At 34.1% G+C, this 72,089-nt stretch overlaps 3 protein-coding genes and 1 non-coding gene across 5 annotated transcripts; 1 reads left to right on the forward strand and 3 right to left on the reverse strand.

Annotated features, from left to right (window-relative positions):
* Nucleotides 1-20,529: 20,529 nt before the first annotated feature.
* LOC141617130 (protein RALF-like 22) lies at nucleotides 20,530-30,406 on the reverse strand. The gene is made up of 3 exons (XM_074434305.1): nucleotides 30,381-30,406; nucleotides 30,050-30,147; nucleotides 20,530-21,088 (listed from the first exon to the last, which is right to left on the reverse strand). The coding sequence occupies exons 1-3, from the start codon at nucleotides 30,404-30,406 to the stop codon at nucleotides 20,757-20,759; spliced, it is 456 nt and encodes a 151-aa protein (XP_074290406.1). The 3' UTR covers nucleotides 20,530-20,756.
* TRNAR-UCU (transfer RNA arginine (anticodon UCU)) lies at nucleotides 21,704-21,776 on the reverse strand. Its single transcript has one exon. It is a non-coding gene; the product is annotated as a tRNA-Arg (tRNA).
* Nucleotides 30,407-30,451: 45 nt separating the features above from the next.
* Nucleotides 30,452-35,657, forward strand: LOC141623185 (triacylglycerol lipase OBL1-like). The gene is made up of 5 exons (XM_074439269.1): nucleotides 30,452-30,788; nucleotides 31,131-31,327; nucleotides 33,974-34,007; nucleotides 34,232-34,878; nucleotides 35,075-35,657. Exons 1-5 carry the CDS (start codon nucleotides 30,500-30,502, stop codon nucleotides 35,399-35,401), a joined length of 1,494 nt encoding a protein of 497 aa, XP_074295370.1. The 5' UTR covers nucleotides 30,452-30,499; the 3' UTR covers nucleotides 35,402-35,657.
* Nucleotides 35,658-36,474: 817 nt separating this feature from the next.
* On the reverse strand, nucleotides 36,475-43,536 carry LOC141623187 (uncharacterized). Of its 2 annotated transcripts, none has more exons than XM_074439270.1 (14): nucleotides 43,369-43,536; nucleotides 42,952-43,114; nucleotides 42,774-42,863; nucleotides 40,698-40,763; nucleotides 40,524-40,589; nucleotides 40,296-40,384; nucleotides 40,124-40,169; nucleotides 39,978-40,032; nucleotides 39,085-39,161; nucleotides 38,782-38,932; nucleotides 38,552-38,679; nucleotides 38,310-38,414; nucleotides 37,085-37,228; nucleotides 36,475-36,728 (listed from the first exon to the last, which is right to left on the reverse strand). In XM_074439270.1, the coding sequence occupies exons 2-14, from the start codon at nucleotides 42,967-42,969 to the stop codon at nucleotides 36,666-36,668; spliced, it is 1,098 nt and encodes a 365-aa protein (XP_074295371.1). In that variant the 5' UTR covers nucleotides 42,970-43,114; nucleotides 43,369-43,536; the 3' UTR covers nucleotides 36,475-36,665. The 2 variants fall into 2 exon arrangements, with proteins under 2 accessions (XP_074295371.1, XP_074295372.1); XM_074439271.1 differs by having other exon boundaries at nucleotides 43,407-43,524.
* Between the last annotated feature and the right edge of the window lie 28,553 nt (nucleotides 43,537-72,089).

The raw sequence follows: 72,089 nt of genomic DNA on the forward strand, positions 1-72,089 counted from the left end.
CAAAATAAGCTCTAAGATTCATCGAACAAGGTCCGAGATTCACAAAACAAAGTCCGAGATTCACCTAATAAAGAAAAGAGCAAAATAGGTTATTTTAACCACTTATGATGATCAAGTTTCACAAAATAAGCCTTAAGATTCACTGAATAAGGTATGAGATTCACAAAATAAGGTATGAGATTCACCAAATAAGGAAAAGAACAAAATAGGTGATTTTAACCACTTATGATGACCAAGTTTCACAAAACAACCTCTAAGATTCACTGAACAAGGTCTGAGATTCACAAAACAAAGTCTGAGATTCACCTAATAAAGAAAAGAGCAAAATAGGTGATTTTAACCACTTATGATGATCAAGTTTCACAAAACAAGCCTTAAGATTCACTGAATAAGGTATGAGATTCACAAAATAAGGAAAAGAGGAAAAAACGTGATTTTAACCACTTATGATGACCAAGTTTCACAAAACAAGTTCTAAGATTCACTGAACAAGGTCTGAGATTCACAAAACAAAGTCTGAGATTCACCTAATAAAGAAAAGAGCGAAATAGGTGATTTTAACAAATTATGATGATCAAGTTTCACAAAACAAGCCTTAAAGATTCACTGAATAAGGTATGAGATTCACAAAATAGGTATGAGATTCACAAAAAAAAAAAAAAAAAAAAAAAAAAAAAAAAAAAAAATTTTTCGGAAAAAAAAATTTCGAAAAAAAAAATTTGAAAAAAAAAAATTCGAAAAAAAAAATTGAAAAAAAAAATTCGAAAAAAAAAATTTGAAAAAAAAAAAATTTCGAAAAAAAAAAATTCGTGATATGGTATTGTATAGTGCGTGATATTGTTTTATGGACTCATGGACTCAAATATATAGGTGGACTCACCGGATCTTGCCTCACCATAATGAGGAATTTGGTGAGACCGGCCGCCTCGCCATAATGAGGTGCCTCACCGGATCCGGCCTCTATATATATATATATATATATATATACTAGTTTAGAACCCGTGCAAAGTCGCACGGACATGTATAAAAGATATATTTATAAAGCTTTTAATTTTAGTTACGATAATGTATTGTTCGAATGTACAACATTGTACTTGAAAAGCAAAACAAATGATTGTACATCTCATATAAATGGACATTAATGCACTTGAAAATCAACCTAAAATATAATATTTTTTACCTTGCTTATATACGTGTATTACATCTTTGATCGCAGTATCTATAAAAGTATAAAACCACCATGCTTATATACTCGTATGTCATAAGAGGTTCTCGAAAATCTAATCAATCAAGAGAATGCTTATGATTAACTAATATATCTATCTTCTTAGCAGTATACAGAGCATTTGGCTAAATAAAAGTATAAAACCACTATGCTTGTTGTCCTTAGCCCGTCCACTATTGCCAGATGGTTGCCTTGCTATTCCGAGCACATGTAGGTACTTGGGCTCTGCCTCTTCCTCTGCTTTCTTTTTCCCGATTCTTAATTGGGAAGCATTCCTAAGATCAGTGGGTGATTAAAGTTGTTCGACGGTAACAACAGAAGATATTGGCAGTTTGGCATTTGGAGGATTAAGCATCCAGGAACATCTGCATGACACCAAGGTCTAGTATAAACCAATTTAAGACCAAGTAACATAAGAAAAAATGGTTCAAGTTAATAGATTCTTAATTTAGCTTAAAATGAATTGAGAGACTCCTTACATATCCCGTAGAAACAAAAACTCGTAATAAAAGAGCGAGTATAATTGTGAAATACCGTTCTTATGCATTATATACCAAATAAGAAAATATACCAAATAAGAAATTATTGCAATCAAAAATACATACTCCATAACAAACATCTAATATCATTTTACGTAACTAATTGAAACATACCAGGGAATAGTGCAACAAATCCATTGAGGATTTTAAACCAACCTAATTGATAGTGATAAACATCCATCAATAATTTACCTAACAAATCCTCTTTGAATGTCCATCACTTGACCTAACTAATTGAGAATTTTAAGCAAATTACCGATACTAACATTCGCAATTCCATTAGAAGACAAATCCTAATATTTCAATAGAGAACTAATTCGATTGGGTGATAAGAGTTATGCAGGTGATCAACGTTGAGAAAGATAAGTCGCGCCGCTCCGCTGAAGAAAGATCGTATATCAAACTAACAAAAATAGTTAGGCTATCAGTCGTGGAGTAGTAACGGACAGTGAAGTCGATATTACAAAACTGTTGACGCTTATTGGAGTCCCAATTCCTTATGAAGACGGACGTTAATTACTCCGTACGAAAACAAATAATTAAAATGAAACGATGAGCCTAAATGTTAAGAAATATTACAGTTGAATGTTGAAACGAACAATGAAACATATCACTAAATCATAGTGAAATGAACTCAAAATCCCTCGCACAATTCCCAATATTAGACTTGTTCCAAATTTCCATTGTGTATTCTATAGCATATATCATAAATTGACGAGTTTCTCCGTCAAAAGCCACATTTCGAAAAAAAGATGAAATGTTAAGGTAAATAAAATGTACTGAGTACAATTTACCTTGAAACTCCATCATCATTAGATCCGTCATATATTTTGATATCTCCTTGGATCATTGTTATTAACATACATCTTGGATGTGCTACAATTTTTAAGATATACTTTCGGGATTATTGAAAAATCAAGAGAAAAATGTTAAGAGTGCAGTTTAGTGGAGAACTAAATGAAGGAGGGCGTTAGGGTTACTCACCTGAGAAGATACTGTAAAGGCGAAGATAAATTAAAATTGGAAGAAAATAATACAGAAAAATCATCTGTGGAGATGAGAAGAGCATGGATGGAGGCTAACTAAAGAGATTTCGGTTTTGACTTATTATATTAGGGTTAGACTTGATAGACTTGATTATATTCTAGAGTCAATAGAAGTATAGAAAGTAGGCGGGAAAACATTGCATATAAAAGCGCCATGTGTCAAGTTTAGTGTATAGTGGTTCTTGTATTATACTTTTATATATATATATATATATATATATATATATATATATATATATATATATATATATAGGATCATGTAAGTCCTACATTTTATGTTGAGTCCTTAAGTCCTCATCCAAGCCCTTGGATATTAAAAAATGGGTGGCTGAGATTAAAAGTGAAAAAACACACATTCACACTCCCTAGACAATAATTAATTAATCTCTCTCATAGCCCCAATTCCCTATATCCTAATTAATTCATTCACCCCTCTCATCAAATCAAATTACATTCAAAATCAACCATAATCTCACCTTTTCCAAATCAGATAAAAATATAAACCAACCTCTCTCGTCAAAAATTGAACGATGAAGACATGAAGATGGAATAACCCCGACCAATTTAAAAACAAACTAACAAGAAAAAAAAACTTCTCAATTTCTATCGTCTTGTCATCTTCAACAAGAGATTGAATGAAGGCCATGAATGATATATAAGGTATGATTTTGATTATTTCTCTTTTCATTCTTGTAAATCACTGATTTAGGATTTTTAAAATTGGGAAAAACTAATCATATTTTAATCTATATATTTTACAATTTACAAAGGCATAGATGATATTAGTTTAATCATCTCTTTATTGTATTTTTATCTTTGCTAAAATGACTAGTTATCTCAGGTTGTTGATACAAAAAAATTTGGATACTAATATACGAAATTATTATCGATCAGTATTGAAAATTTAGAAAACTTAATGGTATGCAAAAATAATACCATTGCGACGGGCTCAAAAAAATAATAAATCTAGGCTTTTGTTTCGCCTTAATCGGAATTCGTATGAAGATTTACGAAACATTTTAAGAAACCGTTTTTATTTTACGCAGAAATGAAAAATTCAGATTATAAAACAATTATTTTCTTATCTTTTCAACTCTAGTTGAATTTTAGAGTACTATTACATTATTATTTGTTAGATTTTCATAGTACTATTATACTTATGTTTTCATATTTATTGTTGCAGATTAACATTCGCACAACCCTTATTGAAGACTTATGATGTGAGATGCGGTTATTTACAAGCATCTTGGCGAGTGTTCTGGCATTTTAACGAAGTTGAAGGAGAAGCTGCATATTGATTTTTTTTTAATTGTAGGTGTAATTTCAATTTTCAAAGGGTGTAACTTTAATCGTACAATGTGTAACTTCAATTTTTAGAGTGTGTAACTTCAAGCGTATAGTGTGTAACTTCAATTTTTAAAGCGTGTAATTTTAAGTTTATAGTGTGTAACTTTAAGTCTACAGCGTGTAACTTTAGTCTTTTACAAGTATAACTTTTGTCTTTTACGAGTAAACTTTAGTCCTTGATAGTGTGATTTTGAATATGTTAATATAGATTTATTTAATTTTAAGACAAATGTATGTAACTTTAGTTTTTTACGAGTGTAACCTTAGTCTTTGGTGGTGTAACTTTTGTTCTTTATAAACGTAACTTTAGTCTTTTATGAGTGTAACTTTAGTGAAATTTAATTAATGACTAAATTAATTATTTAGTTCAAAAAAAGGGTGTAACTTCAAGTGGATATGGTGTAACTTTTTTTAACACTATTGTTTACGAGTGTAACTCTAGTATTTTACGAGTGTAACTTTAATCGTAATAGTGTAATTTTAGTCTTTTACGGGTATAACTTTAGTCCTTGATGGTGTAACTTTTGTTCTTTATAACCGTAACTTTAGTCTTTTATGAGTGTAACTTTAGTGAAATTTAGTTAATGACTAAATTAATTATTTACTTCAAGTAAAAAGGGTCTAACTTCAAGTGGATATGGTGTAACTTCAATTATAGTGTATTACGAGTGTAGCTCTAGTATTTTACGAGTGTAACTTTAATCGTTAATAGTGTAATTTTAGTCTTTTACGGGTGTAACTTTAGTCTTTTACGGGTGAAACATTAGTCTTAAGAGTGTAATTTTTAATATATTAATTTTATTTTATATAATTTTAATTAGTTTTAAGTAGAAATGTTGCAGATTCAAGCGGGTATGTTGTAACTTCAAGCAAATAGAGTATAATTTCAAGCAAATATGATGTTAACTTCCGAATAATTAGCAGTACTCAAAATTTTGAAAACTCAATAATATTCGAAAATATTCCTATTGCGACGGGCTCGAAAAAATAATAAATTTAGGATTTTGTTTCGCATTAATCGGTGTCCAAATGAAGATTTACGAAGCTTTTTAAGAAATCGATTTAATTTTACGCGGGAATTAAAAATTCAGATTATAAAACAACTACTTGGAGTTTTGAAATGGAAATGATAAATTGATGAGTACAAGATTGTAATTAATAGGTTAATTGAGAATTAAAATTATGAGAGAGAAAATTTAATGAAGCATTAATTGTATGTTTGGTGAGTGTTTTCTTGTTTTAATCTCAACCATTGATCTTGTAAGATCTAGTGGTTTAGATAAGGACTTATGGACTCAACCAAATATAAGGACTCACCTGAACCTATCTCTCTCTCTCTCTCTCTCTCTCTCTCTCTCTCTCTCTCTCTCTCTCTATATATATATATATATATATATATATATACAGCAAGGATCCGGTGAGTCCGGGGTCTTAAATGAGTCCGTCCTATTATTATACACCGTCAGATCTAATACTATTCGACGCATCAGATTAGGCCACGTCAGGCAATCCAGATTAGGCCACGTACCTCTTGACTTTCCTTGCCCACTGTAATGCTGTCATTCTAAAAAAATACTCTCCCTCTCTTCTTTCACTCTCTCTGGTATATTCTTTTCCCAATATTTTCGTTGTTCTTATCTATGCAGCAAAAAAGAAGGAACATAACCATCAAATTTCTACAGCCTCATCAACAATATTAAAAGACGAGATTTCAGATCTACAAATCGAGTGACAAGAACAGTTTCAATTGCAGGTTTGATTTATTATACTATTAAAGCATCGATTTATTTTGTTCAATAGTATTCGTGGTAATCCTATTTCTCAAATTGTTATTGAAAAGCTGGGAAATCTAGAAACATGTAAAAAAGTGAGTTGTTGATCGTAAAGCCTATTAGTTTAAAACCTAGAATAATATCTATGATTGTTTAATAACTAATAACTATTATTATCCGGATTTCTTTTGTTTTTCAGAAGGTTATCGATTCAATTATTGAATAATGTATAATATTATACGGAGTACAAGGATATGCGTTCGAGACTCACATATCTTAATTTGTTATTAGTACGAATAATAATTCGTTGTTACTACATAGAATAACTAGTGTTACTATGTCGAGTAACTAGTGTTACTTTATGATTAACCAGTTTATTGATTAACTTATGTTACTTCATAGAGTTTGTAATATTCAATAGTGTTACTTTATAATGTTGCTAATGTTAATGTATAGACTAACTAATGTTACTCTTTAGTTAGAATATGAACATTGAAAATTATTGTTACTCTGTATTGTAGTACTACATAGAGTAACTAGTGTTAGTGTGTTACCCTATGGAGTTATACGCATGATTTTTTTTCTCGATTTGAGTTTTCGCTAATTGTTTTTTCTTTATCGTTGCTTTATTAGTTAAAACTGATAATTATTCTAACATCTTTGATGAAACGAAAAAAAGAGTTGTAGAGATTTTCTTCGAGTGATGGGTCATCGTTGGTCGAATGCTTTGGCATCTTGAGCAGAATAACTCGTATCTAACTCGTGTCTGCCAAAATGTAACTACTATTGGTTATTCATGAGGATACTTAACAATTTTAGTCAAAAAAGTGTTATTTTAAGGACTAATTTGTGTTACAATAAGATCTCGCTAGTGTTACTCCAAGGACTAACCAGTGTTACTCTAACGACTAACCAGTGTTACGCTATTGGCTTAATAGTATTGAAATCTTGATCGACAAAAAATTATCATTTGTTGTACGATGTTTTGAGGTGAATATTGAGGAGTCCTTGTTGTTTTCTACTTGAACATTATAGTTTTCTCTTGTGCCTTACTCTTGTCGAAAGCCGATTAGCTCAAATGGTAGAGCATTGTGCGATGCACAAGATGTGGGTTCAACTCCCATGTTGGCTACACAAATTAATACCAGTCGTGTTACCCTAATTATATAAGCATGTTATTCTAATATTAAAGACATGTTATTTTAATATTAAATGTCGTCAAGATTAGTGATGTATGTGGAGCAACATTATTTTGGGCATTGGATTACTTGAACACATACTTAGAAGTCATAATTTGATTGCACTTTACCTTCGTCCTATTCTTTTAACAGTTGTTTCCGAGGAATTTAACAAACTAAGGTACTTGTCCAATGAAAAATTCAAAATTTTAAGTTATAATTTTCGAATTTTTCTACTTTGTCTTATTGCATTCCACGGTTAAGCTTACGTGGTCGATCATTCATATGAATTAAATCAAATTGGTATCACGTAATTCTTGTAAACGCTTATAACTCCTGATAAATGAGATCGATTGGTCATTCATATGGGTTAATATTCAAGATTAGTATTACTTTGTAGCGTGATTAGTGTTAGTCGATCGACTAACTAGTTTTTGCCTTATAGAGTAACCAGTGGTGTACTCTATAAAAGTAGTATCCAAACTTAGTGGTATACTATTGAATTAATAGTGTTAATGGAATAAACAGTGCTGCAAACAATATCAATAATACGTAATTATGCTATGTGGGACTCGAACCCACATCTATGTGAAAAATTTCACATTGCTCTACCTTTGAGCTAATAGCATTATAAGAAATTGAAATACTATCTACTCTAAATAACCTCGAACTTGCTTTGTTTTTTTATATAAGTGTGATCAAATGTATTCATTAATAAAAAAATCAATCAATTTAGCTCTCTGAGATAAACTAACATACATATGGCAAAGAAAGCCAGAGAAAAAAATAGTCCGGACACAATACGAGTAAAGAGCATTGAGGCTAGCAGTAACCATGGCTCGCCTGACTTGTCGACTTTGAGTCTCCTATTTCCTTTCCTAACATCATCTATACTTCTAGGATGTATACGCACTCCCAGCCAATTCATAGCTGCTTCCCATAGTTTCTTGCTGACATTTCTTTCAAAGAATGTATGATCCAATCTTTCATCACCCTTTGATATAGCAAGCACAGTATCATTGATGATACTCCATTCCTTAATTCTATCCTTGGTATTCATTTTTCTTTTGTACTAAAACTTGGGAGAGACGGTCTCTCACTAAGTTATTGAGAGACCAATCTTTCATACTATTTTATTTGTATTTCGTACCCCTTTTATGGTTGATCGTGATATAGTATTTTCGTACCTATTTACATAATAAATGTACCCATTTTATCATTAATCATGATTTGTACCTATTTTATTATCTTTAGCACCACTTTTTCTTAAAACTGTACAATGGTCTCTCAATAAAGCTTATTAAGAGACCGTCTCTCAGGAGACCTACTCTTTCTTTTGTGCATCACCATCCAATTAATAAACTAATAATGTTTGGGTAAGTTAATTTTGCACCAGACCCATCTAAACCAATGCCTTCCAACATCCACTTATAGGCAGAATTAACAATACATATTCAACCATCGGCAATCCATTTCTCATTAAAACCAAGTGCTAGCTTCATTTTGACCTTGCAAATTTATTTCCCCATCCATCCCACATCTTTAGGCATATATTAGAGTACCCTTTTCACAAATCTAGACACATATTTTAGGACCTCACCTCTCGCCCCTCACCCTCACATGTGATATTACCTTATTTACTTGAGTAGCATCATAAGCTAACATCACAAGGGTCTAACTCTATTATAAAAGCAAGTTATCTTTATCACAATTTATATCCTCTATTTGCATTCTACCTTGTATCAGCAACTGAAACACTCATCCACCAAGTGCAAACACAGTATTCACGTTCAGTTGACAGTAAAATATCAGTTGTATATTTATCTACTAGCAACCTTTTAAAATGCACAAACGTAGCATCAATCGAAGCTGTGAAAAGATAAATATAATTAGCTTGTCTAATACAAGTTGAATAACACAAGTACACCCTTTTATAATAACACACTTATATTACTAAATTAACACAAGTACGCCATTATAATAACACACTTATATTACTAAAGTAACAGAAGTAAACCATTATAATAACACACTTATATTACTAAAGTAACACGAGTACACCACTACAATAACACACTTATATTACTAAAGTAACACGAGTACACCACTACAATAACACACTTATAGTACTAAAGTAATACAAGTACGCCATTGCTCCATTATCTTCGTAGAGAAACATCGATAATCAACTATACCAGTATAATTACACACTTGTATCATTATAACACTCTTATAACACCAGAGTAACACTATTACGCAGTAAAATGATACAACTATATCATCATAATAACAAACACATGTCATTAGAATAACACACTTATAGCATTAGAGTAACTTAATTATCCACTACAATATTGCATTACTGTAACACCGTAATACCATTAGAGTAACACACTTACCTCTTAATGTTCCATTATCTCATCAAGTAACTACAAAAAGAACGAAGAAATAAGATTGAAAGAATTGAGCGCAACAGTTGAATAACACATTTATAACAATAGAATAACACATTATAACAGTAAAGTAAATTTGTTATATCATGAGCATAACAAATTAACTAAGAGGACGACACATCCGACAACAATATCAGTGTTACAAATTAAAATGTGATTTGAACCAAAAATTATGGCCTGATTCTAGCAAAGTCGCTCATTTCACCACAGCAATTGAAAGTCATCAAGTCAACAATGTCAAAACTTTGACAGATCAAACTAATCCGATAACAAGCGAATAAACGAATACAACTTTTACTAATATTGATCCTATAACAAGCGAATCAACACATACAATTCTAATGCCTTTTGTTTCTATTGCTATTAAGCCATGAACAGAGGAATAATCTATCAAATACTCAATCACAACATCAAAACTAGCCAAAGCTAGCAATATACCATATTTAATGAATCAAAACAGCTACTACAAAACAAAATCTACAAAATCGAATCAAAACCTCGAACGGAGGAAACATTGAGGTCGCAAATTAGAAGAATCGCTGAGGTTCAAGATAGTTCAATGACGACAAAGGAATTGGAGAAGAACAATCAGTGTACTGGTTGAAGGCGGCGAAACGAGATCCTAACAGAAGTTCGGCAAGATCATGAGACGACGATCACCATTTCTGAAATATTCTCGAATCTCCACGAGAGATAAAGACATGCGAATTAGGGTTTACAGTTGTTGATGTTTGTTTAATTGGGAATTTTTGTTAATGACGAAAGAGGGAGAGTTGAAGAGTTTGGAGCAGGTAGAGAGAGAAAATTAATGGGCATTATATGAGATATTTCCGCTGGATCTGATTATGTATAGACGGGTAATTTGACACTTTTACCCTTAGTATCACGCGCGCTACTATGGTCGTTGAATCTATGATCGTTGGATCTCCTTTATCTAACGGTTTAGGATGGTAGGACGGACTCACCCTAAGAAGGTAGACTCACTTGATCCTAATTCTATATATATATATATATATATATATATATATATATATATATATAGAGGCAAGTTCTAATGAGTCCACCTAAAATGGTGAGTCCACTAAGTCCTAATCCTAGCCATTGATCTCTAAAATTGATGGTTGAGATTTTACAATTTTAAGATGAAAACTTTAATGTTTTATAACTGAAACTTTAATTTATTAGTTTAACTTTAATTCTTTACAATTATAAGTTTAACTTTTATGAATGAAATATTAATGCTAAAAATTAAAACTTTAATTTTTTTGACCAATTTATAATATTAAAATTTGAATTTATTTAATTTTACAGATTTATAAATATAACTTTAATGTTTTACGAATGAAACTTTAATACTAAAAATTGAAACTTTAATTTTTTTAACTAATTTTTAATATTAAACTTTAAATTTATTTATTTTTACATATTTATAAATATAACTTTAATGTTTTACGAATGAAACTTTAATGCTAAAAATTGAAACTTTAATTTTTTTAGCTAATTTTTAATATTAAACTTTGAATTTATTTATTTTTATAGATTTATAAATATAACTTTAATGTTTTACGAATGAAACTTTAATGCTAAAAATTGAAACTTTAATTTTTTTAGCTAATTTTTAATATTAAACTTTGAATTTATTTATTTTTACAGATTTATAAATATAACTTTAATATTTTACGAATGAAACTTTAATGCTAAAAATTGAAACTTTAATTTTTTTAGCTTATTTTTAATATAAAACTTTAAATTTATTTATTTTTACAAATTTATAAATATAACTTTAATGTTTTACAAATGAAACTTTAATGATAAAAATTAAAACTTTATTATTTTTAAACAATTTCTAACATATAAATTTGAATTTATTTAATTTTACTGATTTGTAAATATAACTTTAATGTTTTACGAGTAAAACTTTAATGGTAAAAATTGAAACTTCAATTTTCTTAAGACAATTTCTAATATAAAAATTTGAATTTATTTAATTTTACTGATTTATAAAATTTATATAAATATTGAAATTTTATGAATGTAAAGTAACTTTAATATTTTAGAATTGTAACTTTAGTCATAATTTTTGAAACTTTTTTTTTTTAGGAGTTTAACTTTATCTTAATTTGAATTTATATAATTTAAGTCCTGAGTATAATAAGTCCATAACAGAGGGCGGGCGTAACTTTTAGTCCATATAAGAGTAACTTTAACTTTAGTACATTGGCAGTGAAACTTTAATGCTTTGGCAAGTGAACTTTAAAATGCTTTAAAGTAGTCAATCTGCCGCCATCAACACCGCTAACCACCGTCGTTGCCAACCAATAATGACCACCTCCTTTATTGCCAACCAGAAACACCACTACCACTCCGATCACTAGCCGCTCACCCACACACGACCCACCACCACCACCACGGTCCACCTATGACCACCACCAACAACCCCCCAAAAAGCGCAAATCAGAAAAAAAAAAAAAAAAAAAACACTACTCCACCGCGCCTGCAACAATAAACACATAACAACAAAAAAAAAAACAAAAAACAAAAAAATCCAACAACAAAAACTTCCTCAGTTTCAGATCTAAAAGAAAGAAAAAAAAAAAAACCAACAAAAACAAACACCGACTAAACCACCACAACAAAACAAACATCACCACCACCTAACTACCACCTGACAACAACCAACAAAAAAAAAAAGAGAAGAGAAAAGGAGGCAGCGGAAGTGGGGTAGCAGATCTGTGGTCGGCAGCGATGCGAGAATGGAGCATGATGGTCGCCAATGGTGGGTGTCGTTGATGGAATAGGAGTTGCGGTGGTTTGTTGTTTTTCGTAGGTGGTGGCCGAAGGTGAGGGAAAGAAGGAAGGTAAGGGAAAGGTGGCGGCGGGGAAGGGTTGTTGGTGGCGGCGGTGTTGGCGTGGAGGCGGCGTGGGCGGCGAGAGGGGGAGGGGGTCGGTGTGGGAGGTAGAGAGAGAAAGGGAGGAAGAAAGATAAGTGAGAGGTGGTAAAATGAAGAGAATTAGGGTTTTTGTGATTTATATAGGCTGTTTATTTTCAGAATTAATCTTGGCCATTGATTTTGTTATAATCTAATGGCTAAGATTAGGACTTATGGACTCATCTAAGGAAGGTGGACTCATTTGATCCTCCCTCTATATATATATATATATATATATATATATATATATATATATATATATATATATATATATATATATATATAGAAGAGATCAACTAAGGTCCATAGAAATATAAAGTCCATAAGTTCTATTATGAGCCATTGGATGGAAGGAGATGGAGGGATGAGATCAACCCCAAAAAAGTGTGTTTATAAGCTAATCTCACCATCTCTCTCCTCATTCACTAATCCACTCTAATTAATCACTAATTTACTTTATATTTCTTTTCCACTCATCCATTTCTCTTTCATCTTACACATTTCATTTCTCTCTTCTCTCAAACTCTAAAAAAAAAAACCCAAATAAATAAAAAAACCCAAAAATCCAAATAAATAAAAAATCCAAATAAATCAAAAAACTCAAATAAATCATTCATTCCTCTCTTCCTCATTCACCACCACCCACCACCACCCCACCCGACACCAACTAACCACCCACCAACCCGCCGCCGCCACCCCACCGCCGCTTTTTTTTTTTTTTTTTTTTTTTTTCAACTCGTTTTTTTTTTTTTTTTCGTTTTGTGTTAATTTGTATGTTTTGAGTTGTTTTTTCCATTCATTATTTTTTTTGTCTTTTATTTTATTTTAGTTGTCTTTTATTTTGTTAGTTCTCATTTTTTATTCATTTTCTTAAATCTCTTCTTGTTATACGTTTTTTTTAAGATTTCGTGTTTTAAATCTCGTTTTTTTTTTGTGAGATACTTTTTTTTCATCTAAGACAAAAATGGACGAAAGTTATACAAAAATGAACCAAAGTTATACAAAAATAGACCAAAGTTATACAAAAAAAGACTAAAGTTATACAAAAATGAACCAGAGTTATACAAAAATGCACCAAAGTTATACAAAAATGCACCAAAGTTATACAAAAATGCACCAGAGTTATACAAAAATGCACCAGAGTTATACAAAAATGCACCAAAGTTGTACACAAAATGGACTAAAGTTATACAAAAATGAACCAAAGTTATACAAAAAAGGACCAAAGTTATACAAAAATGAACCAAAGTTATACAAAAATGCACCAGAGTTATACAAAAATGCACCAAAGTTGTACAAAAAAGGACCAAAGTTATACAAAAATGCACCAGAGTTATACAAAAATGCACCAGAGTTTAGATCATTTTTTGTATAACTTTAGTCCAATTTTTTGTATAACTTTAGATCATTTTTTGTATAACTTTGATTCATTTTTGTATAACTCTGGTCTATTTTTGTATAACTTTGGTTCATTTTTGTATAACTTTGGTTCATTTTTGTATAACTTTAGTCCAATTTTTGTATAACTTTAGTCCAATTTTTTGTATAACTTTAGATCATTTTTTGTATAACTTTGGTTCATATTTGTATAACTCTGGTCTATTTTTGTATAACTTTGGTTCATTTTTGTATAACTTTGGTTCATTTTTGTATAACTTTAGTCCAATTTTTGTATAACTTTAGTCCAATTTTGTGTATAACTTTAGATCATTTTTTGTATAACTTTGGTTCATTTTTGTATAACTCTGGTCTATTTTTGTATAACTTTGGTTCATTTTTGTATAACTTTGGTTCATTTTTGTATAACTTTAGTCCAATTTTTTGTATAGCTTTAGTCCATTTTTGTATAACTTTGGTTCATTTTTGTATAACTTTAGTCCATTGTTGTATGACTTTAGTCCAATTTTTGTGTAACTTTAGTCTTTTTTTGTATAACTCTAGTCCATTTTTGTACAACTTTAGTCCTTTTTTGTACAACTTTAGTCAATTTTTGTATAACTCTAGTCCTTATTTGTATAACTTTAGTCCATATTTGTATAACTTTAGTCCATTTTTTGTATAACTTTAGTCCAAAATTGTATAACTTTAATCCAAAAAAAATAAACTTTAATAAAAGATAAAACCAAAATAGACAAGATGTAAATAATAACAATAAAAAACAAAACCAACAACCCAACCCAACCCGAAATCTGAAATAAACCAAATAACAATTAAAAAAAAACAATTAACAAAACCAAATTTAAATATCGTGTGTATAACTCTAATGCACGCAGTGTATAACTTTAATAGACAAGATGTATAACTTTAGTCCAAAAAATCAAATAACAATAACAACCAAATAAAAAAATAAAAAATAAAAACAAAAACAAAACAAAGAGAGAACACAAAAACACAAAAAAACCCACCCTTAGCCACGCAAATCTGAAAAAAAAAAACAAAAAAAAACTGAAATACTAAAAATTAATTAACCAACACCCAAATAAACAAAAAAAAAACGAGATCTAAAAATACCATAAATTAAATAAATATTAACAAAAAAACAAATCTGAAAATATATTAAAAAAAACAAGACGCTTTCTAAAGAACAAGTGACAAAAACATGGCATAGAAATGGATGACCATGGCTCTTCTTGGGCCTTGCTTTGCGGAAACCAACTAATGCAAACACCATTTGAGATTTGTGTCAAACACCAAAAACAAGTTCCAAAAACAATATTTTCAGATCTTGACAGCAACACCAAAAACAATATTCTCACAAAATCAAAACAATTTTCAGATTTGTGTCATCGCACATTTACGGTGCAATTAACAAAACAATAAAGAAAACAACTCACGATTACCGACTTCAACAAACCAAAATTTATTAAAAAAAAAACAGATTTTAAAGATCTGAAAATATGGTGTGGTTGATAATGTCGGTGGTGGTGGGTTTTGTGAGTGAAGGTTGTTGCGGTGGTGTGCGGTGTTGGTGGTGGCGTGCGCGGCAGGAGGAAGGACGGAGGAAGGTGGGGTGTTTGGCGGTAGGAGGAAGGTTGTTGCGGTGGTGTGCGGTTGGTGGTGGTGACGGTGGTTTTTTATTTTTTTTTTGGTTTTTTATTTTGTTGGGATTTTTAGAGAGAAATTGGTTTTTTTTTGTTTGTCAGGTATTATGAGAGAAAATGTGAGGGAAATGAGATATAGAGAGAGGGGGGGGATTATGATTATGGGAGGAGGATGAGTGGATTAGTAAGAACTTTAATTGCAATGAGGAGCAAATTAGGGTAGATTGGTTAGTGGCCATCCAATTTAGATGTAATCTCACCCCTCCATCCCTTCCATTCAAGGGTTCTTATAAGGACTTAGGGCATTATATGGTATGAAGACCATATAAGAACCCTTCTCTCTCTCTCTCTCTCTCTCTCTCTCTCTCTCTCTCTATATATATATATATATATATATATATATATATATATATATATATATATATATATATATATATATATATATATATATATATATATATATATATATATATATATAGAGCAAAGTTCTTCTAAGTCCCTTTTTTTTTGAGTCCATAAGTCCTTCCCACAACCCTTGGATCATGCATGGTGGAAGGTTGAGATTGAAAGCAAAAAACACACTTAACACTAATGAATTCACTTCTCTCTCTAGTTTTAATAATACATTCACTAATTCATTATCATACACAATTAACACCATATTTTGTCTTATACTTCAAAGTTTATGAAAATTTTGTTAACATTTTTCCTGTTTCGGTTTTTTTCGTTTTTTTTTTTCGAGACAAGTTTTCGACATTTTAGGATTTTACGAGTGTAATTCTAACGGCAAAAAGTGTAATTTTAAGAAATATTTTCGAGAATTTAGCGTTTTACAAGTTTAACTTCAATCTTTTCCGAGTGATTTTAACGAATAATATTTTGAATTTTTGTCATTTTATCACAAGTTATTGTAATTTTAGCATTTTAAGAGTGTTATTTTAACAACAAAAAGTGTTATTTTAGTCCATATAAGTGTAATTTCAGTCCAATGAATTTGTTATTTTAGTCCAGGAGAATGTAATTTTAGTCCAGAAAAGTGTAATTTTAGTCAAGAAAAGTATAATTTCAGTCCACTGAGAATGTAATTTTAGTCCATTGAGAGTGTAACATTTGTCCATAAGTCCAATGAGAATATAACCAAGTCCATTGAGAGTGTAACATTAGTCCAATAGAAGTAAGGGTAATTCTAGCAGAAAAAGTGTAATTTTAACGAAAAAAAGTGTAATTCTAGCGAGAAAAAGTGTAATTCTAGCGAGAAAAAGTGTAATTCTAATGAAAAAAAGTGTAATTCTAATGAAAAAAAGTGTAATTCTAGCAGAAAAAAGTGTAATTCTAACAGAAAAAAGTGTAATTCTAACGAAAAAAAGTGTAATTCTAAATAAAAAAGTGTAATTTTAACGGTAAACACTTTTTTTCTGCTAGAATTACACTTTTTTCCGTTAGAATTACACTTTTTTCTGTTAGAATTATACTTTTTTCCGTTAGAATTACACTTTTTTCTACTAGAATTACACTTTTTTTCATCAGAAAAAGTGTAATTTTAGCCAAAAAAAGTGTTATTCTAGCAGAAAAAAGTGTAATTTTAACAGAAAAAAGTGTAATTCTAACAACAACAAAAAGTATAATTTTAGAAAAAAGTGCAATTTTAATGAAAAAAAGTGTAATTCTAACAAAAAAAGGTGTAATTTTAATAGAAAAAAGTGTAACTTTAATAAAAATACGTATAAGTTTAATACAAAAAAATGTATATCTAACTCATCTAAGACGATGTATATAATTTAGTAGATATTTTTTTGTCTATCTTTCACCCATATGAAAAAAAAAGGAGATCTAAAACTTTAAGAAAAATGTAATTTTAATAATAGAGAAAAATATAACTTTTAAAAAAGTGTAATTTTAATAGAGAAAGAATGTAACTTTAACGGAGAAAAACGTTACTTTAATAGACGATATTAAAAAAAAAAAAAAAAAAAAAAAAAAAAAAGATCAAACAGATCTGAAAATAATACGAACGAAAACACATTCTTTTATTCAATCAACAAATGAATATCTTGAACACCACCCACCAACCCTTCTTATTTCATAAAAAGAAAAACAAAGAAAAGTAATGAGAAATTGCAGCAGCCTTAATTCGTGAATACCCCCACCCAGCACACTAATTTCAAAACAAAAAAAATAAAAAAAAAATTAAAAAAAAAACCAACTTATCGTGAACATGAAGAAGAGGAATGAGAAAAACAAAACAAAAAAATAACAACATAACAATACATCCACCACCCAGCACACTAAATTTAAAAAAAAAAAAAAAAAAAAAAAAAGGATGACAGATCTGAAATTCGAAAAAGAGGAGAAGAAAGGGGAGAGCAAAGGCAATGGTTGGGTAGTGGTGGTGTGGTGGGTGGTGTTGTTGGAGGAAGGAGATAGATGGATGGTGGTGTGGTGTGGTGCGGTGGTGTGGTACGATGGTGGTGTTGTGGCGGCAGAAAGGAGGGAAGTGGAGGGAGGCGCGGTGGAGGAGTCGCGGTGGAGGTTTGGCGCGGTGGAGGGAGGCGGCGGTGGGTGTAGGTGGTCAGATCTGGAAGAGTGGAAGTGGAGGCGTGGTGGTGGGAGGGTTGGTGACGGTTGTGGTGGGTGGTGTGGTGGTGGTGTCGGGTGGAGAGGAGAGGTGGCCGTGTGGTAGGTGTGCGGGTGCGGGTGCCGCTGGTGGGTTCAATCTTTTCGTGGGGGAGGTACGTGTGGTGGTTCTTTGTGTGATGGTGAGTGGGAGGGTTGGCTGTGGGGGTGGCTGCGGGGGTGGGTGGTGCCCGGTGGGAGGTTTGGTGAGGAAGAGGGCGGGATTTGGTGGTGAGGTCACGGTGGTGGTAAAATGGAGGGAATTTTTTTTATTTTTTAGATTTTGAATTATTTGGGTTTTTTTGGATGAGAGAATTATTTGGGTTTTGAATTAATTTGGGTTTTAGAGAGGGAGTAGAGAAGTGAATTGTGTGAATGAGAGAGAAGTTGGTGGAAAAATAAATCTTATATAGTGGATTAAAATTTAATTAGTATGGATTAGTAAAGTAGAGAGGGGAAGTGTTTAATTAGACATTAACCATCCTTTTTTTGCTTCCAATCTCAACCCTCCATCTTCCTCATCCAATGGCTATAAGGAGGACTTATGGACTCAAGTGTAAGACATGGACTCAAATGATCTTATCACTATATATATATATATATATATATATATATATATATATATATATATATATATATATATATATATATATATACATTATTGCATTGTTTTATTTTGTTGTTTAAATTTATTTACATATCATATGCATGCACATAATTAATTATATTGTCGTACTTTGATAAATGTTTAAATGGAGAAATGTATTTTACAGCTTCTTATAAATGATCATAAAATGATGATGTTTGATTAATTGAGTTTTGGGAACTCATGATTATATATGAACCTCTACGACGCGATTGAAAGGTTATCGTGATTATATCCAAAATGGAAAATTCAAACTCCCGTAGAATTACTTGAAGGAAGTTATTATTGTCTCAACCTGAAGTTTGAGCATATGAGAATAAGATTTAAATGAACTTCATGCTAAACATGTGAAATTAGTTTATGGTCCAGAAGTACCATAACGATTGAAAAAAATGTAGTCAAAGTTTACAATGAGAATATCAATCTCTACATATTTGGTTTAGCAAAGACAATCGCTCAAAAGTATTGGATGATTTATCAATAATTATCGAAATGATTCTCTTAAAATAAGGAATTAAGGAATGATAACTATACTCTTTTTCACGTCGACTAGGTTTTTTGTCCTAATAGGTTTTTCCTAGCAAAGTTTTTAACGAGGTAGCACTATACACGCAGTATTACACTATAGTCATGATTGTCATTATTGTTGCGATAACAATTATTTTGGACATATAATACTATGTCATATATTGAGGAGAAACTCCATCATAATTATGAAGGCATTATTTGAAATGAAGATTCAAGAGTTACTATGAAATGATCATATCCAGATTATGAGTTCCGATAAAGTATGATGATTGAAGTTATCAAAATTTCTACTAATTAAAGATATCAAGTTATCAACGAAGATGAATTATATTTCAACAATCGAAAAGTTATGTCAAATCATGGATCATTTCAAGATTTATCAACTTATGTAGTCATCAGGGGGAGTAGACACGCATTGTACTCTTTTTTCTTATCATGGTTTTGTCCCACTGGGTTTTCCATGGAAAAGTTTTAATGAGGCAGCTATTATTATGTGTGTTTGAAGATTAGTGTACTCTTTTCCTTCACTAGCATTTTTCCCATGGGGTTTTTGTAGGAAGGTTTTTAACGAGGCATCTTCTTCAGTAATGGACATCCAAGGGGAGTGTTATGAAATATTATTATATGGATGTCCATATCTTAGAATAACTCAAGAATATATTATCTTATGGAAACTCTATCTCATTGTATTGTATATATATATACCCTTCTTAATGGAATAAGAATACAGTTTTGTCTCTCATACTTTCTCTCTATAATCCTCTCCTCTCTTTATTTCACAACACTTATCGTATATTAACAATTCTAGCTAGCTTAGTCACTAATATTCCTTAACGTCTACGTTGAGATCATTCTTGTGACGGTCCAAGTCAGATATCACATTTTAAGGCTAAAAACTAAATTGAATGTTCACTAGTATAAATTATTTATCTAATAAAAACAACTAAAATTTTAAAATTATGAAAAAACAATTTATTTATTCTTGTTAAGTGTAAGCCCCCTCGCTCCGTCACAAACCTTGAAATAAAAATAAAGGAAAATAAGATGACCTTACTATGTTTACATGTTGGTTGTCGATTCATAATTTAGCTAAAATTGCATCACTTTCAAATATAAATTACAAACTTCTTGTTCGTTCCATTATAATTCTAGTACATACGTACTACCGGTAAATAATTAGAGCAAATTAAAACCCAAAGTAGTAAACATCCTTAAAAAAAACACCAAAATATAATAACGAAGAAACCGTTCATCTAAAACTAACATGTACCCGCAGAGTACACGATAGTAGTTTACATTATCAAGAGAAAACAAAGATATTATTACACGTTTTATTTATTCATGATTGGTGTTTAAGGAAAAATCCACACAAGAGTAAAATGGAGAACTAATGGATATTATTGTTAGGAAAACCGAAGAAGAAGAAGAAGAAGAAGAATCAACGACGGCATCTAGTAATGGAAGAACAGCCACGAGAGTAAGGATGAACGGGGCCACGAGCAAAGTAACAGTCATGAGTATAATAGGACCTACCCGAGCGGGGAGGGCAGGGGACACGGTTTGCTGACAAAGCCCCGTATGAAATGTAGTAGCTTCTTTTCCAATATAACGACCTCCTATCTCCTCCTTCATCGAAATCAAAATGGGTATCCATATCTGTATCCGATCCTCCAGGGTATGCCCACATTGACATTGTCACGGCGGAGGGGTTAGACCAAGTATCATAGAACTGGGCCTCGGCCGTGAAAACGTGCAAGTATATGCAGACGACTAGAAATGTGAGTGTGAGGAGGAGGTTTGGCATTGTGTTTTGGTTAAGTTGGTTGGTTGGTTGGTTATGTTGTAAGATGGTAAGAAGAGTGTGAGTGTAAGAATAAGTAAAGAGAAAGATCACATGGAATGTAAGTGAGAATGTGAGAGTGAGGAGGGTAAAGGGGTGAGGGGTGACAGTTGGAAAATATTGAATGCTGCCTGCAGTTTCAGACTCTCGGGCCCTTGATCAATGCTCACCCTTACTTGTTGTCTTTGTTTAATTTGCCAATTATTTTCATGAATGAACCTAAGGCGGTTTTATACAATTATTGTGTAAAACAAATGTATTAATACTCATTTTACAAACATTTTGTGTAACACCGGCAGACCATTTTGAAAAGGTGTAACATGAAATATACGGAGTATATTTGGAATATACATTTCATGATTTCAGCTCCTAGTTTACTTTGGGGAGACGTATCAATTTGATTGGGGTTTTATATCACTTGACGTAGGAGGTTTCTGCACACTACTTACTAAAAAGCCCAAACATTCGTGGTACACAGATTTTAACGGGCCACAAGGGAAAAAAAAAGGGGGGGGTTAAATATTAAACTTTGAAGGATTAAAAAACACGCTCGGTGGGACTCGAACCCACAATCCTTTGATTAGAAGTCAAATGCCTTATCCATTAGGCCACGAGCGCCTTGCTTGGGCACTAAAAGATAATGTTACTACAATATAAGTATTCATTAAACTAAGTAAGAGATTCTCAATAATCTCTATCCATTTGGTGTTTCCCTTTAATTTTAAAAATGGTCAAATGATATAGCGTCTTAAACAATATTTCCTCATGATATGCATTATGCATAAGCTCTACCCATTTGGTGTTGTATGAGTAGTGATTTATGTGAAAACTTGTAAAATAAAAGAAATCTATATACCGTTTTGAGTCGCATTTCAATAGTGAAATCTAATGATTAACTAGTTTGGATGCTACACTGTTTAGATGACTACCAACTTTTGTTTTGTTGTACACAACTAGTTATTTTTGTTATAATTACTTCCAGAAGTAAGGTGAAAGTTCACCTCTCCACTTCACCATGAACAGTAAGATAATGCTAAGTAATTGTGTATGAACAGTAGCACTTTTAAATTATACGGCAATGGTGGATTACTTATGAGAGTTGCATACTTATCTTCTTAAGCAGCTCCTTTTACTCTGTATAAATAGGTTGTCATATTTCAATAAGAAGTAGAGGGACAACACCATTACAAACTCTGAAATTATCTGAGCTAAAACACCAATTATTACAATACGTTATCAGCACGAAAGTCTCAAAAACTTCAAAGGTTCAAGGTATTGAGTTGTTATAATAACATAACTACGGAGTATTATATATGTAACTTGTTCACAATATATCATTTTTACAAAAAAAATGGACCATCGGTGTAATGGTATTAATTTGTTTTTAAGTTACATATTTTTCTTAATATACATCTTACCATAAAAGATAATAATTTACCTTTTGTGATAATCCACCGCGTGCTCGTGGTACTCAACCACGTAATATTCGCACGTCGGAGGGACCGTTGGATGGTGTTGCACCTCCCGCACAAAAAGGTTAAGATCGGAAAAATATCGACCTTAATAGTGAGCCTAGTGTTGAAAAACTAGGTTCGAAATCCGATAGGAAGATATTAAAGGGACCGTCTCATCATGTTGTGCATATAAAAAAAAAGGGGATGCATAATAAGGTGGTGTTGGCGGCGGCGACGGCGGCGACAACCGGTTTTATTAAAATTACCGGATCAACCTTGAAAATACTCTATATATAAATTTTATAGAGCGGAAGGAATTACGATCGCAGTAAAATATTTACACTTCTTGTTATCTTTTCATCACCCTTTTGTTAAGTTACTCTTATCACATATCGTTGTATGTTTGGGTTATTATTAACATGATGATAATATGTTTGAAGGAAGTTTATGCTATATTAACAGAAGGAAGAAGAGAAAAAAAATGATGATGAACGTAACTGATAGTGTATAAGTAATAGAGAAAAACTAAAAAAAAAAATAGGTGGTGGGGAACATGAAGAGGACAAAAGGTGAGGGAATTGTGGTTTTTCCTCAAAGCATGCGTACTAGTATACTACTAGTCTACTACCCACCCCACTACTCAAAGCATGTAATAATATTGATAAACAATTCAATATTTTAAGGAAAAGTGGAGGTGATATGTCCACCATATATATAAACAATTCTTTTGGGTATTAATTGTTTTGTTTTGTACGTAACATCTTATGGAGTTTGGCCATTTTTATTGTTCAAAATTTATCTTTCAAAATTTGTTCTGTAAGGTAATATGACAAGACATAAGTTTTATATGGGTCTATAATGAGTATAAATATTATACTTCAATATTATATACCATATATGTACAGTAACTCATACCGCTATAAAAGGGTTTGATCTGTATCTTTTTATCTTATTCATATAAGTTTTGTTATATCAAGATTTGAACTCTTGACTTTTTGTAAAGGTCAGACGTCTCGGACCACTATGACTTGTCATTCCATGTGATTACTTTTGTAAAGTAAATTTCATATATCGTCTAATTAAGTTTATCACTATTAACTTATTGTTAAATATGTTAATCAGAAAATGGCACATATGACGAAACGAGACTTTGATATCCTTGATAATAATGGCACAAAATACCTTCAATGGAGGGTGGATGCTAGAGCAAATTTAAAAGCCAAAGGACTAGAGCATACAATTTTAGTAGATGGAAATTCTACTTCACAAGAACAAGCAAAAGCAATAGTGTTCTTAAGGCATCATCTCCATGAAAATTTAAAAATTGAATATCTGTTTGTGGAGGATCCCAAAGAGTTATGGGATAATCTCTGCCAAAGGTTTGAAAGCCTGGAGAGAATTATTGGGCGAAAGCTCGATGTATTTGGATGAATATACGATTCGGATTTCACTTACGTTAGTGATTATGACTCGGCTATGCTTCGTATAACTTCACGATTAAGGTTATGCGGACAAGCAACAATCGATGCGACCATGATAGAGAAAACTCTATCAACTATGCATGCCGATAATGCGATCTTACAAGAATTATATCGTGAAAGGCATTATAATCGATATTGTGATCTAATTGCCATTTTAAGGATGGCTGAAGCAAATATGAAAGTTATGTTTCACAATCATAACAAAAGGCCGGCAGGATGTTGCTCCTCTGAAACATATGTTGTTAAAACTGGACAACCATGGCGAAATTTCAAAAGGGAAATACCACCTTTCATAAGGGGAAAGGAAAATGGCGTCCGAACTTCAAACCCCTAAATCCCAAATTTAAGGGGAAAAAGAAGTTTACGCCTAATAAAGGAAAGCCAAATCAAACCACCAAGTGTTTCAAATGTGGTATTCTTTTGGACCTTTGGGCAAAAGAGTGTCGAATCGCTAAACATTTGGTTGACCTTTATACTGACTTCCCAAAAGGGAAAAGGAAAGGAAGTTGAAACAAACTTCGTGAAAGAAACATCTCCGAGTTCTAAGTCGGATTTGTCTCGATTATCTTATCGATGATATAGATAATGGTTGCGGACCATCAACTTAAGTTTACTTTATGTGAAAAAAAATATGTTAATAAATAATGACAGTTGTAAAATATTTCCCTTTACCATGTTTATTATGTAGTTGTAAAATATTTCCCTTTACCATGTTTATTATGTATCATAAATAAAACTGAATTTTCTTTCTCTGTTTAATTTATTCATAACTATTTAATTTATTCATATTTATTTATTTTGAAGATATGGAAATTCAACAAAGAAATGCGAGAACAATGCCACGATTGACGATTGCCACAACTCATAGCATTACGAGCAATAAAGCCTATTTTATTGAACTAATGCCCATTAGGGCTAATGTTACCACAATTCTTTGGTGTTGTAACATTAATTGAAGGCTCAGGAAAGGCTTGTATAATGCTCCCAAAAGGGACACAAGTCATAATAAATGATGCATTTGTATTCAAGTAAAACTCGTAGAAACTTATTAAGTTTCAAAGACTTACGGACAAATGGTTATCATATAGAAACCATTGAGTCAGATGATAAGGAGTATATGTATCTTACCAAAGTAGAGAATGATAAGAAATACATACTTGAAAAAATGTCAAGATACTCTTCCGGATGTATTATACTTATATACGTCCATTTGAAATCAATTTGGTGTCTAAAGTAAAAACAGACAACCAAGAGCTTTATTCCTTATGGCATGACCGACTGGGTCACCCTGGAACAAGTATGATGATAAAAATTATCAAAAGCTCAACTGGACATCCTTTAACTAAAGTTAAAGTTCCACAGTTTAAGGAACAATCTTGTACGGCTTGTTCACTTGGCAAATTGATTATCAGGCCTTCCAAAACTAAAGTCGGAATTGAATCTCCTATGTTTCTAGAGAGGATTCAAGGAGATATTTGTGGACCAATTAACCCACAATGTGGACCATTTCGATATTTTATGGTGCTAATTGATGCATCTACTCGATGGTGTCATGTTAGTTTATTATCCACAAGAAATGTTGCCTTTGCCAAATTGTTGGCACAAATCATTCGATTAAGGGCACAATTTCCGGACCATACAATCAAGAAAATAAGGCTTGATAATGCTGGAGAGTTCACATCTAAAATATTCAATGACTATTGTATGTCACTCGGAATAGATGTGGAACATTCAGTGGCTCATGTTCACACACAAAATGGGTTAGCAGAATCATTAATTAAAAGATTACAATGGATTGCTAGACCATTATTGATGAAATGTAAGCTTCCATCTTACGCTTGGGGACATGCTATTTTACATGCAAAGCAAACTTGTTACGGCTTCCCCTTTGCTAATCATGTATTATCTCCGATGCAATTAGTCGTCGGAAAGGAACCTAGTATTGCACATCTAAAAACATTTGGATGTGCCGTTTATGTTCCTATTGCCCCGCCCAATCGTACCAAGATGGGCCCACAACGAAAAGTGGGAATTTATGTTGGATATGAATCTCCATCAATCATAAGATATCTCGAGCCAATGACAGGTGACTTGTTCCGCAAGGTTTGATGATTGTCATTTTAATGAAATAAATTTCCCATGTTTAGGGGGAGATAAGATGATTCCATGTCAAAAGGACATTATATGGGATGCCAAAGCATTATCTTATCTAGACCCTAAGTCAAATATGTGTGAACAAGAAGTGTATAAAATTATACATCTTCAAAACATAGCAAACCAATTGCGGATGCATTTACTGAGATATAAAACAAGTGACAAAGTCACATATACTGCGTTAAATGCTCCGTCAAGAATTGATTCCCCAAAAACAATCGGGAAATCAATTGGTATGTGAACCTACTCGTAAGAAACGTGGTAGACCGATTGGATCAAAAGATCTTAAACCTAGAAAGTCCAAAAGAATGCCCACTCTCGATGAAGAAATCATTACATGTTCAAGAAGAAAATGAAGTACAAAAGGTGGAAAATGCCACTAAAACCCTTATTGAAGGGGATAATCATGTACTTACTAAAGAAAATGAAGGCATTGATAATCAAAAAATATCAATGAATTATGCATATACGGGAAAACAAAGGATAGAAAAATAACAAAAATTGATGATATTTTTGCCCATTATATTCTTTGTTGAAGTTGTCATTGATAACGATGATATTGAGCCAAAATCTGTTGAAGAATGTCGACAAAGAGATGATTGGCCAAAATGGAAAGCAATGATGGCGAATTAAAATCATTTGAAAAACGAGAAGTTTTTGGACTGTAACCCAAACACCTAAAGGTGTAAAACCGATTGGTACAAATGGGTTTTTGTCCGTAAAAACGCAATGAAAATAACGAAATTGTACGATACAAAGCCAGACTTGTTGCACAAGGTTTTTCACAAATACCGGGAGTAGATTATGATGAAACATATTCTCCGGTTGTTGATGCAACAACCTTAAGGTTCTTAACAAGTTTAGGCGTATGCGAATCATTGCAAATGCGTTTAATGGATGTAGTTTCTTGCATATTTATACGGAACACTTGACATGAAATATATATGCGAGTTAGGATGGGATAAAGTTACCATTTTCCCATAACTCAAACCCACAAGAAATATACAGTGTAAAATTGAAAAAATCCTTATATGGTGAAACAATCGGGCGAATGTGGTATAATCGCCTTAAGGAATATCTTCTTAAGGAAGGATATGTCAATGATCCAATCAGTCCATGTGTTTTTATAAAACGTTCTGAAAAGGGTTTTGCAATTATTGCAGTATATGTTGATGATTTAAATATCATTGGAACAAACGATGAACTTGATATTCGCAAAATATCCGATGAAAGAATTTGAGATGAAAGACTTAGGGAAAACTAAGTTTTGTATTGGTCTTCAAATTGAACATTTGAAAGATGGGATTCTTGTTCATCAAACAACATATACTAAGAGAGTCTTACACAGATTCAATATGGGTAAATCATATCCTGTGAAGTCACCAATGTTAGTTCGCAATCTTGATCTGAAAAAGGATATATTAGTCCACGAGAAGAAAATGAGGAAGTTCTCGGACCTCATGTACCGTATCTTAGTGCAATTGGTGCACTAATGTATATCCGCAAATAATACAAGACCGGATATTGCTTTTTGATTAATCTTCTAGCAAGACATAGCGCAACACCAACAAGAAGGCATTGGAATGGTATTAAGTACCTCCTACGTTACCTTGGGGAACCCAAGATCTTGGGCTATTTTACCAAGGAAGAAAAAATGCAACTCTTGTTGGTTATGCCGATGCAGGATATTTATCAGATCCACACAAAGCAAAGTCTCAAAATGGGTATCTGTTCACCTATGGCGGTACACCGATATCATGGAAATCAACCAAACAAACTTTGACCGCTACATCATCAAATCATCTTTGAACTAATTGCTCTTTATGAAGTCGCTTTCGTGAATGTGTATGGTTAAGATCAATGATACATCATATTCAGAAGGAATGTGGATTAAAAACAATAACTGATCAACCTACTATTATATACGAAGATAATGCGGCCTGCATTCATCAAATGAAAGAGGGTTTCATCAAAGGAGACAGAACCAAGCATATTGCACCAAAATTTTTCTTTACTCATGAACTTCAAAAGGAAGGTGTGGTTGATATTCAACAAATTTCATCAAAACACAACTTGGCAGATCTTTTCACAAAGTCACTCCCATCAACAACATTTCAAGAATTAGTAAAGAATATTGGAATGTGCCACCTTCGAGACAAATGTTGAACTGAGGGGGAGTTTCATACGTACTGCACTCTTTTTCCCTTCATTAGGTTTTATCCCACTGGGTTTTCCTAACAAGGTTTTTAATGAGGTAGTCTATGAAAGCGTATAAAACACACAATCCTATACATGAAAGGTGAACATTCAAGGGGGAGTGTTATAATTACTTCCAGAAGTAAGGTGAAAGTTCACCTCTCCACTTCACCATGAACAGTAAGATAATGCTAAGTAATTGTGTATGAACAGTAGCACTTTTAAATTATACGGCAATGGTGGATTACTTATGAGAGTTGCATACTTATCTTCTTAAGCAGCTCCTTTTACTCTGTATAAATAGGTTGTCATATTTCAATAAGAAGTAGAGGGACAACACCATTACAAACTCTGAAATTATCTGAGCTAAAACACCAATTATTACAATAATTTTTGAATTATTGTCAAATTCAACCACTACAAATACATTGGAATAGTACCATATATTCGTTTGCAATGTCGGTACAAATATCAACCTACGTAAGTGCGTGATTCTCACTTAAAACATAGAAAATTTCATGTCTCGATCAACATATTTTACACGAGCCACCAATTGATCAAAAGTATCCAAAATGATTGGATATGCAAAAGCCTTCGCACCTTCACTTGTAATATCTTAATTATAAATGACAAAAGCGTGTTTGATCGTTTGAAGAATGAGATAAATTCAGGGGTACATCGGATATTATCACGTCATGGACTCGTGGTATGCCTAAAAATATAATAATAATAATGTGTTACACACTTACACTTGTTATACCTAAAAATATACGGGGTATTTTATTAGCAACAATAATGCATGCCTAATTTCCTATATTATGGTGCCATTTCTGGATAAAGCGACATTTTTAAGGTAGGTGTTCAAGTGGTACAGTCGAATAGGATCCCTAAATATATACTGATTGCTACACCAAAGATATATACAAAAAGTTTGGTCTAACAATTGATGGTTTATTTAGTTATCACCTATTCACCTATAAATCTATAATAATGCCATCACTTAATTTCTCAATGATTCTACGAACCTCGCTCGTTAATTTATATATGGATTCTAATCATTCGATCCAACTATGTATTCTACGACTATCTGTTTTACAGAGTAATATTTTTCGATATAATTTTATCTTAATTGTTAGTAAGAACTAAAGTTAAAGAATTTGAGTTAATTAAAACGGATTTAAAGAAAAAACACTATTATTCGCATTTCCCTTTCCTTTCCACCATCCATGTACCTACTACCTAGCTTCCTACCTTCTCCTTTCTTTACCCAAACAAGACCTTAATTTGTTTTAGGTTGAGGACAAATACCCGTTTATTACCATCTTTCACTAAATTGGCACGACATGTCACACATTATTCTTATCTTTCATCCTTGCTAATTAAATATTGTCCTAAATAAATTATTAAGAACGAGATGCATGGTTGTGTATGTCTATATCATGGCTATTTGATTACTATCTACATATCCATTTTGGTGTTAGCTTAAGAACTTGAGTTCACATGTATGCACGACGTGCTTCTTATAATACAAAAAAGGTTTTATTTATATATTTTCCTTAAATACTCATCCAGAATTAATATGTCGTTGTTATCTATTATTTTTGACACAAAATGACAAAACCAAAGATAAAAATGAGTGATTTTAGACCGTATAAAATACAGTAACTCCAATTGTACTCGTAAGATGACCCATAAAACCCAAACCTATCAAAAATTCAAAACGAAAATACTTATTTAGCATTTGAAAGAAGTGTCATTTTTCCTAAGAATTAATTAAGCCAAAATTGGACGATAATCCAAGACTTTTGGCCTAGACACGTGATGAGAAGATTAAGATTCTTTAGTGTATAACAATAATGAAATGTAAAATGATGCAGCCAAGTTATCCACAAATTGATGTTTTTCTTTATTCCGTCCACTTCTTTTTTACCACGTACGTAAGGTAGCTAATCATATGATCCATGATGCCTATATATACAATTAGAGACCTCCTAATTATCATCACCTTACTTAATAATAATAATAGACCCATTTATAATTGCATTTTTCATAAAATATGATGAAACCTAACAAAATTGTGTCTAGTGAACACGTAACATTACTCCCAAATGATCAAAAAGTTACCCTTGGTAACCTAATTAAAGATTTCTTATACTATCATGATGATATTGGTAAGAGTGATCTTTTAAATCATAACATTCCTCAAGAACATGAGAACAAATACATTCATAGAGGGTTCATTTTCCTTTCTCTCTTAATACTAATATTGCTCGATCGTGTGGCTCAACCCTTGAAGAAACTCGGGTTCAAATTCGAGCGTTTTCTTAATCGCAAATTAATCCCAAGTAAGCATTATTATTATTTACATATACACCCGGCCCGTATTAATTTGTTTGTGCCTTATCGCCTTCAATGAGTCATCATTATCGATTAGGTAAAAAACCTATAAATGTACATGTTATTCTCAAAAACTTTACTTTAGTTTTTCTTGTAGCAATGTCAATTAGCTTAGTTGGTAAACTTTACTCATGAATTAGGTTCAAATCCTGTTATTATCAAAATTGCCCTTTCTAAATTAAACAAGTTATTTTGAAAAATCAAACGTGACAAATTTTACATTTCTCGGCGTGTAGGTGGATAACTTAATTATTAATACATGATGGATATATATATATATATATATGCAGGAAATGGAGAAGCAGAAATAGATGAAAACAGTGATGGATTCATAAGTTTGGTAGGGCATTTAGATAGTAGAATGGAGCTAGATAAAGATATAAAGCAAGGTGACGGGAGATATTACCCTGCTCTTTCAATGATGGCTGCTAAACTAGCTTACGAGAATGCCTCCGTTGTCAGAAATACTGTTTCTCGTATCTGGAATGTAAGTCTTACATCTACGTTCAACTTCCGGAATATTATCGGATTAATATCGGCTATTATTAAGTTACGTATAATAAATCCTATAATTCTTTAGATTTTGAGATATTTCCTAGCTACCAGTGTCTACAAATTATATATTGTGGGAGCAAAATGACGAGTTGAGTGAGGGTACAACCACCATTTAAATTTTATTATGTCTTTTTCAAAAGATGAGAAATGTTACAATTACTTATACTAGCTAAAATAATGGTGCAATTACTAAAGAGCATCCGCAAAGTTTAAAATTTCCCTTCTTATTTGTCTTCTCTTATCAAATGAGGAATCGTATTATTGCATCCACCTCTTCATTATTTTTAGTGCACGTCCCTAAATAAAAAGGAAAATGAAATGGCGCCACCGGGTGACACCCAATTTGGGCGTCACCCTCTCACATGGGGTGAGTGGGGACCCCTTCAATAAACAATTGTTGTGAGAGGGTGGTACCCAATTTGGGCGTCACCCGGTGGCGCCCTATCACTATCCAAATAAAAAGCAAGACTAAGTTTTTATTTCTTTGGGTAGGTTCCCAAAATGTTATTTGTGGATTAATATGGCTGGGACCAATGTTACAAATTTAGTTATGATTAGGGGAGGGTAGGTTCGTGGAAAAGTTTGTGGAAAGTGATGTGATGATAAGAAAATGTAGTCCGTCTCATTATAGACGGACACTATCTATCTATAGTTATAGACGGATAGTGTCTCTCTCACAAATTAAAGTGGATAGTGTAAGTGGGAGTATCCATTTCTCACCAATTTGTACTACCCATTTTAATTTGTGAGAGTGTCCGTCTATAATGAGAATTTTGAGAGAGAAGATAGGGAGAACTCCGTTTGGGGAACTAGAAGTTAACCAAACGATTAGTAATTAATGCTTAGACTATGTTTGCGTCTACTATTTCGTCCTCAACTATTTAACCTTTATTATTATATCTTGAAATACATGATCAAAAAACAAAAGAACTTCTTTATCTCTTTATCCTGCTAATTTCAAAGTTTTTGAGGTACTAGGATAATATTGCAATATTGCTTGTTACGTTGTTATTATCGTTAGTTAATGATTCTTTTACCGAGAATAACCTATAATAACTCTAATGAGGTCAGTAAAAATCATATCGATCCAACTAGTGTCTTGTTTTTCGTAATTTATTTTCGCACTACGCATTTTACTCATTTCAGTACTTTTAGCACATAACTTTTCATTTTATACCCCTAACTAAAAAAAAGCTCTAAACCTACTCTCCCTTTAAAATTAAACCACCTCTAAAATTAATCAAATTTATTCAATTATGATGATGATTTGAATGCAAAAAATATAATTAATTGGGTAAATTTAAGTTATTGATCAAATTAACACTTTTTTTTAGTTAATTTCATTTATGTTTTGACTTTTTATGCTTAGTATTAGTATTGATTGTTGAGTTGTGGGCTGGCGGCACAAGTGGCGACGTAACCGAACAAAGGTGGATGACGGTGTATTTGGCAGTGGGCGTCGTTTGTGAGGGCAGGATAAGAAGTAATGTGTTTCGATATGGTGTAGAAGAGGGACGGTGACGGATTCGCCGGTGGAGGGAAAAAGGATGGTGCATACGGTGGAGGGAAGGGGTGTCATTGTAGGTGGAGAGTCGATATCACCGGAGAAGGGATGATGTTAACGTCGTCGACAATGGAGAGGTGTGGGTGAAGGGAAAGAGGCGGAGGGAGGCAAGCTATGGTCGCCGACGATTTAGAAGGAAGGATAAGGTCGTCGTGGTGGACTGGTGGGTGGGTGATTGTCCGGAGGCGGGTTGGTGGTTGTGGTAGAAGAAGTTGGGGATGATGGCTGGTAGTGGGGAAATAATGGCTTTTTTTTTCCTTTTCTTGATGCAGTACAAACAAAAGGTGAAATGAGAAGAGTAATTTGGGGAAAAGCGTACTATAATGAGTAAAATGTGTACTGTGAAAATCAACACCCTTGTTTTTTTGGTACATCGGTCACCTAGGTAGCACCAAAATGGACACGGACACGACACGGACACGCGACACGGCATCCCATAAAATTTAGGACACGGGACACGTCATTTAAATTTAATAAAATATATATTTTATAGTTATTTATGTGCGATTTTATTTTTGAAAAAGTATTGAATATTAAATTTAAATAAGTGAAGGTAAAACTTGACGTTAGTTATAACTCATTCTCATTTCCAAAACAAAAAACTAACTTATAACCAATCTATTTCGACATCTCATTACTATTCTAAAGAACATCATTTACCCCCAATTCAACTTATTTCCCCATCAAATTCAACCATATAACAATTCACGCTATTTACCTTAAATTCAACTTGATTTCGTTTGAAGGTGTGTCCAAATACCATGGACACGGCTCAAAATACCATGGACACGTGTCGGACACGTGCCCAAATAAAAGATGAAAGTTAGACACGGCTTTACAAGTGTCCCGACACATTTTGACGTGTGTCCGACACGGGTGTCCGACACGAGAACGCCGATTAGGAGGAGTGTCCGTGCTACCTAGTCGGTCACATGTTTGTGCCATTTCTTGCATACTTATTTGATTTACATCATCAGATGAATTGTACACTAAATTTTCATACATGATTCACAGATGGAATATGTGGACTTCTACGATTGTTACAACGGTAAGAACCCGATCGATTAACGGTTATTCTTGCTTGTGACGAAAAGGTTGTTGTGACATCTTATAACCGTCTTTCCGGTTTTTTTTTTCATCATTTAAAACGATTGTGACTTGTGAGACGTGACAAGGTTGTGATATGTCACAAATGAGGAGATTCTCGATTAAATATCATCATCAACTTCTATCTTCCTATGCCCAAAAATAATTTAAACTTGTTCTTTACAGAATTCCTGAAACAAAATACAACACAAGCATTCATGATGCAAGAGCGAAATGCCGAAAATGACACGATTACTGTGGCCTTTAGGGGTACATCGATGTTCGAGGCAAACGATTGGAGCACGGATTTCGACATTTCATGGCTAAAAATTGAAGGAATGGGAAAAATTCACAAGGGTTTTATGATGGCTTTAGGTCTAAAAAAATGTTTTCATGAAGATAGTGATAATTTAGGAGATTTCTATGGTGATTGGCCTAAACAAATTGAACATGACCATGAATACCCTTTAGCTTATTACACAATTAAAGAAAAATTAAGGGAATTAATATCGGAAAATAAAAGAGCAAAAATAATATTTACAGGACATAGTTTAGGTGGTGCACTTGCAATTCTGTTTCCAGCAATCTTGGCTTTGCATGGAGAAGTTGAGATTTTAGATAGATTAGAAGCCATTTATACTTATGGACAACCTAGGGTTGGAAATGAATTATTTGGAGAATTTATGAAAAATAAATTTAAAGAACATAATATTAAATATTATAGAATTGTTTATGGGTATGATATTGTTCCTGAGGTGCCTTTTGATAATACTTTGATGACATTCAAGCATTTTGGTACTTGCATCCACTTCAACAGCCTTTATCAAGCCAAGGTTAGCGACTTAAACTTTTTACTCCGTATAAAACAAAATTTAATCTTGTAATAAGATGAAAAATCACTAGGTAAATTAAAACTTATAATGCGACTGCACCCGCATTATTTATTTATTTATTTGTGGTAACGACCTTTGGTCCATACTGGGTAAACCCGTATTGTATTGAATTTAATTTAAATTAATGATGGCGCAGATAGTTGAAGAAAAACAAATTAAGGAGGAGGATAAAGAAGGGCAAAAAAAGGGATTTAGGAAGGTGGTAATAGCAATAATTAAAGGATTGAAGGAATTAACAGTGGCAAGAGTAATTGCAGTGTGGCAACTAATTAGAGGGTTCATAATTGGATATATAGCAGGTCCAGATTTTAGAGAAGGGTGGCTACTTATATGTGCCAGGTTTATTGGTATCTTAATCCCTAGTTTTATTGATCATAATCCTCAAGATTATGTTAATTCCACCAGGTTGGCCTCTGAGGAATTATTCAAAAATTACTCGCACTCACTGTCTTACAATAAGTAGTTTTGATGCTGATTTCATGTTGCAGTAAGCAAGCAGGATTTCTGTGGGTGAATTGTTTTATTTGTACATATTTTCTTTAAATTAATTGTAGTAATAATAACTTTATTGTGTGATACCCGACTTATTTATTCTAAAAATTGTGAGACAGTCTTATTCCTTCTTGGGTCATCAATTATACATATTTCAACAGAAATCAACTCGTTTATGCGGAATAGACAAAAAATAGTACGATTATTATACATATTTCAACAGAAGATGTACAGCGCGAATTTATTAACAATCACAAGGACTCAGAAACTAACATATAACAATCCAGACAATATCCCTAAATCCTGATCAATATTTAAATACATCTCGTGAGTCCTGCCATATTAGTCGTGTTTAAAAACGGACATGCGTAGACATATAAGAATGTGTAATGGCTAGTTTCAGATTAGTCGCAATTTATTAGGTTCCAAAACACACAATCTTCTAGAGCAACCATCGACAAAAAACACGACGTATTAAACCCACATTTTTGTTACAGACGGCATCGTTGTTCATACAAGCGTTGCTAGAAAAAGAATCACAGAGCAACCTTAAGATACTTTTACTACTCCCTCCATTTGATACAAAATGTATGTCTAATATTACCCCCATCTCTTACCCCACACGTCATTCCTTAAATAAGAACCACATACTCTATTTGTTTAACGTATAGGCTAAACAACAACATTACCCCAATGCCTCAATGGCTCCCGCAAATTGGGTAGGGGATCGGATGTCTGTGACCTTTACCTGTTAAGAACGCAAAGAGGTACATTTCCAAATGACCCAAGATGAAAATTGCGCCGAGATCTGCATCGAAGGATTGCTACTTCACAAAAGAAAGAAGCGCAGCCACTTTAGTGAGCCATTTTGATTTATTCCATTATAATCCATAACCAAAGAGTAATGAGTCTTTGGCTCCATTGGAAATATGGAAACTTCTAAATGCCAACTTTCAGCATCACATTAGCACAAAAGGAAACTCAATTTTTCAGGAAAATTGAAAGTTAAAAACATGACTGAAAATAAAACTAAAGGCTATCCAATTCAGAATCAGAAATTTTATTAAACAATAACTCACAATAATTCAAAGATTATATTTGTGGCTTCGGATGGGTCCCAACTTCCAGGTATAATCTCTATAATTCTAAAATCAAAGCCATGAATTTCCAGGGAGTTCAGAGTTTACACACATTAACCTCCAAGCATTAACCTGCCATTTACGGCTTTAAGCCATCTAGTACGGCCTGTACCTCCAGTCTGCTCTAGAAGGCCTTGAGCTGCCAACACCATAACCCCACTTCAAGAAAAAACACATCAAAGATTAGCCATTGTAACTTGTAAGTCACTTTGAATAAAAATGAGAACAAAAAAATCCAATCACCAGAAGAAAGTTCAACATGAACAATCCACGAAATCTCAATACACAAGTTAAAAGCATGCAAGTAAACAAACAGACCAAAATAAATCACATACTGAGTATAAGTTATACTTCCTCCAAGTGATGTGTATCTTCCCTTTCTCTAATATATGTGAGGAGTATATTTTATTGAAAGAGGAAGATTGATAAAATTTGGGAGGGAGTAGTAACTAAGACAAGAAAAATTATTGACAATATAAGTTGCATCAGTCCAGTAAATGATTTGAGAATCTTACATCATCATAATCTAGGCTGCCATACATTCTTCCATGACCATAAGTACGCATGGGACCATAGCTGCCATAAGGCTCGGGGGTGTCCATCATAAGACCTCCACTGGGGCCACCTTCATCAACTGGGGTGGCTGAATCTATGGCAACCTACAAGAAAGGAAGATGGTGATTAATCAACCACCAACTTTGTGGAAGACCTAACAGCTGTCATGACCAATGGCTATTGGCTAGAAGCCTAGAGCAGACAAAGATAAATTATAGTTACCGAATCAAATCCGTTGTTTGGGAAACTCAAGTATCTCAAACTCATAAATTGAGAAACAATATAAAGTGTTAAATATTACTTGTACTGGCTATTTTGCATCAATAAAGAAATGGAGGGAGTACTAAAGTTTGCAACCATAATACTAACAACAAACTAAATTCTATTCACTGAAAGCTCCTTACCAATTGGAAGAATACTAAAACATCATGATCAACAATCTTGATACTCCCTCCCTTCAAATCCAAACACCATCTGCCCACCTTTTTGTGAGAGAGATTTGAAATTGTGGGGTGTTTGGATTTGAAAACTACTCCCTCTATTCCAGTCAATAGTTTACGTTTGTTTTATTTTCCCCTCACAAAATAAAGCAAACGTAAACTATTTAGTTGGACAGAGGGGTAACATATAATGCTCAAAAGTAAGGGAAGATAGATTATTTCTATCTACAGTTTGCAAGGCCCTTGAAATTTAACAAAAATACTCCCAAATTAGGGACAGGTTTGGGCTACGGCACATTTGTAAATGAAAGTGTGTGTCAATGTGTGCCTGGGGATGTGGGGGAATTATTCTACATTTGCCAAACGAAAAAATTTGACTGTTAAGAAATTTGGAGATGCCATCAAACCGTCGTAACATAATACCGTAATTCGCAACCATTACCGAATTTGGAATTTTGGACTGAAAATGATCCAGCCAACCCGACTCAACTCAAAGGGCAATACTGCCCTAAGTGCCCTTAGCCTAATCCAAAAACAACCTGGGTGAATCAAATGCAGCTCAGCTGTGGCCACTTATTACAAAATAAAACTATTTAATTAATAAAATCAAAATCGTCATGCCTTCCATTGCAGCTGTATTTCTCAAATCTCATCATTAAATAATCAAGCTAGCAACAGAATAGTTATTCCACCTCCCACAGCTCGTGGTAAATACAACACAAACAAACTAAAAAGACATGCTTACCGGCTGTCCTAATATCTCATGAGATCGTCTAGCCACCCGATCTGCAACACTGTCTTCAACGAAAGTAACAAAGCCAAAACCACGATGCCCAGATCTCTTTGGATCCTACGAATAACCCACAGCCAAAATAGTTAGGAAACAGGAAAGTAATTGTGTTACTAAAACGAAAAATACAGAACCAAAGGAGTTTTATGCACCTGCATCGAATGAAACATGAGTTAAAAAGGAAATCTAACCCTTACCTTTGGAATATACACATCCAAAATGCGACCAAATCTTCCAAAATATTGGCGAAGATCATCTGTAGTTGCCTCCTGCGGAAGCCTTCCAACAAATATTTTTCCGCCAATTCCTCCTCTAATTGGATTCCCTGACAATTGTGATTTGATTTTTTTTTTTTAATCAAAAACTTGTGGCATTATTGCAAGCAACAGGAAAATCTTTAGAGAGAAAGTGTAAGATAAGATCTCACTCCCATAATAAGGACTTGGATGATCATAGATGGTAGGAGCACCTAATGCTGAATATCTGCTAGCAGCACTTATGTAAGAATTGTAAGCACCATAACCACCATGAGAGGGAGCTCTACTAGGAGCTCTATTAAAAGGGCGGAAATCATCTTCCTGAAGAAATGTTGGAATAATTTTCAGTCATCCTAAATTCAACACTGACAAAACTCTTGCAAACATCAAAAAACAGAAGAGATCAACTAAATAGACTCAAACTTTAGAACAACATTACCTTGACACAAAAGCTAAAGAGAGAATTGAATTACCTTCGGTGTCGCTCGATCAACTACAACAGTGGAACCTCCCAACTCATGAGTATCTTTCATCAGGTTGTCCACAGATTCTGCATCAAGCATAGAATTTTCTTTGAGTACAAAAGAATAGATTTCAGCTTTCATGTCACCGTACAAGCACTAAATTGTTGTCCTCAAGTCCTAAACAAATTAGCAAGTCCGCAAGCTTGAATTTAATTTAACATGTTCTTCAAGATTGCATAGACCAAGCAAACCAGGGATTCTCTGCTATAGGAATATAGGGCATTAGGGCCTAAACTTTAATTAGGGGGAAGAAAAGGTTCTGAGGTTTGAATAAAACAATCTACAGGAAGATGAAACTGTGAAAAAAAAAATTAAGAAAAGTTACAGAACCTGTGTCTCACTCCAAGTGCTAATCCCTGCGGAGTTAAACAACTAGATACCTTGGTCTATTTTTTCCAAACAAAATTGAAGGCTCCTATATCTATAGCCACATCCACACTGCCAAATAAGGGTCTCATTCTAAAGAGGAAAAGTCATATATCATAAACATGAGAAGAAGCTACATGTCCAGCTGCCCTAAAACGCAACTTACTCAATTCACAGCAAAAACAACTGAAGCGAGCAGGATGCATAAACGCGCAGGGCATCATGATAAGGAAATAATCTAACCCCTATGTGAGAACAATTCCAAAGAATCTTGGCATACAATTGTCCAAAATTTAAACTCTATTACCAAAATATAGCGTTGTATCATAATCAGATAGTTCAACACCCAGAAAGCAAACTGACAAATTCTAAGCATCGTCCTTCCATTAAGAAGGTAGGAGCATATTTGCTGGAAAAACTTACACAACAATACAAAATAAGAAGGAAATGCTGCAGCTGTGCTAAATAAGGTTTACCTGAACTAGCGAAAGTAATAAATCCAATTCCACGGTGGCCTTTCGTCATAGGGTCCTACAAGTAGAGGTTTAATTTAAACTTACATTTACAGGAAAGAAAAAAAATGTGTGTGTGTAAAACCCTGCAGATGAGTATCAGAACTAACCTTGGGCATGTAGAGATCGTTGATCTCTCCATATTTCTCAAAATGGCTGTTCAAAGGGCAAGACCACAACAGGAAGAAGTAAGGATATAACTAAAAACTGGAAGTAACAAATTCACACATCATAAAAGAGAATAATCTATTCCCGGGTTCTGTGATGGGCATCAAAATTTACCTCCGAAAGGTAGATTCAGTGACAGAAGGAGCAATCCTAGCAACAAAAATCCGGGTAATCTTCTTGGAAGAGGATCTCATCATCTCTTCCTGCAAACATTTACATGTTAAGTAGTAAGAACACCAAAGTCCACAAAGAGGCAAAATGTAACACGCTAGCATGGAGAAAATGAAAAGATGTAACCAATACATTGATAATGAAAGTTTAAATTATTTCAATACAAGATACCTTTGGTGTTGCCACTTTAACTTCTAGCGCTCTGCCACCAAGGATGTGTTCACTAGATAATGCTTTCTGAAATTCAGGAAGGAGATTCAATATACATCAACAATGTAGATAAACATCAAAAATAAAACACTTTTTGCAGAGGATCAAGGACCTAAAGATTTCAAAGCTTCTGACCTTAGCATCCTCAACAGAAGAGAAAGTCACATATCCAAAGCCACGTGACCTCCCAGTGTTGCGTTCCTAAAAACAGCAAGAGAAAATATTGGATTAGTGATGTGAAAAAGAAAAGACAACTCAATTACAAATGAATAATCATTAAATGCACAAGGAACACACGCTCTAATCCCTTGAGTACCATTACCACAGACAAACCGAGTAAAGAAATGTTAAGTATAAACCCCGAGAACAACAACATTACCCAAGTGTCTCAATGGCTCGCGTAAATTGCGGGGTAAGGGGGGTCGGATGTACGCAGCCTTACCCTTGTGTTAGCAACACAAAAGGCTGTTTTCACTGACCCAATAAGAAAATTGCGTCCAGAACTACATTGAAGGACCGCTACTTCACAAGAGAAAGAAGGGCAGCCACTTTAGTGAGTCATTTTGATTTATTCCATCATAATTCAAAACCAAAGAGCAATAAGTATTTGGCTCGATTGGAAATATGGAAATAACATAATGCATTGACATGGACAAAAAAACACTAAATGAAGAAATTTAAAATCATGGGCTTTGAGGTGATAAACTAATTAGTTACTACGTCTACGTGCCCACTGAGAATTACAATCACGCAACGGACATTTGTCCAACTTTTTAAGTTACACCACTCCCTAATCAATTAGACTACACGATTACCCCATTTTCCCTTGTTTCTCTTTCCCTATCTTTGACATTTATCTCAATAGCGGTAAGTCTTGTAGACACAACCAAAGTAATTGGATGAGAAGCACGGACACCAAACAAACTGCCTTCTAAGATTATATTTTATAACAGACACTTTCTGGGATCTGGATCTTTAAGAATACAGTGGTAGGAAGATCTTGTCATAGACACGTGTGATGTGATCACCAGAGAACAATGTACAACTTTCATTACAGCTCAATTAATACTGAACTAAAAACATATACAGGCAAATCAAAGTCCCTATACATCACATACTAGTTTGATCACTAAATCATCTTCATATCTCCAAAGTTATTTCGAATAGATGAACTGCAAATATAGTTCAGGTTCATCACTAGCCACACTGCGTTGAGAGTCTTGATACTGCATATTCTTACCTTCTTAAATGCAGTAAAACTGGCATTCAGTTTATTGAAAACCGAATAAATATCGCTATAGATGCAAGAATGTCTGTCCATTGGGAACTTTTTTTTGGAAAGTTGCAATCTTTAAGCACAGATTATGGAATGGTTACATGCTATGTTAGCCTGACTTGGGTACGAGTGTCGGACACGGGTACATATCCAAGTGTCAGGTTCGGCATGACTAAAATTTAAAGATACAAGGTCCTGTCATAAAAATGAGGATATAATGAGGATATGGGTACGGAAACACATCTATTATGCAAAAAGACACGCCTATGTTAGTCTTCCCCTTCTCCTATATCTCTCTCATCCACAACACCCAACACGATCCTTAACATGAACTTATTTTTCACAACCCGGTAAGCAAAGCAACCTACAAGTTCTTCCTATACTTACTCTTAACTTATTGGTTGTTCTCTCCATTTGAAAATAGGCAAATGCACACTCTTTCATACAATTGCAGTGAGGCACCCACCAAATAGCACCAATTAGCTGGTCGTCCCCAGCTCAAATCTTTCCTTCCTCTCCTTCTTCCTACACCCTCTCTCTATTATTTTAAAAATATGAGAATTTCCACTAGGTGGTGCAAATAGTCGATAGTTAGAACACCAATGAAAAATGAAACAATCAAAATCAAAGATGATAGAGTTATGCAACCATCCTGACTGAGTAGACTGGAAAACAAAATGGTTGTGCATGATAATTTGGGAGCTGCATAGTAGCACTACTTATCCACGAAATAGAAACGCCATAAGACATAACATCAGAAGGTGTCATTTCAAATGAACTATAGTATTGACTAACTCCCTAATTACCAGGGAGTCTATATTCCTTTAAGTGACTCTGAACAATCACGAAAAATGAAAATTCAAGTTCGATGCACCAATAAAGTTTATGCCGTTCTTCATTCAAAATGAATACATAAATCATATAGCTGACGATACCTTCATAACAACGCAGTCCTCCAATTCGCCAAACTTAATCATGTATTCCTTTAATCCAGTGGTATCAACATCCCATGGAATACCAAGTACCTAAAATAACCCCCATTTCGACAGAATCAATAAATTTTCACATCAATGTCAATCATAATTAAACATCATCAATGGAAAAAACACTCACCACAAGCTTTCGATCCATGACAGCAACGACCACCAAGCGAAGCGCAACGAACACCAAAAACAACCTAAAGACAAAACGTTTCTCACTCTATCTCCGCTCGAAATCTCACGAAACCTCACGAAGTCTCTCTCCTCTCCTCTTTCTCTCTCCTCACTCACGTGTCCTGCACATGATAAGCACACCTCTATCTCACACACAAACATCATCATCATCATCGACATTATTAAACCAACAAAAATCAATCTCAACCCTAATTACTAAACCTGTGAACCCTAATTTCCAATTAACACTCTAAAAAAGTGATGACAAATCAAGAAGATTGAGATTAGAGCGAAAAGTTAATTGACAAAAGCAAAAACGAAGAAATAGTTAAAATTCTTAGCAAGAAACTGAAGTTTAACGAAATTGGTAATTTACCTTGCGGAAAAATGTAACCTAAAACGCAGAATTCTAACCTTATCTCTCTTCGTCTCTACCCTCGCTCTCTCTAGCTTTTACTCGTTGACGAATTGGAGTTGACGTAACCCTAATTTCTTGGTTTTAGCCCTTTTGCGTCTAGTTAAATGGTTGGGTATAGTTATCATCGACGTCTTAACGAGAGGATTACTCACGGTAAAGCTGACAAACAATCACATGACTCGAAAACATGACACGAACTCGTCACAAACCCGGCGGTTTTGATTTTGGTATTGGTTTTGGTTAAGGTTTAATAACCCGTTTTTGTAAGTGGGTTAACATGATGGGGATTTAATTGGGTTAGTTTGAGTTATACTCTCTAAATTCGAACCCGATAAGAATGACTTATTACGAAATTAATCTTATTTTTTCTTGATCCTCTATTACATAAATAAACTTACACTTTTCAAATATTAACATGACACGAACCCTAAACGAAATTAATGGATTAGGGTTGAGGGTTAATGACTCATTTACGTAAGTGTGTCGATATGGATTTAATTAGGTCGGGTTTGGGTTGAAGGATTCATGTTTACATGTGACACAAACACGAACTCGACAAGGCCCGATCTGTTTGTCATATCTAACTCATTGTTGTTTACGAGTGACACTGGTCTCTCAATAATTTAGTAAAAAACTATCTACCGAAATAAAGTTTCATTGGCTACAGCGGTTCTTAATTAATAAATAGTTAAATTGCAAAATAGTATTGCTTACTCAAAACAGTATTAGCTAAAGTGTTTTAGCCATTAACCTCAAAAGCGACCCAACCCAAAATTACCCATATACTTGGAAATGACTCGACCCGAAGTGACCCGGCAACAGGTCACCTAAATTGCCTCGGAACCAAAGATGACCCGATCCGAATGTATGACAAGCTTGAAATAACCCGACTAAAACTAACTCAACTTTATTATACCCGACACGATTGATCCATTTGCCACCTCTAATCTTAAGCGTGGAACGAGACCAATAATATAAAGCATTCACAAAATCTCATTGAATACGGCACATATCCGTCACTCCGGAGTGACGGATACCATTTCCTCTCACAAATAACCCAAATAGAGGAGAGAGGGAAGCACATGGGGGTGCCTCCACCTTGTTCCCTCTATCCATTTTGTGAGTGACATTACCCGTCACTTGTTCCGACCCGTCTTTAGCAAGACTAACTGACATGCATTAGTCTCATTACTAACAAAATACTCCGTATATGAGTTCTTTTAGATCGTCTCATGCATACAATTATCTTAAATAATATTTTGTGTTCTTGTACCCTTCTGCATTTTAAAAGAATACGTTATATGGCACGTTATGATGATTGTCTAGTAAGACATAATAATAGAAGAAAGCTTTAATATTACGACGTCTTCTAACCAGAACTTGGCCTAGATGATAAAATAAATGGTTGAATTTGCGGCCTAACGTCACCTTAGAGCATCCACATTGAAGAGGATGGTACATTCTTTTAGCACCTTTTCTCATCTAAGAGGATGTCCTCTTCAATGTGGGATCAATTTAGACATCCTCTTTGAAAGAGGAAGAGGAAGACTTCCTCTATTTTTAGAGGAAGTACAACCTAGGCCCTTGTGCCAATTAGTCATGCATTTCCACCATGTGGCATATAATTTGTTTCTTTTTTAGTTTTTGGTCATTAAAAATTTAAGAAAGGATAAATAAGAGGATCCTTTTTTATGTGGGAAAAAAATAGAAGAAAACTTAGGAGGAGGATGGAGATAGTGGGAAATGAGGTGTCAAAAATATAGAAGGAAAGAGAGGAAATAAGAGGAAGATGACATACTCTTCAATGTGTATGCTCTTACACTTAGATCTGACGAACATATCGAGTTGTGCGGGTTTGTGTTCGGGTCATATGTAAACATGTCATGAACCCTTCAGCCCAAATCAAACCCAATTAAAGCTCATGTCGTGTTCGTGCTGACACGCTTACATAAATGGGTTTTCAAGCCTCAACCTTAACCCATTAATATCATATCGGGTTTGTGTCGCGCCATTATTTGGAAAGTGTATATATATATATTTAGGATAAATTACAAATAGCCATCTTGTATTTACATATTTTTACAATTTACCACCTTATATTTGCTTTTTTACAAATAACACCAAAACTTCATTATTTATTCCCCAACCACCAGTCCACCACCGTATTTATGCCCCGAACATCGTTTTTTCTTATTTCCAACTCGTTAAATGACAACTTTCTCATATTACCCAAATTACCCTGCTATACTACAACTTTGATTACCCCAAATACATTTCATTTTATTTCCCCAATTCAATAACCCTAAATCCCCAAATTCATCTTATATATATATATATATATATATATATATATATATATATATATATATATATATAGAGCAAAGTTCTTCTAAGTCCCTTTTTTTTTTGAGTCCATAAGTCCCTCCCACAACCCTTGGATCATGCATGGTGGAAGGTTGAGATTGAAAGCAAAAAACACACTTAACACTAATGAATTCACTTCTCTCTCTAGTTTTAATAACACATTCACTAATTCATTATCATACACAATTAACACCATATTTTGTCTTATACTTCAAAGTTTATGAAAATTTTGTTAACATTTTTCTGTTTCGGTTTTTTCTTTTTTTTTTTTTTTTTCCGAGACAAGTTTTCGATTTGTTTCGCTTTTTTTACCGTTTTTTTTTTTTTTTTCGAGACAAGTTTTCGACATTTTAGGATTTTACGAGTGTAATTCTAACGGCAAAAAGTGTAATTTTAAGAAATATTTTCGAGAATTTAGCGTTTTACAAGTTTAACTTCAATCTTTTCCGAGTGATTTTAACGAATAATATTTTGAATTTTTGTCATTTTATCACAAGTTATTGTAATTTAGCATTTTACGAGTGTTATTTTAATGACAAAAAGTGTTATTTTAGTCCAGGTAAGTGTAATTTCAGTCCAATGAGATTGTTATTTTTAGTCAAGGAGAATGTAATTTTAGTCGAGAAAAGTGTAATTTTAGTCCAGAAAAGTATAATTTGGTCCTTGAGAATGTAATTTTAGTCCATTGAGAGTGTAACATTAGTCCAATGAGAATATGAGAATATGACCAAGTCCATAGTCAATTGAGAGTGTAACATTAGTCCAATGAGAATATGAGAATATGACCAAGTCCATTGAGAGTGTAACATTAGTCCAATAGAGGTAAGTGTAATTCTAATAGAAAAAAAGTGTAATTCTAACACCAAAAAGTGTAATTCTAACAACAAAAAGTGTAATTTTAGCCGGAAAAAGTGTTATTCTAGCAAAAACAAGTATAGTATAATTTTAACAGAAAAAAGTGTAATTTTAATGAAGAAAAGTGTAATTTTAACAGAAAAAAAGTGTTATTCTAGCTAAAAAAAGTATTGTATAATTTTAATAGAAAAAAGTGTAATTTTAATGAAAAAAAGTGTGATTCTAACAGAAAAAAGTGTAATTCTAACAACAAAAAGTGTAATTTTAATGAAGAAAAAGTGTAATTCTAACAACAAAAAGTGTAATTCTAGCATAAATAGTGTAATTTTAGCCGAAAAAAAGAGTAATTTTAGCCGAAAAAAGAGTAATTTCAGCAGGAAAAAGAGTAATTCTAGAAGAAAAAAGACTAATTCTAGCAAAAAAAGACTAATTCTAGCCGCAAAAAAAAGAGTAATTCTAGCATAAATAGTGTAATTGTAGCAAAAAAAGTGTAATTGTAGCAAAAAAAAAAAATTGTAATTCTAGTAGAAAAAAGTGTAATTCTAACAGAAAAAAGTGTAATTTTAGCAGAAAAAAGAGTAATTTTAGGAGAAAAAAATGCACATCTAAGATGAAAATCAACAATTAACCTTGGATCTATTTATTAGATCTAAGACTAAAATAAAACGATCTAATATAACAACAATTGAAGAAAAATGAGGAGACGACATTTTAAATATATCTAAGATTAAAATTAACAAATTATATGAGATGTACTTAGTAAATGCAAGACTAAAATAAAAAAAATCACAAAATAAAAACAAGATCTAAAAAAACGAGATCTAGAACTCGAAATCTGAAAAAAAAAAAAAAAAAAAAAAAAAAAAAAAAAAAAGCAAAACCGAAAATTGAAACAAAATCTGAAATTATCACCATATCAAATAAAGATAAGTGTAACTTTAACTTTACTAGAAATTAAATCAACAAATTTTCCTTGATTTAAATAAACAAACAATAACAAATCTGATAAAAACAACACCTAAAAAACAATGTAACAAAAAAATCTACACCTAAAACCTGATAAAACCAACACGTGAAACCAACACCTAAAAATCTACTATAAACTAATCTACAATAAATTCCAAAAAAGCAAAAAAACAAAAAAACAAAAAAAACTGAAAAACGAGAGATGAATGGCAGGGAGAACAATATAAAAAACAATAACAATAACCACTCACCCCCACGACCAACGTACCACAACCACCACGTCATAACCGTACCACAACCACCACGAAACCACGAACCCAGATCTAAAAAAACCTGGTAGTGGTGGCGACTTGGTGGTGGCTGCGTGCGGAATAGTTGTGGTAGTTGTGCGTGGTGACGGGATCGTGGTGGTGTTGTGGTGTGATGCGTGGGCCAGTGGTGGTGGAGGAAGAAGTTGGTGGTGTTGTGGCTGTGTAGAAGTGACGGTGGTGTGATGGTTAGAAGGTGGTGGTTGGTGGTGATCTCGTTTTTTAATATTCAGATCTAGTTTTTTTTTTTTTTTTTTTTTTTTTTTTTTGTGGTAGTGAAGTGGAGCCGTGGAGGTTGCCGGGGGGAGTGGTGGTTGTCGGCTGGTGGGAGTGAAGAGCAGAGAGGAGGGGACGATGAAGATGGTGGGTGGTGATTTTTTTTTTTTTTTGGTTTTGATTTATTTGGGTTTTAGAGAGATGAGAGGATGATAATTGTGTGAGATGTGAGAGATGTGGGTGGAAAAATAAATTTTATATAGTGGATTAATTTTTAATTAATATGGATTAGTAAAGTAGAGAGGGAGAGTGTTTAATTAGACATTAATCTCCTTTTTTTTGCTTACAATCTCAGCCCTCCATCTCCCTCATCCAAAGGCTCTAAGGAAGATTTATGGACTCAAATGTAAGAGGTGGACTCACTTGATCTTTACACTATATATATATATATATATATATATATATATATATATATATATATATATATATATATATATATATATATATATATATATATATAATCTGGGTTGAAACGTTGTGGATGCGCCACGTGTTAACTCAGCCTTAAATACACGTATTAATTATAGCTGAAATTAAATACAAACATAATAAATGTTGTATAGATCTCAGCAAAATATTAATTATAGTTTAATAAATTTTATTATAAAATTTTATTAAATAATTACGGTGATATTTACTTAAAAGTTATTTTGATAAAAATTATAAAATGTAAATAATTACGTTCATTGTTAAAAATGCTTTCAATTGAGTATAATTTTCATTATATTTATTGAAATATTTATTTTGATATGTAGAGATGATTAAAGTGAGTGTCTCACAATGTTTTACATTTACGTAAAAAAACATTTTGAGAAAGTTATAAAACTTAGACTATTAAATCCATTAAGAAGAATATATTTGAAAGAGTCATTGTATATATTAAAAACACAACTTTAAAAAAACTACTAAGAGATAAGTTTTTATAGTCTAGGAATAAAAAAAAAATATATTGGACAAATTGAATACATATGAGATTTTGATAGGTTTCAATAGTGTGATAACGAGTATGTGTACGAGTGTGTATGTACATAGTGATCGCGGATGCATTTGAATAATCAAAACAAAAGTAATGATTATTAAGTAATATAGTATTATAAACGACATGAAAAAGTAGAAAACACGTTACATTTTTCTTTAATAACTTTAATTAAATATGTATAAGTCAAATATAAAATACTGATTATGACTAAACAAATACTCCGTATTACTTTTAGTTAAATATTTTATATGTTATCTTTTAAATACTTTGAAGTTAAACGTCAAAAAATAATATTTGAGAAAGTTCAACCTATTATATTTACAGGTAATAAACTCTTAAACATCATTATATATAATTGTTTAAAAAAAAAACAAAAGTTCCAAATTTTTCATAAATATGTTTTGACACATATCACATGCAAGACACACTCACATAAAATTAAACATTTGAATAATTTGAGTTTGAACTCTATATGTTTGATAGATAAATGTCACATGTTATACATAAAAAATTAAAAATTACATAAAATTATGCTCACATCATTTTGAATAAATATTAATTGATTTAAGACATAAAGTATCGTGAAATGATATAATTTGAGAACTTATTGTTGATTGTTTTATTATTCGAATAAATTTTATTTTGATTAATATGATATTTCACCAGTCACAAATTTATTTATAAAACGTTGATCATGCATAATTAATTATCACTTATTAGTTTTAATTAAAACTCTTAAGTATTTTGTTTTAAAACATTGAAGTTAAACCTAAAAATATAAAATTTGAGAAAAAATTATTTATAAGAGAAAATATTGAAGGTCATACATGAATTATATAATTTTTCTTCAATTATAATCATAAAATATTAAAACAAGCCGCGCGAAGCGCGGGATACTACCTAGTATAACATATTTCCCCAATTTATTAGCTTATCTCACTTCTCAATTATTTGCTTTCCTCTGTCACATCAATGTGGGCATCTTTTTTCATTTGTTTGTATACAAGCTTAAGCAGATAATTATACAAAATAAATTATACTAATTACATTCATTAACTCCATTTAGATTGAATGATATGATAGGCATATCTCGGCACTCTTTGGATAATTTTAGGGTTGTGATGTCATGGTGTGGAGTATTTTGCACAAATTAACAGGATGAGGTGAAAAGGCAGAAAGCAGCACTCCAAAGTCATCAAAGAAATCTTCGACACTTCTACCTAAAGAAGTAAAGAGGTGAATTGTTTTGGCGAGAAAAAACGCAGGTAGAATTACATGCTATGGACTTGTACTCTTGTTGAACAAGAGTTAATTCCATAGCAGATTTAGCAAGTAATTGGGGAAATTTATGAGCTAAACAATGAGATAAGTGATAAGGTTATTTTCAGTCGTTTGCCTTAATCAAAGTAAACCTAAATTACTACTAACAAAATAGCTAGCGGTAAGTCAGGGTCGAATCCACAGGGAGGCTAGTTAATTTATCTAGTTTGTTATATTTAAGTTTGTCAAGTAACCAATTTTGGGAGTTTTGATTGATTTTATGCTAACAACTAATTGCAAGTTGTAGACACCTCATTTCTGCACCTCCCGCAAACCACCCGGTGATGATTGGGCCGCATGTTTGGTACGCGGAACGATTTGTGACAATTCGTAAGTTTATCATCAAGTGATTGCTCAAACATTGATGTCTACCTCTTAATTGTCATCTACGCGCCGATACGGTCGTTTGTGATAATTAGAGTACATTTGGAGTCGGGCCTAAAACCGAGTCTTCATTTTTTCGATAATGCTAAATCCGAGTCGAGAATGTTCGGAATGTTCAGGATATTTCTATTCCATATTTTATAAATCTTTCACAATCTTTTATTCTTTGGTAAAGAATTTCTCGTAATATTCATACAAAATATTAAGGAAAATAAGATTAATCCGTTATTCCATAAACCAAACACGGAAATCTTTCTTCCGCAGGAGGAAACCACCTGGGAACAGACGCAACAGGTGCTGCGCCTCTTTCAAGAGACGCAGTGACTGTTGCGCCTCTTCCCAGGTCCTTTTCTGCGTATTTTTTGTATCTTTTCATATCTTTTCGAGATTCACTTCCAAAGTTTCTCCGAAAACCCTATTTCTTCACGTGATTAGTATAAATAGGAGCCTTCGCTCCTCATATTTCTCACGCGAGTGTCCGCTCTTCTCTTCTCCTTTTGCATTCTAAGACCACGCTCTTACTTTTTGGCGCCTACGTGCTTGAACTTTCGACCACGTAAGCTCGGATCCTTCTGAGTACCAGCCTCGTTTTGCATGACCGACCAATTTGACCAACTCCACTATAATCAACTTAATTAATCTTAATCGTTTTCCTCTTACGAGGGCACTTTCGTTACATTCGAGTCGAGCATCACTAATCATAAACTTAGTTCATCTCGTTTCGTCAAACATGTAAGTCTGAGGGTGTAAATCCTTTTTTATTCATTGTTATTTACTTTTTGTAATCATATTGTAAGGTTTATGTCGAAAATACTTCTTAAAACCGATTTATAAAACCACGCTTTGAAACCCTTTTTACTGATTACCAGAAGATGACCGTCGAGAAAGGACGCAACACCTACTGCGCCTCTTCGTGAGGTTGCCGCAGTTCCTGCTTCCTTTCTTCTTCCTTCGTCCTCTGTTAGTTTCGTTTCTTTATTTTCTTTCGCCATTGTTTGCTCTTGTTTCGTTCACAGAATAATTCAACATATTGTTAATCACTGTTAGTATATAATTCATCGTTAAATCCCGACTTAAATCCCTTATAATCTAATATTTGCGGGTTTTCGTCATTAAAGTCAATCCGGGTTGTAGAGATTCGATTCATTCATATCGAGTTTCTGGAATTCGATCTTTGATATATTCCCATCTGTTTGTCCGTCATTAGTTCTTCATTAATTCAATATATTTAACCTAATTAGTTCACTCATGTCACTAATCAATCTTTCATTCATGTAATTAATTCGTTTGCATTCGTCTCATCCATGTTTTATCGTTTTATGACTCAATCGCATGTAATTAACCTATTAATCACTTCCATCCGAGTAAATAATATTAATCAATCATTAAATTCACCAACGAACATTAACGACTTGCAATTCCGGCTTCACAATTTAATCGAGCCAAGAACGAGACGCGGCGGGCTCGCGCCTCTCTGCAGCGCAGCATTGCATTGTTCTGGTTGACTTAAATCTCTCGAACTTCCGTTCGACTTTGACCTAATTTGTTAGTTTACGTATTAATTAACTATTAATCGTATTATCGCCTAATTCCTGTTCGTTAATTCCTTTATTCTTTTCTTTCTCAAATTATCCGTTTTGGAAGTATTTTCGACATAAATCAATTGAATCCATTGTAATTATTGTAATTTTCATTATTGTATTTTATTGTATTTCTTTTATTGTATCATTTGTATGCCTTCACATATAATTGAGCTTAAATCCCTATTTTGACATTTATTGTATGCTAAATTAATTGTTCACCGACTTAGTCTAATTCTTCACATGTTAGGATTAAAACTTGGATGTTGCATTGCATGCATATAATCGACAATACATCGAGTATAGATAACTTCCCTAATCATTAGTAGAGGCCGCTATCGAGGCGGGCGGGATTAGGTGTTCGATCAAAAGAGCTTCCTAATACGTACCCTCACCCCTTACTCCAGATCTCTGTGAACATCCGTGTTCATTGGCATCCACGAGAGTCATTCTAGACATAGAATGCTAAGGGTGACGAGTTCTTGGTGTTCATGTCACTACTTTGTGTTTTGACATGGCACGAGGTATTCGAACGGTTTCCAATTTCCCACAATAAATTGGTGGCGACTCCACAAATGCAAACGCTTGTTTCCCAAGCGCCCCCGTGGCCCATGTCCACACAAGTAAATAAAGAATGAATAACAATAATATTAAAGAGTCCAGGGATCGGGTTCACTAGGTAGTATTCAAGGGTAAGGTTTAATTCATTGATTGAGCAATTTATATTGTTGAAAGTCATATGATCGGTCGATTCTAATATGCCTTTTTAAATCTAAACTTAACATGAAACCGCTATCATTAAGTCGGTCTAATTCAATTATCGTTGCCTATACTAGTCTTAACCCGATCGGTGAAAATCCTAGTTTATGCAAGACTAATTAATCAATTCTGATCAGTAATCAACTAATTAGAAGTAGAACAATAATTGAACAACAATAGAAAGCAATTTAACAATCAATTCATTAATAACCCCTCTTCTAACAACCTAGATCTCCTTTCACCCTAGATAATAGATTTAGCTACTCATATTAATAACAATAACAATAAGGGTAAATTGATAACTTATACCTTCCCTAACACCGTTTTTCAGATCTTATATTTTTTTTACAAAACTTATACCACAAATACCTGAATCGTATAAACTTAATACCAAACCACAACTCCGGTGAAAAAATGATCGAATTTCGTCGGAAATCAAATTTTAGACATAAGATGTAATGTTTGTTTCCAGTTTTACCATTCTTCTAGCTTTTATACTAACTTTTGATGATGTTCATCTAGTGTTCTTTATTTTGCACATTCTTCTTCTCATATTAAACTAATTTGATTTGATTCTCGAATTCCTTATCAATAATGTCAACTATTGAGGTAACTTCTATAAATTATATCCCTCCTTTAACTATTTTGCTCTCTCTTTCTCTCATATTTCATTACTTATATCGAATTTGGGGTTAATTAAGTCTAATCGGAAGTCCCAAATTGAATTTGGGTCAAGTGTAAATGTGCAAACTCCTCCCAAAGTCAAGGAAGCGTGGATTTGACATTCCTTTGTTCTAATGACATCCTACAAACAATGAAAATCACCAACTTAGGATACAAGAATCATAAAAATGGGGTAAGAACACTTACAAAATTAGGGTTCTGCTAGAGTACTAGAAGCTCAATATTTATTAATTGTTCAAGATTCATTAGTACTCGAAAAAAAACCCCAATTTCGCGTTGTACTTATGCAAAGTAGGCGAAATATAACCTTAACTATTGTACGTACCTGATAAGTATTGATAAGAGATGCACGTAATACCTCCATCGATTAATTGAAGAAGATCGATTAATTGAAGATTGATTAAGATAGACTTGATTAGGGGATTTATGGTTTTAATTTGAGGATTTTTTTTTAAAACCTGGGGATAGTAAATTAAAAGAAGAGAACAGTTAAAATCAAATTTGGGTGGGTGTTTAGTTGAAGGGTAAAACGATCAGTTTTTCATTTTTTTTATCGGAATTGTCATTTGGTATCAAGTTTATAAAATTTAGGTATTTGTGGTATAAGTTTTGAAAAAAAATTATGTTAGGTATAAGATTTGAAAAGTGGTATTATGTAAGGTATAAGTTATCAATTTACCCTAACAATAATAACAATATAAGAAAGCATGATTAAAAGCATGAATGATGAACAAGTAATTGAAATAATAATTTTGAATAAAGATTAGAACAATACGGTAAAGTAGCAATGTTTAGATCTGGAGGGAAGAACAATAAATAAACTAAACTAAGAATATTTGAGAGAGTTTTAGAGTAGCTATCTACGAAACTAACGAAAAATAAAGCGTAAATAAACTAAGGTACAACTTTAGGTATTTGAAATAAAACATAACCGACTTAAGGAAATTTGCGGAATATTCTGGAAACTAGTGGTTCCTCGATCGATCCTATGTGCACTCGATCGAGGCACCAATTCTCAGATACCCCAACTCTCGACATTGCATATTATAATTAACAAGCTAGTTCCTCGATCAATCCTGGCTTCACTCGATCGAGTATGGAGGTTCCTTGATCAAGCCTCATTGTATTTGATCGAGGCATCACTTGCTTCTTGCTCTTTTCTTCGTGTTTTCATCTTAACTTCTTTTCCTTCATTCTCACGAATTCCCGTGCCATACTTCGTGTATTCCTTCATGCCTACTCCGCGATGCCCATTTCATTCCTTTGCTCCTCAAATGCATCATTCCTGCATTAAACATCAAATAGCGGAAGTATATATCAACGTTCTAACATAAAAGGCATGTAAATGATATAAACTAGCACGAAAACCGTATCAAAAGCAATTAAGGGGAGGCATAAATATGCATATAGTTATGACTCATCAAACTCCCCCAAACCATATCTTTGCTTGTCCTCAAGCAAAGCATCACACAATACAAAAGACAATCAAACAAATGGCGAATAAACAACTAAGAGCTAATGTTGATGCACATACAAATCCCTAGCTATCCATATCTGTAACAAATTAATGACCAAAGTGTACCAACAAAACAAATTCAAAGGTACGGAAAATAGAAAACGCAGCTCAAGTCTCAAGTCACCATACTATAGACAAATGTCAAATACCTTTCGATCTTGCAAGACAAATTAGTCGGATTCTCGCGGATTCACTCATGCACTCATAAGTATGTAAGGGTGAGTTATATGTAAGATAGAAAGAAGTAGAAACACTCACTCGACTTATGAAACATGCATGCAATCTAATGTGATAGAGATTTCCCAAACTAATATGCAATCACCAAATGTAGACAAAAGTACATGTATCAAGGACAATAAGGGTGACAAATGGGTTAAAGGGATAAAAATGGTTTGTGCAAGAGCACGTTGTGGATATGTGGAGCTAAGACGGTAGTCGCAGCGCTAACCCAAATCTTAAAATAACAGACGAACCCAACTTAGAGAAATGATCTCAACTTTACAACACATGAGAGCTAACAAACTACTCTCCAAAAATGCATTAGACTCAAACGACCATCCTTTTGATCCTTGACAAAACCAAATGAAGCAATCTCTTTTCTTTTCTTTTCCTTCTTTTTTCAATTCTTTTTTTTTTTTTTTTTTTTTTTTTTTTACTTTTGTTTTTTTTTTCTTTTCTTTTGCTTCATATTTTTCTTTTTCCAACACAAGGATATAACACAATTGCTAAATAATTCTACTACACCCACAATTGACAATAATAGTCCCAATCCTAACCATAGTAGTAAAATAGACATGATAATCAAGCAACTGCGACTGTCCCGAAAAGGTAGGCAAATTCTTGGATTGTAGCTCATAAGATGTAATTTAAGATTGGCTATAAGCGTTCAAACGGGCTATTAAAAAAAAAAAGAATAATGTATGACTTATTTCAACGGTAAAAACCGCCTATCCACATGTACTTAGTCAAATGAAAGCAATAAAAGTATCATGAAATCAATGTCACACTTATGCAGTTTGATATTACACATTCCACAAGGAGTAACCACACTCAAGCCTAATTGACAAATGAGACCAGTTTATTGATGTTCCTGGCCTAGGAAGCTGTATAGACCTCAGAATTTAAGCAGTTTACCAACATAATTGTGTCAAATCTAATCAATATAAGGCATGTCAATACGGTTAAGACTTGAATTATGAGCTTTGTTTCCATGAATAACGGATCAAAACAATGTACATGGACAACTATTTGGAATTCAAATGCAAAAACAATGCAATTTAACATCATTGTTATTAAATTCACCAAGACTCGACTCAAAACAAAGGAAAAACATGTTTTTGTGTTTTGAATTTTTTTTTTTTAATTTTTATGGATTTTTTGATATAAATGCACAAAATAATAAGTAAAGGCACACAACATAATTAAACTCCTCCCCCAAACCTAAATGTCACAGTGTCCTCATTGTGACACTTACAGCATAACAATCACACAAAATTTTTCAGCAACCTAAAGGACACAACTAACAAAAGGAATGGGAACTAAGGATATTATAATAAAAGAAGATACAAGGAAAGAGAATACTGGGTAAGAGCATAGAAATTCCCCCAAACCAGCTACAAAAATAGGGGAAAATAATCAACCGCACAATTCCTATCATCGTCTAGCCACGCTATAAACCCAAAAACGTGGTTACTCGATCGAGCCTGCCAGCACTCGATCGAGGAAGCTTCCTGTCGAGCAAGAATTCTGCATTTAGAACAAATGCGCACACAAATCATAATCAATACAAGTTAAAGCTCGTAATAGTAAATCAAAAAATAGCGCATGTGCTACACACAAGCATAAGTAGCACCAATAAAAAGTCCAAGAGAAAATAAATGATAAATAAAGTTCGTGCTCATCAAACTCAAAGTCTAATGTAAAATATGAGCAATGGTCATTGTTCTTCATGTCATCTTCTTGAGGAAGGAGATAGGGCACTTCATCCGTCTTAGAAGCTTAATCAAAAACTTTGACTGACTCCTCTTTGAAGATCTCAGCTTCCAAAGAATCCAACTCGGCTTCTATGTCAACACTCTCATCACAGCTGTAAACCATCTCAGGAGGAGGTTCATCTCCATAAATCATCTTCTCTATTTCATCCACTTCCTTGCTCCATGGATATGACGCAGCAACAGGGGCGTCAGGTGGTTTCCTGTCAAAACAAAAAGCAAGGCAATCATCAAAAGTGGGATCAAGAGCATTAATAATATGACAAGAAGCTTTTAAATCAGGAGGACGTGATGTTTTGTCAAGACCAAAAGTGATAATATCTTCTTCTATATTGAACGTAAGACTCCCATGTCTAAAATCTATAACCGCCCCTGCTGTATGCAAGAATGGTCGTCCTAGAATAATAGGAACACGAGAATCTTCAGCTATATCTATCACTACAAAGTCGATTGGAATGAAAACTTTCCCTATCTTAACTGGCACATCCTCTAAGATACCCATAGGATGCTTAATAGACGTGTCAGCCAATTGAATAGTCATATTAGTACATTTAAGCTTAGTCATGTTTAATTGGTTGCAAATTTTATACAGCATGACACTAACGCTCGCACCTAAATCATATAAAGCATTGTCAATAGTTAAAGGGCCTATAGTACAAGGAATAGAAAAACTCCCTGGATCCTTAAGCTTAGGTGGAGAATTGGACTGTAATGCGGCGTAGCATTCATGAGTGAACGCGACAGTCTCCACTTCATCAAAAGACTGCTTCTTTGACAAAAATTCTCTCAAAAACTTAGCATAAGCCGGCACCTGAGTTACCAATTCAGTAAATGGCACTATCACTTGAAGATTCTTTACTACCTCCATGAACCTTCCAAACTGTTGTTCAAGTTTGGATTTCTGCAATCTTTGAGGAAAAGGTAGTTGAATTTTGATTGGCTCGGCTTCTTTTGCATTAGGAGTACGTTTAGAAGCATTATCGTTAGTTGCAGGGGTGCCTCGATCGAGCCCATTGGTCACTCGATCGAGGAACCTATTTTTGTCCAATGTCGTAGCTGAAACACGCGAAAAATCACCGTCAGAGGGGGTGCCTCGATCGAGCCTGGGCTGCACTCGATCGAGCATGGAGGATCCTCGATCGAGCCCATCGATCGAGGAATCATGCTTTGGTTCGTCTTTTCGCTTTTCTTTAAATCCCGTGTTTCAATTTCGTCAATTTCGTTTTCATCGTCACTTAGCTCAAGATTGCCTAATCCCTTAGGATGCATATAGGGAACTTCATCATCATTAATGGGCATGTCCGGACCGTGATAAGAAGTACCGTTCGTCAAAGAAATAGAATTAACTTGCTCATGAACTTGTTTACCTTGAGGAGGAAGACCGGACTGTTCGGAAATTTGAGCCATTTGCTTTTGTTGCATCATCAAAGTTTGTTGCAATAGAGCCTTCAACTCGGCCATCTCATTATTAGGAGCTTGAGGAGGATGTTGCATTTGTTGAAAAACTCCTTGATTTTGCCGAACAAAATTTCCTTGTGATTGGTTACCACGATTTGAAGGAATAACATAAGCATTTTGTTGTGGAGCTTGAGCATAAGCATTCTAACTCCTGTCAGGGAAGAAATTAAAATAAGGAGTACGTACCTTGCTTAAAAGATTGGAAGGCATGAACTAGCTCAATGGTACTCATACACTTGGCCGCAGTGTGGCCATCTATCCCACATCTCTCGCAGGACACCCCTTGTTGAACCATGTGAACCATCTCGTGCTTATTACTCAAAGACTGAGAAGTCTTCAACTTGGCTATTTGAGCCGTTAGAGCCTCTAGCTGTGCTGCAATAGCACTATCTGAACCACTTCCTCTCTTGCTTCCTTTGGGTTACCATACTCAGCTGTGTGAGTAGCTATCTGATCAATCAACTTCCAAGCATTACCGTCATTAGTGTTATCTTGGAATCTCCCATTAGCAGCTGAATCAAGCAAGGCTCTATGATCATCATACAATCCGTTGTAAAACTGGTTGCAAAGGAACCAAATTTCGAAACCATGGTGAGGGACGGACCGAACTAGTCTTTTGAAACGAATCCAAGCTTCATTAAAATCCTCAGTGGGACCCTACTTAAAACTTGTAATCTGACTTCTCAATGCATTAGTTTTCTGTGGTGGAAAATACCTCTTGTAGAATGCAAGAGCTAGAGAAGTCCAGATAGTAATTGCGTCGGTCTCCATGTCTAGGTCCCTTAACCACTCAGCTACATCATCTCTCAAAGAGAAATGGAAGAGAGTTTGTTTCACCTGATCTTGAGTCACCCCAGCTGTCAAAGGAATAGAACAACAATAAGTAACAAACTTCTCCATATGCTTTGCGGGGTCCTCTCCAGCTTTTCCTCCAAACATATTCCTCTCTACCAAGCTTATGTAAGAAGGCTTGATCTCAAAAGTTCCCTTGTCAGTGGTAGGGAGCTTGAAGCCTTTTAGGATAGAAACAACCGTGGGTTCAGAGTGACTGGCTAATGTCGACATCTTTGATGTTGTAGAAGTCACAGGTGCAGAAATAAGTGTGCCCTCTTTAAAGGACGAATCTTCTGCAAAAGTATACCGCTCGTAGTCAAGTGTACTCAAGTCTTCCACCTAACTTACTTCCCCTTGAAATTTTCGTCTGTAGCGAAAAGTCTATTCTGGCTCGGGATCAAAAGGTATAATCTCTAACCCGTTAGACCTGGGCATACACGAAAACAACAAGAAAAGATAAAACTATCTCAAGGAACTGATGCTCCCTGAGACAAAAGACAAAAATAAACAAAAACAGACAAGAAAATTGTTGCCTCCTCGGCAACGACGCCAAATTTGATAAGGTTATTTTCAGTCGTTTGCCTTAATCAAATTAAACCAAAACTACTACTAACAAAATAGCTAGCGGTAAGTCAGGGTCGAATCCACATGGAGGCTAGTTAATTTATCTAGTTTGTTATATTTAAGTTTATCAAGTAATCAATTTTGGGGGTTTTGATTGATTGTATGCTAACAACTAATTGCAAGTAAATAAAGAATGAATAACAATAATATTAAAGAGTCTAGGGATCGGGTTCACTAGGTAGTTACTCAAGGGTAAGGTTTAATTCATTGATTGAGCAATTTATATTGTTGAAAGTTATATGATCGGTTGATTCTAATATGTCTTTTTAGATCTAAACTTGACATGCAATCGCTATCATTAAGTCAGTCTAATTCAATTATCGTGGCCTATACTAGTCTTAACCCGATCGGTAAAAATCCTAGTTTATGCAAGACTAATTAATCAATTCTGATCAGTAATCAACTAATTAGAAGTAGAATAATAATTGAACAACAATAGAAAGCAATTTAACAATCAATTCATTAATAACCCCTCTTCTAACAACCTAGATCCCCTTTCACCCTAGATAATAGATTTAGCTACTCATATTAATAACAATAACAATATAAGAAAGCATGATTAAAAGCATGAATGATGAACAAGTAATTGAAATAATAATTCTTGAATAAAGATTAGAACAATACCGTAAAGTAGCAATGTTTAGATCCGGAGGGAAGAACAATAAATAAACTAAACTAAGGGGGTGTTTGGTTGGGAGGTTTGGAATGGAATGGAATGGATTCTAGTCATTCTTGTGTTTGGTTGGGGTGTTTTGGAATGGAGTTAGAATCCTGATGGATTCTCATTCCACCCCAACCCCTTGGAATCCCATACCCACCTCCTTCCCATGGATTCAAACTCCATTCCTTCATGTTTATTTTTCTAATGAACCAAACATGTTTTGGAAGGTATGGAATTGGAACCCCATACTCCTATGGTTTCTCATTCCAATCCATTTCATTCCTAAGTAGTGAACCAAACGACTTCTAAGACTATTTGAGAGAGTTTTAGAGTAGCTATCTACGAAACTAACGGAAAATAAAGCGTAAATAAACTAGGGTACAACTTTAGGTATTTATAATAAAACATAACCGAGTTAAGCAAATTTGCGGAATATTCTGGAAACTGTTGGTTCCTCGATCGAGCCTATGTGCACTCGATCGAGGCACCAATTCTCAGATAACCCAACTCTTAACATTGCATATTATAATTAACAAGTTGGTTCCTCGATCAATCCTGGCTTCACTCGATCGAGTATGGAGGTTCCTCGATCGAGCCTCATTGTACTCGATCGAGGCATCACTTGCTTCTTGCTCTTTTCTTCGTGTTTTCATCTTAACTTCTCTTCCTTCATTCTCATGAATTCCTGTGCCATGCTTCGTGTATTCCTTCATGCCTACTCAACGATGGCCATTTCATTCCTTTGCTCCTCAAATGCATCACTCCTGCATTAAACATCAAATAGCGGAAGTATCAACGTTCTAACATAAAAGGCATGTAGATGATATAAACTAGCACGGAAACCGTATCAAAAGAAATTATGGGGAGGCATAAATATGCATATAATTATAACTCATCAATAAGCTAATTAATTGGGGAAATTTAAGATAAAAATTTGGGGATTTGGGTTTATTGAATTGGAGTAACAAAATGAAATGTATTTTGGGTAATTAGTGTTGTAGTATAGGAGGGTAATTTGGGTAATAAGAGTAAGTCGTCACTTAACGAGTCAGAAAAGAAAAAAAAATGATGCTCGGGGAAAGATACGGTGGTGATTGGGGAATATACAATAGAGTTTGGGTGTTATTTGTAAAGTAGTTGATCTTTCATGTACATCCCCCTTATACTAAAAGAATAAGAGATCTCCCAAATTTTTCCGACTAAATGAATTTGGCTATAATTGGTATTTCATTATATCATATCTGTAATTGGGTTTTTATTATATCATATCTGTATGAAGTTTCATTATTGGAAGACAATCTCTAGAATGCTTTCTCTTGAAAAACCTTCTTCTCCCCTGGGGCAATGACGACCAAGAAAATCAATCTACAAAAAAAATTAAAATGCATCAATCTCCAAACTTAGGACCTGATATGGTTGTTCACGAGCAAGCAACTGAAAAAGGTTCTACCCTAGATGGACATCAGAAGGGAGGTACTCCAAGGATTTCATACAAGGAATCCGTAAATAGTGGAGGCGCTCCATCTTTCGTCATCGATCAGGGGTTTGATTTTACAGTAACAAATAATGCCGTATTTGATGATGAGTCAGATGATGATACGGAGGACCAAGCATATGCTAACGACCCGACATACCCAACAATTCTATTAATGAAGGTGGAGAAGGTTGAAATCCATAAACATTGGAAGGATACTCTTATCATCAAGATGTTTGATAAGAATATCGGTTATTTTGCACTTTTAAGGCAAATCAAAAGGAAATGGGCGCTTTAAGGGTGGACTCGCGCTTATGGATGTTGGCTTCTCATATTACGTGGTGAGATTCACTAATAGAGAGGACTATGAATTTGTTCTCACTCAAGGTCCCTGGATGATCGGAGATCATTATCTCACGATTCGGAAATGGGTTCCTAACTTTGTGGCGAATGATGAACCTATACGTTTTCTTACCACCTGGATCTGTATCCCTCGGTTGTCTGTCGAATATTACCACGAGGACATTTTAAGGAAAATAGGTAGTAAGATATGTAAGGTTGTTCGTATTGACAAACCGATTGCCATGGCGGAGCGTGGCCAATTCATTAGGATGAGTGTAGAGGTGGACTTATCAAAACCTTTATTGTCGAAATTTTGGATGAATGGAAAAGTTTGGATTATCCAATACGAAGGATTACGTCAATTTTGCTACAAGTGTGGTAAATTAGGTCATTTGAATTTTAATTGTCCGATGTTTAACACGGAATCAGCTGTTGTTCAACAGCAGGGAGGTGCCATGCATCAACATCCCGGTAAGTCAGATGGGCAAGGTTTAGTGGATCAAGATAGAGCTAGTTCAGGTGATGTCTATGGTTCTTGGATGCATGTTAAAAAGCCAGTTAGGAAAAGGACTGTCCGAGGTGACAAGGCTAAGAATGTTAGTGACCAGGGTCAACCTAACCCACAGGTTACGATTCTAAAGAACCCTAGTAGAGGCTCGGGATCTAGGTTCGAGGCTTTGGAGGACGAAGAGGACAAAGAAGTTGGTATGGCCAACCCTATTAATGGTAGTGATACATAAAAATATTTATTACAACACATATCCTTCCATTTTTCAGCTTTCATAAACACTCCTGCTCGAGCTACTCGGCTAACTCTGGTTTTTGAAGAAGCCCTTCATTTGAAAGAAAAAACCAACACCTGATCTATGATGTAAAATATTTTTTTTTCTTTATCTGATTGTATTTTCATTGTCACTCCTTAATGTTTATATTACGCCTTTAGTGAACATAATGATACAATAACAATATTTTTTAAATAAAGTTAATCTTATGCGGAGTATCAGTGAACCTCCTCTTTTCTACCTCTTAATAATATATTTTTTAATTAAATTTCAAATGGAGTTATTATAGTGGTAGAAATTTTAAATTCTCTAATATCTCTATCTAAAAATAAATTTCATAATTAAATATAAAATGGAGTTATTACAGTGGTAAAATCGTTAAATTCTCAAATATATCTATCTAAAAAACCGTGTATTTGCGCGGGATTTATACTAGTTAATACAAAACATTAATAATACTCCCTCCATTCAACTCCACTTTACATGTATTCCATTTCCGTCCATTCAACTCCACTTTACAGGTTTTCTTATTTGGCTAAAAAAATGACAATTCTATCCTTATTGAAAATCTTTATTTACAAAAAATGTCACCCAAACCCCACACTAACCTACCATAAAACTCCACCTTTATGTTTTTTTTAATATTTTTAACCTCTTCTTTCTCTTTCCCCATGTACTTTTAATACTTTTTTTAATCCGCTCCTTAATATCCGTGTAAAAACCAAAGTTGCAAAGTGGAGTTGAATGGAGGGTGTAATAAATTTTACAATTAAAATTTAAAATTGAGTTAAATAACAGTTGTATAATTGTTATTTTATTTAATATTCCTATCTAAAAAACCGCGCATTTGCACGGGATCGACACTAGCGTTTTACTATCTCATGTACTTTTTACCATAATTTTTCCATCACCTACCCTTGTTCAAAAAGTAAAAAAAAATTCTCTCTTTCAATTTCTCTCAAAAATTAATTAAACATTCAACAACTATGCATCCAAATTCGCATAATGGTTAAGTAATAATTCTATTTTCAATTTTTAAACATCAATTTATCGTATCAATTCAAAAATCAGGGTTATAAATTATATATGCCATGAATTCTTATTAATCAGATTATTCAAGAGCCTGCTCTATACAGGGGCGGAACCAGGCGGTGGCTTCTTGGGCTGTAGCCCGAGGTAAAATGTAAAATACAATTAAGTGAACTAAGATGACAAGATTGAAGTGTAGCTAAGTTGGTTTGTCGTTTGTCTATCAAACAAAAGAGCAGGGTTCGACTCCCATGTACTTCAATATTTTAACTTTGATTTTTATTGTCAGTGAACGACTGAACGTCAATCATTCACAACTCCAATATTATAACTTCAATATTATTTTGTTTGGATTTCGTTATATTTCATCATTATAAAATATTTAATTGATAGAAAAAATTGTATACTACCGAAATAGAGGACCATTCTTTTTGTTAATCTTTATTACTGGTTTGTCTTATCATGCTAATTTTTTTCCGAACCATCATACATTATTATTAGAAGTTTTTGCTTAATTGGGGTTCAAACCTAAACTATTTAACAAAATAGGGCGGTTTCCAAACTATTTACCAAAAATGGGTCCACGTCATCATTTACGTTTTTTTCTTTTTTTAAAAAAAAAAGCTGTAAGTATCTCGCTGTCCCGGACAGCGAAATACTATGAAAATAGAGCATCTAGAATGCAAAAGAGGCAGAGGTGGAATGAAGATGTGTTTGGTAATATTTTTCGACAAAAGAGGCAGCTGATAGCACGCATAGAAGGATGTCAGCGTATCCTCTCGACCCAAAGGCAGAACCACCTGATTAAGCTCGAAGCAAAGTTACGAAGAGAATTAGACGACATTCTCGAAAGGGAGGAATTACTTTGGTACCAAAAGTCACGGGTGGATTTTATTCGGGACGGCGACCGTAATACTTCTTACTTCCATGTAAGTACGTTAATTCGACGGTGGAAAAATCGCATTAATATACTAAAAAACAATGAAGGAGAATGGATTGACAACAGTGATGAGGTCAAGAAAATAGTGGTGGAATATTATAAAAATCTTTACACGGACGATACTCCAGATGACTTCGATGCAGACATCCCATACGACCTTTTTCAAGAATTTAGTCATGAGCATTGGACATGGTTAAACAAGTACTACTCCAGAACCGAGATTGATAACGTGATTATGCACATGGGGTCGCTTAAAGCACCCGGTCCCGACGGGTTTCAGGCCCTCTTCTATCAAAAACAGTGGGATATCGTCAGAACAGATGTATACGACATGGTGATGAAAGCACTTGAAGGCAAAGGATTGCCCGCTGCACTCAATGATACGCATATTGTTTTGATCCCTAAAGTTCCTGCACCGGAGCATATATCCCAATTCCGACCAATCAGTCTTTGCAATGTGGCGTATAAACTTATAAGCAAGACCATAGCCAACCGTATTCGAAAAGTCCTCCCATGGCTCATTTCGGAAAACCAGAGTGGCTTTGTCCCAGGAAGACAAATAACGGATAATATCGTAGTCTTTCAGGAAGCAATTCATACCATGCGAAAAAAGACAGGAAAGACGGGTTATATGGCAATTAAAATAGACTTAGAAAAGGCATATGATCGTCTCAAATGGAGCTTCATCAGACGCACTCTAACTGATATGGGATTCCCTTTACTTATGATCGACACGGTCATGGAGTGCGTGACTACCACAACAATGAAGATTCTATGGAACGGAGAGCCAACCGAAACTTTCAAACCCTCTCGGGGGGTTAGACAAGGGGACCCGCTTTCCTCTTACCTATTTGTAATGTGTCTTGAAAAATTGCAGCAAGCGATTGACACTCGGGTTCGAAATAAGGACTGGCTTCCTATACCCATATGTAAGCACGACCCTAGCATCTCCAACCTTTTTTTCGCAGACGATATGGTCTTATTTGCCGAAGCAAGAGCTGATCAGGCTCACGTCATCAATTACGTTCTTGACAATTTTTGTCGCGCATCGGGGGAAAAGGTTAGTGTGGCAAAATCGAAACTTTTTTTCTCTAAGAATACGGACAGTGCAGCCATTGATGAGATCAGGGATATCTTGGGATTTGAAGTTACAAATGATTTGGGTACATATTTGGGGATGCCAACTATTAATGGTCGTGTGACCAAAGAGACCTTCGCTCATCTCGAAGAAAAGTTTAACAGAAGGCTAGCGGGTTGGCAGACAAAACATCTATCACTGGCAGGCCGGAATACTCTAATTCAATCCACTTTATCTACCATGGCGAATTACAGTATGCAGACAGCTAAAATTCCACGCTCAATTTGTGACAATTTAGATAAGAAAACTAGACGCTTTCTATGGGGAGGCACGGAAGAGCAAAGGAAAATCCATCTTATTTCATGGGACACAGTCCAAAAACCCAAGTCAATGGGGGGCTTAGGCATACGATCGTCACGACAATCTAATGCAGCTTTCCTAACAAAGCTAGGATGGAGAGTTCTCACTGAACCACAAACCTTATGGGCACGAGTTCTCCGTAATAAATATTGTAATGGTCGGTGCGATGTCGATATGTTTCAACCAAAACCCAACATGTCTAATGTGTGGGCTGGTATAACGTCACAAGCTAAAATAATTAATCGGGGCAGCACGGTCGCGGTTGGAAACGGGCGCAAAACTCTCTTTTGGGATCATTCTTGGGTGGATTCAGGAAGTTTATCGGATAGGACCATCCTACCAATACCGGAGGATATTTTGGGAGCCACAGTATCCGACATGTGGGACGAATCTTCGGGATGGAAATGGGACGTCTTCTCCAACTTCCTAACACGCGAGGACCTGTTAAAAATAGCCGCTTATTCTCTCTCCCCGGAACCATATTTGGAAGACTCTCTTTACTGGAATGCCTCGTCAAGTGGTAAATTTTCTATAAAATCCGCTTTAGCTCTCATCAAAACAGCGGATACTCCACCAGAAACGGATACCATGGCATGGCACGTCATCTGGAAATTACCGGTCCAACAACGAACTCGAATGTTTATTTGGCTAGCTGCTCACGGCAGGCTTATGACTAATTGTAATCGAGTAAGGCGTGGTATTCATGACGACCCTATATGCCCACGATGCTTAGAAGCAGATGAAACTACTAATCATTTACTCCGCAAGTGCCCCTTTTCGACCGAAATTTGGGAGCAGCTCGGTGAGTGTGCTGTTTCCTCTACCTTTTATACATTGTCCTTCTCAGATTGGGTTTCAAAGAATGCAAGTAACAGTATACCATTCGCTACTCACGACTGGTCCATGAAATTCGCCTTGACTTGTTGGTGGATTTGGCGTTGGCGTAATAATGTCTCATTTGGCCGAGCAAATGAAAACCCGACTGATCCGATTACTTTTTTGAGAGGACAATTCGAGTGCACAAGGAAAGCTCTCGACCCGTTTTCCTTATTCATACCCATTCCAGGTACTGTTCATGAAGAACGTTTCATCCGATGGTCTCCTCCCCCTCACGATTGGCTTATGCTTAATACGGATGGTGCATCAAAAGGAAATCCGGGGCCGGCTGGAAGTGGAGGTATCCTAAGAGATGAAGCGGGTAATTTTGTCAGAGCCTTTCAGGTGTCTTGCGGCATCTGCAATTCCATGAGGGCGGAGATGAAAGCCTTGGTTATCGGGTTGGAACTCGCTAGATCGTTACGGGTACGTAAGTTACTGGTTCATATGGATAACTCACAGTGCGTAAGTTTTGTCCAAGAGGAGCAGCTCCTCAGTAACAGTCTTCGACCATTAGTCCAAAGGTGCATTGAGCTCATTAAGCTAGAAGGATGGACCGTTAAGATCGATCACGTGTTTCGCGAAGCTAACAGAGCAGCAGATTGGCTTGCAAATGCCGGGGTTAACTCAAGTATTTCCGTGACTTACTTCGATGCCCCTCCTGATGGCTTGCGTAATATTATTCGTGAAGATGTACTCGGGGTAGCTATCCCCCGAATAGTTCGTATTTAAGTTTATTTTGTATCTGGGGCTTGGCCCCTCTTATGCACCAAAAAAAAAGAATGCAAAGAAAAATGAGGTTGCAGTTTATCGCTAAGTGGGATAGCGAGATATTACGGACTCAATTTTACAAAACCATCAATCCCCCTTTCACTTCATTTAAGGCTTTGAGCGTTTTAAAAAAAAATATCCCCAAACCAATCGAAACCCTAAAAACCAAAATTCCTCCAAATCATTCTAATTAAACCCAAATTAATCCTTCATCTCTTTCAACGATATTATAAGGTAAACAAGTAATGAGAAATATGCAGAATGTTTCTATTTTTTGAGCCTCACATAGTCGCTATATCAGAGAGTGAAAAATGGTGGAGCAAGTATATCGCTATCCTAGACAGCGAGACATGACATGCGTAATTTAAGTGCCATTTTGGATGCTCGGTTTTCATAGTATCTCGCTGTCCGGGACAGCGAGATATATACAGGTTTTAAAAAAAAAAACGGAAATGATGACGTGGACCCATTTTTGGTAAATAGTTTGAAAACGGCTCTATTTTGTTAAATACTTTGGGTTTGAAACCCAATTAAGTAAAAACTTCTTATTATTAATTAAAATAATAAATATCCGTCTCGTTAAAACGGTATGTAACGGGTTGGATTTTTTTTTTATCCGATACGGTTTAGTTGTCTATCAATGTAGCCCTAGATACATTTCAATCCTGGTTCCGCCCCTGGCTCTATACTAAAACTAATCTGCAAGTTTTAACGAAACAATTTTCAATGGACTTCTAAGATTAAGACAGATCTAAGGTTTGACTTTTGATCCCGCTTTGCAAATATGAAGGTCTTAGATCAGAAGATTCAAAAGCTAATAAAACCATACCTTCTTTTAAGGGTTAAAACTAATTTGCACATCAAACCCATATACTCCGTGATTATCTATACCAAAATTTGTTGAAGGCTTGAAGCATTGTTCGAGTGGCGGGAGAGGGGGTGGTCGGTGGGTTAGAGGTGGCGCGGTGGGGAGTATTGGTGGTTGGATGGTGGTGGTAGAGGTGCAGGGGAAAGTTGAAAGGGAGAATTAAAATGAGTTGACAGTTGAAAAAGAGGGATATTGAATTAGATGGGTAAAGTGGTAAATCATGTACATAATTGAATAAATCATAAATTATGTACATGAAAGAGCAACACCCTTTGTAAAAAATTAAAAAAATAACTACAAGGTGGTAAATTGTAAAAATACGTAAATACAAGGTGATTATTTGTAATTTATCCATATATTTATGTGGTAAAAGATCAAGAAAAATCCCGTGTCTACTAAAATAATAGGTAAACTCACAAATTTTCCCTTCAATTTTTTTTTTAAATAAGGAAGTTATTGATAATTTAATTGTAATCACTACATAAGGAAATTAATAATTATAATGTATTTCAATATATAATTCTTTTCATTAAAATTAATATTTTTATCAAATTATATAGTTTCAGTAAACACTAAATTATAATATTTTTAATTAAAGTATAAACTATAAATCATTAACTTTGTGGTATAAAAAATATTTTTTAGAAAAATACATTTCAACACATTACTCAATTTTCGTGGATTAAATTTCAGTTTTAATTTTTTTTTTCTCGAAACAAAATACAATAATGAGAAAAATGAGCAATTAATGAGATAACACTATTACTTTACAACTCAATTTTACGCAGTTTTCTTGAATAATTTTACTGTTCAATTTTTTTTCTCATATCAAAATATAATGACGTGAAATATGAAAAATTAATGAGGTGTTAATTTAGCATGATTAAGTAATAAAAAAATAAGAACACTATAAATACCGCGCATTCATTTCGCGAGATCTAACCTAGTTATGATTAATTTAATAAATAGATCAATCGTGACGGGTTCGTATTTTGAGGGCTCAACCCAAAACTGACTCATTTAAATCTCTTGTCAACCCACTCATATAAATGGATCATTTAATCTCAACTAAAACCCTTTAATTTCGTTTTGAGTTCAAGTCATGTTTTACGGCTCTGTCATTATTTACCGGCTCTAGAGTTCAAACATGAGCCTGAGCCTTGGGCATCAGATGGACAAGAAACCTTATAAAGGGTGGGCCAGATGAATCAACTTGGTCCATCGAAGAATGGGAATAGTTATGGACTTATGGCCGATAACATCAACTAGTCAGGCTCATTAAGGTGTATGACTTGGGCCTTAAATGGCAACGAACTCGTGTTTTAATTACTTTCTTCGATTTCTTGACTTATTTCTACTTTTACATGTATGGCTTAATCCACTCTTACTGAAAGTAGAGATAGTTCACTTCAGAAATTAAAGAAAGTTTTAGCCTAAAATCAATGGACGATATAAAGAGTAACTCGTTAGACAATCCGTCTCCATGTTCTCGATGCGAAATCTCTTTATTGATTGAAACCATATTTACATTCTCCCTCACATGTGAAGTCCCTGCGGTTCGATTCCATTCGTTCATTCATCCATTTGCTTTTTTTTTTTTTTTTTTTTCTTTTATTCGTTCATCGGCCATTTTTTGGTGTCCAAGTTGGGACCTTAATGCTTCAACTTGATGGTGTAAGAGGAAATATTGTGTATCTCGCAATTTGGGAAGCGCGATGTATTTTCATAGGTGTATAATTGTATGTACTATTGTTTCCTTCTTCTGATGAACCTCTACCGTGTTGTCATGCTTAATGTCAAGACCTAGACCCTGTTCTTTTAGACTTAAATTCAGCTTATTTCAGCAGTTTAACTTTATTCAGTTCAACCCCTCTCTTAAAATTAACTCATACTTAAGATTTGTTCAGTTAAACTCTATTAAATACAATTCAGTTCAACTCTTTTCAGCCAAAATACGCAGAACCCTAATCATTACTTGGGGAATAAAAGAGAGTATTACTCACTTCAAATTGTAACAAGGGTGGTTGAGGTTTTGCATTCATTCCTCAAATTGGATGAAAATAACCACTAAGTTCTATGTGAGGCCCATGTCTCCGTTGAAAGATTCAAGTCATAAGATAGCAAGCCTTTAGGTAAGGGAGGTATTTGTCCCCCTTGTGAAGACATGGGCCATTTTTAAGCCCATAACAAGTTCCCTTTGTATACAAATTGATTAGACCCTTCATAGACAAGCAAGACACATAGATGGTACATGTCACATGGTGTAGATGGACGTATCTTCATAATGTAGGCAATGTTGTTGTTTATGGATTTTGGAATTATACCATCATTTGATCAAAGCATTTAAGTTAAGATTGGTTGCTTTCAATCATTTGATTTTAGTAGGTTGATTCATAATTTTGTCTTATTACCTGATTCTTCCACCAGGAGATGCAAATCAACTATGAATTATACTATAAGATTACAAAGTTAACGTGCAACAAAAATAATAATGGCTGAATCATACAAATCGATTTAGGTCGCACCCAAATTGAAGAGAGAGAGAGAGTTCGCTTCATAAGCCTAAGTAGGTTCCCCTCTAAAACACTCTCATTATTTTC

Source organism: Silene latifolia, chromosome X, assembly GCF_048544455.1.
Source record: "Silene latifolia isolate original U9 population chromosome X, ASM4854445v1, whole genome shotgun sequence".
Lineage (NCBI taxonomy): Eukaryota > Viridiplantae > Streptophyta > Magnoliopsida > Caryophyllales > Caryophyllaceae > Silene > Silene latifolia.

Excerpts from the sequence above, each read along its gene's own strand:
- LOC141623185 (XM_074439269.1), top strand. The coding sequence starts at position 30,500 with ATGATGAAACCTAACAAAATTGTGTCTAGTGAACACGTAACATTACTC. Across the intron at positions 30,789-31,130 it reads TAATCGCAAATTAATCCCAA|GAAATGGAGAAGCAGAAATA; the intron begins GTAAGCATTATT and ends ATATATATGCAG. Across the intron at positions 34,008-34,231 it reads CTTCTACGATTGTTACAACG|AATTCCTGAAACAAAATACA; the intron begins GTAAGAACCCGA and ends TGTTCTTTACAG.
- LOC141617130 (XM_074434305.1), bottom strand. The coding sequence starts at position 30,406 with ATGGATCATATGATTAGCTACCTTAC. Across the intron at positions 30,148-30,380 it reads CATATGATTAGCTACCTTAC|GTTTGGGTTTTATGGGTCAT; the intron begins GTACGTGGTAAA and ends AATTTTTGATAG. Across the intron at positions 21,089-30,049 it reads CTTTGGTTTTGTCATTTTGT|TCGTCTGCATATACTTGCAC; the intron begins GTCAAAAATAAT and ends TCACATTTCTAG.
- LOC141623187 (XM_074439270.1), bottom strand. Across the intron at positions 39,162-39,977 it reads TATTACTTTCGCTAGTTCAG|AATCTGTGGACAACCTGATG; the intron begins GTAAACCTTATT and ends TGCTTGATGCAG. Across the intron at positions 38,680-38,781 it reads TCCAAGTCCTTATTATGGGA|GGAATCCAATTAGAGGAGGA; the intron begins GTGAGATCTTAT and ends CACAATTGTCAG.